This window comes from Benincasa hispida, chromosome 5, assembly GCF_009727055.1.
Source record: "Benincasa hispida cultivar B227 chromosome 5, ASM972705v1, whole genome shotgun sequence".
Taxonomy (NCBI): Eukaryota; Viridiplantae; Streptophyta; class Magnoliopsida; order Cucurbitales; family Cucurbitaceae; genus Benincasa; species Benincasa hispida.
The window spans coordinates 1954052-2016258 of record NC_052353.1 but is presented as its reverse complement, the minus strand read 5'-3'; the positions used below and the strand labels follow the sequence as shown (position 1 = coordinate 2016258).

The 62207-nt window shown below is 35.3% G+C and overlaps 1 protein-coding gene across 2 annotated transcripts; it reads right to left on the bottom strand.

The window, feature by feature from the left end:
* Window positions 1-1678: 1678 nt before the first annotated feature.
* LOC120077917 (sterol 3-beta-glucosyltransferase UGT80A2-like) lies at window positions 1679-26687 on the bottom strand. 2 transcript variants are annotated; one of them, XM_039032019.1, is made up of 14 exons: window positions 26204-26687; window positions 19432-19616; window positions 16477-16716; window positions 11021-11132; window positions 10130-10300; window positions 9314-9377; window positions 9057-9114; window positions 8718-8895; window positions 8411-8541; window positions 4990-5092; window positions 4758-4834; window positions 3300-3347; window positions 3059-3208; window positions 1679-2144 (listed from the first exon to the last, which is right to left on the bottom strand). In XM_039032019.1, the coding sequence occupies exons 1-14, from the start codon at window positions 26364-26366 to the stop codon at window positions 1977-1979; spliced, it is 1848 nt and encodes a 615-aa protein (XP_038887947.1). In that variant the 5' UTR covers window positions 26367-26687; the 3' UTR covers window positions 1679-1976. The 2 variants fall into 2 exon arrangements, with proteins under 2 accessions (XP_038887947.1, XP_038887948.1); XM_039032020.1 differs by having other exon boundaries at window positions 26196-26332.
* Window positions 26688-62207: the final 35520 nt, after the last annotated feature.

Here is a 62207-nt window from a genome sequence, read left to right as displayed (position 1 = left end):
CAAGTTCAACATGAATATCACCATCTCCTTCATTTCCACATTCAAGAATGACTAAATCTTCATGACACATCGACATATTTATTATGATTTTTTCAACTGTTATAATTGACAAAAAATATGTTAATACGACAAAAAAAAATTATTTCTTCCTTTTTAAGAAATTCAAATATTTTCTTAAATCAACCCAACAAATAGCCCAACAAAAATATCCAAAAATAGCCAACAAAATCAACCCAACAAAATCCAAGTTCAACATATAAGATCTAAAGATTATACATTTAAATCAACCCAAATCTAAAATCCATAAACTATACATTTAAATCAGTCCAAATAAAAATAAAATAGTATATCCATGATACATTTAAATCAGCCTAAATGAAAACAAAATGATATATATATGAAACAATCTTTATTTATATAAACAAATACATATATTGAAAAAAAAATTTAAAAAAAAACTTTACCTAAGACGGACGACGACAAAGATTGAAGACAGCAGATGGTAGATCGACTCATGACGACAGCAACAAGAGAGGAGGAAAAGGTAATCGTGAAGACGATGGACAGTGGATTTGGCGACCGACAGTAGTGGAGAGGAAGAAAGGAGAAAAAGTCTCAGATGGGGGAAGAAGAGGTTGCGACATTTAAAAGACCACTAAGTTGTGTACCCAGTACACGATTTAGAGTAATCGTGGACCTAGTCCACGATTACCTTAGTCAACGCTGCATGACTACCACATTGGCAATCTGCGCGTGCTAGATCACAGGAACTCGTTTACCGGGTATACGATTTAGTTCTAATCGTGTACTAGATACACGATTATTTAAATCGTGTACCAGGTATACGATTAAAAAACTTATTTTTGTCAATATTATCCACCAACTCTATTTTGTTAATAATTATTAAAATAACAATATTTAAAAAAAATATATATGAATTAAAATGTACCTCAACATTCCATTTTTGTATTCCCAAGGGCGCGGTGAATGGCTTCAACAGCTTATTCATTTTAAATATATTTTTTTTTTTATTCAACATCACTTCAATAATAGTATTGACAAAGTAAAGTATGAATGCAATTGCATTTACTTAAATTGGCCTAAACTTATGACTTTTTTGTATCTTTTCATTGCAAAGAAAAAATTACTGAACATTACAAGTAGAGATAAGTACCCCATGAACATCATGGTATAGGCAAAAGGGGACGGGGAGGTAAGCCCCCATCTTCCACATATCTTGCTCATCTAACATGACATGGATCACCGAACCAACATTTCAGAATACTTTGAAAAACACGTAATTCATTATTGTGGAAGACGTCAAGCAAATAGCTATAGATGCATCAAGTAAAGATCATATAGCCTAATTGACTGCAAAGAGAATGGGAGAGACCTAATATTCATATTGTGCGAAATCCACCTCATAACGACAAAATTAACTAAGGGAGTGGAGGTCATTTTGAATATTGTACACCCCCCCGCCACTTTAAGAACCTTAGACGTGGTACCTAAACACGATTGGATCGATTTTCAAAGTATGAGGGACTTATACATAATTTGAAACTCTCTGACATCTACCAAAAAAAAAATCCCGAATATAGGCCAATAAACACAAATTTTAGCCTGTATTAATCAATACCTTGTTCTGGAAACATTAAAAATAATATATCAAAACAAATCGCCTAACAACCCTGCACATATTTACTTCACAATCACAATAGAGAGCTCAAAAATTATACATTTGGAAATCAGAAAGGGATGAATGAAACTACACATGAATTGCTTAGAAAGAATACTGATGAGCAACAAATAAAAATGTAAAGCATCATTCTTAGGCTAGATATAGATTATCAACATTATAAACATTTACCTCATGACATATTCACTGCTCAGGACATTTGCCCATGTTTCACAGCAGGGACATGCCATATCTGTTAATAGAAAGTCGCATCGAGGATATCTTCCCCAGTATAGAATCAAGAACAACCAAAGCATCTACGTATAGAGAAAACGGTTGAGTCCTCTGGCTCGGACTCCTGTTCGGTCTTTCTTGGACGATAATGCTTGAAGAAGGCTTTTACGGCTCCTTCTACTCCATCCTCGTTCTCCATGGCCTTGGCAAGCTCGAGAGCAGACTGCTTTACCTGGAATGAAACATAAGTTCATAATATCCCATTCTTTCTGTATTGCATATTAATTACAGGTAGAATTACTTTTTCCCCTTCGGATGGATGAGTTTCTCCACCTCATACCAAACAACATAGTAATAATATCTTTTTCTTTTTCACTATAGGATTCCCTCAAATCTATGATTATTTGGTAAGGGCAATTGTATGCCCTTCATATGCAACAATTAAGGAGATATCAATCTCGTAGTTAACTTCTTTCCTAGCCGGTCATCAATTGTACATATAGCACATGCACATCCAAATGTACTTCCTAGACCTCCCATTATGGTCACAAACAAAAAATCATCATAATCTCTAGTGTAGAAGTACGGAAAATTGAATACTAAAAGAACAGACGTTCAAATTTCAGACCAGTCTGTATTGGAAATTTCGGTCTTGCTCCTTAGAAAGATATCTATTAGGATTCCTCAAATGGACCACCGACCACTCAACTAATAACTTTTTCTTTTCAAGGCTTGATAGGAACTCAATCTTGAAATTAAAAAACAAAAACATGAATGATATTATATTAAAGTATTAAGAAAACTACAGTGATTACCAAACACCCGAAAGGGAATTCTGTTCGTAAACTAATCCCGAAATCTCCCCCCATCCAACCCTTCTAGCCAACTCTAACATCATAGCCAGCTTCTTCACTAATATGTCTAATAGATTGATTATTAAATATAAAAGGAATGAGAATCCACAAAATGAATCTTAAAAGTAATTATATTCAATGAATTCCGATTTATGGGAGGGGGGAGGGGGTTTTAATTTTGCTTGAACCAAATAACTTGATGAAATGGTGCACATATTTTATTCTCCTTTTTCCCCAATAATTTTAATAAGCATAATATGTTCAAGCCTTGTTCAACTTGCAGAAAGATTACCTTTGGATCTAACATGAAGTTTATGGCCTCCACCAACTTGTTAAATGAGAACTCTTCAACGGGGATGGGTGCAGGACCAACTCCTCTAGCATGTACCCGCTCACCCCAAAATGGTTGATCTCCAAAGAAAGGAATAATCGTCGTTGGGCACTATAATGGAGAGAGAGAGAGAGAGATGAAAGTTAGCAATAATCAATCACGTAGTACTAAAAAGAGAAGTTTTACAATGTGAAGCCATTACAGCAGCTTTGAGTCCAGCAGCTGTTGTTCCAGCACCTCCATGATGCACCTGCGAACAAGGCCAATGTAGGGGGAAACCCTTTCAGATGCAGGAAACAGGTAAAAGAACCAGCAAAACATAGTCAATGCTAATAGTAATAGCCATAGCATAAGATATCCAGCCTTCAGTTAGAGGAAGTTGGTTAATTTGCTTAAATAACCATTCAAGAGGAAAATATTGAAAAACTGCGGAAGTATTTCTGCACCTTTTGATACTTGAAAATCAAGTTCAAAATTCAGTTTTACCTTACTAATTAATTAGAAGATATTTGAAGCCATAGTTTATTAGTATCCACCTTAAATGATCTTTCGGAAAATTTTGGCTCTCGTAAGTCTCTATAGCTTGGGACTGGTTATCCCTACCTTTGTAACATTTCATCTTATTTTGTTTCCTATCAGAAATGGGGGTAAAATCCATTTTAGATTATGGGTTTGTGAGGATGCCCCATCTCCCTGACCTATTAACATTGTCTCCATTAATTAATACAACAAAGTTCCATTTTTTTTTTTCAAAATGTTATTAGTTAAATTATATATTTTCAGACCTTTAGAAACCACATATAAATCTGCATTTTCTCAAATTACTACCCCATGCCTCTAGAAATCTGATCGTACCTCGCTATATCTGTATTCTTCCATCTCCAAAATTTTGGGCCAAGTTCACTATTGTAAGTGACTTTTTTGGATGACAAGAAAGAACACACACACACAAGTTATGCTCCCAAATGGGATATCATCAATGAGCTATCTGTCTTGTTGGTCTTGCAATTGACAAAAGAATGAGGGGTGGAAGCAAGGGAAGGAGGGAAGAGAGATCTAAAGAAGAGAGAACCTTTTTGGTCAAGTCAGCTAAATTTTAACCTCGAAGTTCAAACTAACATCAAAGCCAGGGTGGAGGCTATTTTTGAGATTCATAGAAAGTTCAGGGCTGACACTTACAAAGTATTGAGAATAAAATAACAATCAAAGTATTGGGAATCTAAGACCAAAATGGTATTTAGCCTTTCTCTTATATATATAAGAGACAACTAAGACTTCAGACCCTCTGTTTAAACTTGTTTGAGATAAAAGCAACACCAATTAGTTCTTAACCATACTGATGCTATTTCTAAAAATTAATTAATCCACTAATCCCATCGAGATCTATTATTCTCAAGAAAATAAAATCTCACCCAAAAACAGGGCCAAGAATATATTTTAATATAAAAAGAAAAGAAAAGAGAAGAAACAAAAGCAAATAGAAGAAACAGGAAACAAGAATACAAAGAAAGCAGCGAGCTTATTAGTTATCTCCACTTCCTTCAGGTGAAGAAGATGTATCTTTGAACCTTACTTTATACAGATCCCTTATTTGTACAAAGAAATAATAATGTTCTGATATAAAAAGAACCAGTTATATAAACCAACTATACATACTCACCACGGCCTTGCACTGTAAGAAAAGCCAATCATGAGGGCAATTGTCCAATAAATATACAAAGTCCTTCGGTTCTTTCACTGGAAAGAAATAAAATTTAGGCTAAATAAATTAAATCTCCCAGAAGCAATAATTACGGGCAGCAAAAGTTCAGGGAGGGGAGCGAATAGGTAGGAATAGTTACAATCATATTGACGTCACCAGGACATACTGAGACAGAAATTCAGGAACTTACAATTTCCAAGACCGCCCCAGCCTTTGTTGATGATGCCCCTCTGCCCGGTACTTTCCAGCGCTTTTACAATTATTTGGGTCATCTTTTCAGGTTCTTGAACAGGCTGACATACAATGAAAACTAGGTAAAGAACGTGAGAAAACCATTAACCTAGAAAGCTGTTTCTTGAGAACCAGATTAAAAAACAATTTGAATATGCATAAGAAGTTTCTAGATGCTACTGACAATTGAAACTGAAAAGTATATGTCAGAGATGAGCAGGATATCAAGATAACGTCTATGCACTCAAACAGTGAATAGAATTGAGTTTGTAATCAGGAAAGGGAAGTCAATTTGAAATATGGAGTGAATTTTCTGTTTGAAGGAAGGAGGGCATGGTGCTTGCTGCAAAACCTTAGGCAAGAGCCCAGGCAGAGCAGCCAGATCCTGGTAGCAGTAGCAAATATTCAAATGAGAAGTAAGTTTCAGTAAATCCAAAAAATGGTGAAGTTTTCTAAAAAAACGGTTGGGTTTTCTCGAAGCATTTCAGAAGTAATTTATTTCAGGCTCATCATGGACCATCCTTCCCCAACACATCTTTTACAGATCATGGAGTTGAATCAATTTTACCTTAATTATGGTTCAGGTGGAACCAAAGAGTTTTGAAGTTAATAACAAATCATGGATGGAGTGCTTCAAGGCTTCTAGTTGGTGCTACTTTCCTCATGTTTTCAGTCTTTTCTCCTTCAGACATTTGTATCAATTAAAATGCTTTTATTTATTCTTCTTAGGCATCTATGTATTTGTGTTGGTTTTCTTTTCCACTCCTGGGGGTTTGTATCCTTCTGAGAGTTTGTATCTTTGAACACTTTGTCCTTTTCGTTTTGTTCAAAGATAAAAGAAAATGATGTTCCACAGTTGATAGTTTTAATTTCTTGTTCAAATAGAAAAGAAAACAATGTTCCACAGTTGAGAGCTTTAGGCCACCCAAATGAGTTAGGAGATATGAGGGAGACAATTGACCAGGGGATTCAAAAAGTGGAGCCTTTAATAGAAGTGAGCAGGAAAGCAGTGGTGTGATCCCTAGAATTCTGAATGCGTTGTTCCACAAAAGAAGAGAAAACTCTGCGGGAACAGATTGAATGAAGGAATGCAAGCAATATCAATCTTCCAATGCTCTTATCAGAAAACATTTAGAGGAAAAGTGAATGAAAAAGAAGAAGAAACAGATATTTTAGGGAGTTCTTAAACAGGATTGAAGGACCTGAAGATTGTTTACGAAGAGTGCCCTGAAAGGCATGTAGTTTGATGGTGTGCAGGAAAAAGGATAAAAAATATAATTAGAGAAGCCAATTCAGGCGCGGTAATTCTTCATGAGTCAAACCTTAAAGAATGTTCATAGAAGGTAGTTAAGTGATATGTCTTTATGGAGCTCAAGGAAAAAAGGTTGATTCTCCCTTCAATAGTTGGACTCACTGTAGACTTAATTATCATGTGGAATGAAAATAAAGTCTGTATTCAAGGCTGATATGAATTATCTAGGAATGGTTTCAAGCCAAACATCACAAAGAAGATCAAGAAACGGATAAACATGCTAGAAATGACGAGGCTTTCAAATGGAATGATGAGAGTCCAACAAAATTACAAGGCGGCTTGGGATATTAAACTCCATTAATTGTCTGTCTACATGTGAGAGACTACATTCTTAGATAAGAATTTTTAATGTAATTCAGATTGTTATCCAATTTCACCCTTCTAGGTTTTGTTTAGTTAGGGATATTTTAGTGATGTGACTATAGCCAATGATGTGGCCAAGTTTTGCTTCATATCTTTCTTCACTTATTTTAGACATTGAACGAACTTAGAAATCCCAAATCCTAGTAGGATAGGGGACTTGGCCAAAGACTATAAATAGACCAACACAACTTGTATGTTTCAAAGTTTAGATGATTAATCCCAGTGGTCCACGCAGCCGTCCTCCTACCTCTAGTGCACAGGTTCGAATCCCAGTGCCTGCACCTTTTAAAAAAAAGTTTAGATGATCAATAAAATGTAGCCCCACTAAACTTGTATTTTTCAAGTTTAGATGATTAATAGAAGGCTAAATTATGTCAAATTATGGATTGTTCAGGTGATATTTTCGTCTGTTAGTGTGTTTGGCTCAAAAAGTTCAAAAGTAAGAGTTGTGAACCCCACTCCTTGCTTGGCCCAAGAAGTTTGTGGATCCCACTACTTAAAAACATCAATTTTATACCTTATCAACTCCTTACACTATGGGCCCAGAAGTTCACAAATCCCCAAAGCTCATAACTCCTTGGAGCTCACTATTCTACTCCTTGCTCCAAACACCCCATTAAAGATTCTTAAACTCTCATTTTCCTTGAGGCCTTGTTTCCTCTCATAAGTTGGTCAAATTTGTATTGATGTTCCGCTTAGTTGGTCAAATTTTTTTTTTATTCAGTTCGTCTCTTAGCTTCCTTTTCTAAGTTTTTTCTGCTTCTTAGTTGTAGCCTTTTCGTTTTATGTGGCTTGTACTCTTCATCAGTTGTATTCTCTCTTCTATTTGTCTTCTAACTGGATATTCTATTTCTATATTTTGGAGCATTAGTCTCTTTTCATTATATTTGTTTCCTTTTCCAAAAAAAAATAATAAAAAAAAAATAGAAGGCTAAATTATGAAAGATATCCCTACTATTTCAAAAGTTGCATTATCACCCATCCTTGACATTTAATAAATGTTTCAAAACTACACAATTAGAGCAGAGATCCAATAGAATATTGGACAAAATTAGGACAGAACCATGTTGTGGTGATCTAGAACAAAGATGGGGACCCAGACATTGCCCACCCTATTTCAAGTCACTGTCACACCCCTTCTAGATCTCAATTTCTGTCCAACATTCTAATGGATTTATACTCAATCCCCCTCCCTCTGTTTATCACCAATACACAAACACCCTAGCTAATTACCCTAAGGCCCTTAATAATACAATACTACTCCTACCTATAAACCCCCATTAGTTCCCTCACAGCCCCATTCCAAAGAAGTTACAAAAAACAATCTCTTTTACACAAAGATAGGTTAGAAAAAGGAAAGAAGAGTAGGACAAATGACATTGCAATACGGAACATTAGGCAAGAAAGGAATAAAAGGATCTTCCAAGAAGAGGGCACCAGATGAATAAATGATTTGCAATCATCATCACTATTTTTACCTAATCGGCCTGGACATCACATGGAAGAATATCTATTTGAACTTCTGTACAATTGATTCTTAATGGGAGTTTCATTTCACAGCCAAATAAAATAAAATAAAAATTTACAACCTCTTTATATCCCTCCCACCAGCCCCAATAAAAGGGGACTTTTGATGCAGAGAAAGGAGAAACTTTACTAAGCAGAAATATCAAATTAAATGGAGCGAATAATATGAAAAACTCACAAGGCTACCAAAACCGATATAAATAGGCCTGTCACCAGCATTAAGCCAATTTACAAGCGACTCGGGAGGTTCATAATTTGATGCAAGATCAAGGAAGCAAAATCCAACCACATCCACCTTAGGTCCCCAATCTGAAAGAAACCCAAGTTTTAAAGCTAGAATCATAAGATTCTATAATTCTATATTCTTTTGTAGATGGAAAAATTCCAGAACTTGCAAGCATGCTGTCTTATTACCATAAAAACAAGAATTGTAAATTTTTAAAAGAGTAACTTGTTAATATTGATTTACTATTACAAGAACGGACCTTTTGGTTTGGGAACAAGATGCGGACTCCATATATACCCATGTGGCACATTTGATTCAGAGGCATGTGAACCACTTAAATAAGTGACAGGTCGTAGCTTCAGCCTTTTCTTCCTAAGATCATTAATCATGTCCCGTATCCCAAGCCAAATTAAGGAGTCTACAATTTGATATGAGAGCTGAAAATTAAAAAAAGTCAAAAATCAAATTAGATTTGATCAAAATTTGATGAAAGTAAAAGAAAATAATAAGTAAATAAATAATTAAAAAAAGAAGAATAGAAAAGTCGATATGATATGTGCGTACGTGAAGGCAGAAGGAAATGCCATAATAGAATTACCCGATAGCCAGCTTGTTGCTTGACACGGGACAAAGGATGAGGAAATTCACTTGTTGGCCTGGCAAGAGGAGGAAATAGTGTACGATTCAAACTCACATCCAAAGCATAAATCACAAATGTAGGTATATATTCAAACAATATAACTCAATAACAGTGTCTCCAGATTGTCAAAGATTAAAAAAAAAAAAAAAAAAAAAAAAAAAAAGAAAACACAAAAACACAAAAAACAAGAGATACACTGTATAGGACAAACTTACGTCCATGGCATTGTGAAAAAAATGTGAATTGGAATTTTAAGTGCCTCAGCCACATGAGTATGCCCTACAGAAGCATTGAAGAGGTTATTGTATAGAGTTTCTTAACAAAAATAACAAATTAGATTGTCTCGTGAGAATTAGAAAAGGAAAAAAGGGCCGACATCTTGCAACGTGCAACCTGATTCCAAACTTCCCCTGCCCAGGATGAGAGAGAAGTAAAGAGGACTAATACTTTCCACCAATATAAGCAAAAGGATAATAGAATAATGAATTGAAGAGAAGGTATTATCACCGCAGGGATGGGGCCTGCTGCCGCCTAGAAACTTCACTCAATAGAAATCATACAAAACAGTAATGTCATGGTCACAAGAATCTAAAAAGATGAACAATCAGAGCTCATATATTGCAATATTACCCTGGCTGTTCAAGGCAGAAGTAACAATGTAACCTCAATCTTTGTGTTCTTTTTTTTTAAAAAAGGAAAAAGTATCTTCATTAACATCAATGAAATGAGACAAATGCTCAAAATACAATAAAGAGCAACAAAATCTAGAGATCGGGAGGTGCACTTGGGTAACACCCCTTAACACCATCATCATATCCAAACACCTTAATGACCTATCTAGTACAGGTGATAAGCCAATGAACCAAAAGGACAAAATGTCTAAAGTAACACAACAGACGAACAAAAAGCACCAACAAACCAGTTCTACCAGAGCTACACAATACAACAAAATTCTACTATAGTCCATGATACAAAACCTCGCTCTTTGTTTGTTCCTTTTACCGGGGAAAAAATAGTTAGAGGTGTCTTACCGTAAGCTGGTGGGTTGGCAATGATAGCTTCTGCGTCGAAGGGAATACCAGATTCAGGATCAGGTTCTTTGCAAGCTGGAAGTAGCGAATAAATGATTTCCTTCATTTGATTCCTTTGAACTGGTATTTCAGAAGGCCCCGAAGGCAAGAAACCTTTGTTTTTTACCATGTCTGTTGCATAAGGGTAATATAAAGCTCACAGAACTATAAGTGGAAAACAGTTGTTTTAATTCTTTAATAGAAGTTAATAAGTTAATCTAAATCACATAAATATTCAATCATTTGAATTATTATCGGCAAAATATTTGTCTTTACATTATACCTACACTCAGAAGCAAAGGCAACTCATGACGGAAAAACATCACTTAGCTTAAAAAAAAAACCATATACAAATAAATAATTGTTTATAGACAATCCAGGGGCTCCTAAGATCATAAATCTGTGAATCAAAAATGAACCGTGAAGATAAAAATTGAAATGAAAAAGATAAACAAAAAACCAAAGAATTGGAAAGAGTACCATAGTGAATATATTTTCAGCAGTTAAAAATAATGGAATATCTAATCTGTATGCTTTCATCAGATTTTTCATTAAAGCAGGCATCAGTTTCATCTTCAGGAAGGTTCTTTTTCACAGTTAGTCACTCGATTACGATTCAAAGATGTGGAATTAAGAAGCTGTTGCATCAACAATACTTGTTTATGCATTTGGTTCGAAGGAGATGTCTTTTCTATGGAGGGACGTGGATAAGAAGCTGGTAATTCTCCAATCAATTCTCTCATTTGTGATGGTTCAGAATTTTATTTATATGACCTATAATTTATCCATGCAGAGCCAAGGAAGACACTAAAGCATGAGATAGATCGGTAAATAATATAGAGCTGAACTTACAGCCAGCAAGAATCTTAGGATCTCCACCAAGAGCAAAAAACTCCAGCCCCGCAGTTAAAACAAACTCCTTGAAATTTGAATGAGTGGCAAGTCTAACACGATGACCATAATCCTGCAAACATTGTAATTGCCCATGAGAACAAATATTGCCACAGATATATTATATAAAAATGATTGATTGCACGTTCTTTATATCATTTTTAACAGGAAACAAATTTTGCTGTCAAGAAATGAAGCCCCCCCCCCCCCCCCCCCCCCCAAAAAAAAAAAAACCAGAAATTTTAAATACTTCTCAAATTGACTATGATAGAAGAAATATGGTAATTATATATGAAATGGATAAAGAAGCCTTATCAATCAGCCTACGAAAGTAATGAGATCTCAAAATTCCTCTTACGAAGTCCCTACTCGGAAAAATCTTCAATTTTGTTCCAGCCAAAAATTGCAAAGATGCCACAACACCAAAAAGACACTCTTTTTGTCTTTAGAGAAGTGACCGCCAAAAAGTTGAGTATCAACTCCCTCAATCATTCAGCCAAAATTAGGAAAGAAATACTACCACAAAATTGTTTAAATAAGAAACTTCTAGGAGGGACCAAATTTGGACAGAAGAAGCCACCTTAGGGTGGCATTTGTTTCTTATCCCGAAGATAGGTAGGTCACATATTGGCAATATCAATCAAGAAAGATAACCTTATTTGCAACTGGTTATGAAGGCTTCCTAGAGAAGCCTACTTTTTGTAGTAGGCATTTATATCAACTAAACATGGGAGTGATTTGGAAATTTTATAAGTTCCAATCCCTTTGCTTCAATCCAAGACCTTACAATTGTTGGGATTGGTGTCCTAAATCTCCTTGTAATCTTGTAGTTTGTAAATTTTGTATAAACATATTGTTGTTAATAAAATAAGTATTATTTTATAAGCATATACTCAATCCAATAAACTAAGATCCTAGGTTATTTTATGTAATTTAAACAAGTATGTAGAGACATACAAGTGGATCTTGTTTAAATAATAACCTAAATAGTCTGTAGTAGATGGATAAGACTGGATACCTTATCCTGACGACACTACGGATACGACTTGCTTTGTAGGTGTTACAAGTGTTGTAAAGTGCTACAAATGATCTGATCATGATCATTCATATAGAGACATATGAGCAGGAGTATCCTATACAAAGAGTTCGTATAAGACCGGACCATGAAATGATTGGTCTCTTTATATAACACCGTTAATAATAGAGACTTACATTTCACTAGGATGACCATAGGTGACATGACCTGAATCCTGAGTGAGTTGTGAACTCCTGCTCATGAAGGCGGTCCTTTAATTTGTATGGATGAGATTGAACATATTGCCAACTCAATAAGTCTACCATTTTGGGGATTCGTCTGACTGGGGAGCTGAGAACACAGCTACACGAGACGGAATTCACTTGTTCCCCGATGCAGGGGCAAGTAGATAAATTGCTCCCTTAAAGGCTGATTCCGAGGCTTGAACATAGTGGTCACACCCTCTCCTAGCCCGAGAGGGACTTGGTCATAGTTGGACTATGACTTATTGTTCATTGGAGGGATCAGTGGTACTTAAGGAGTTAGATGTAACTACAGGGGTAAAACGATAATTTTGGCCCAACTGTACTTACGAGCAATTTGTGAAGGGTCATCGCACTGTTGATTGGTTATATCCAATGGATACAGAAATTTATTTGTAGTGTGAAAAGTGTAGTTGTCGGTCTTTAGTGAAATGACCAACAATTAACGGATGTTGGGTAATTTAATTAAAGAGTTTAATTAATTATCCAAGTATCGTTGGAACTTCAATTTACAGGTCCATAAGGTCCCCTCTGTAGCTCAACAGGGATTTAATTGAGAATTATTTTCGGATTAATTTAAAGTGTTCAAATTAATTGAGAGAATTAATTATATATGATATAATTAATTTAATTAATTATATATGTGATATAATTAATATAATGTATTTGATACATTATAATATAAAGTAATATGAGAGGAATTTGAATATGAGTCAAATACTAATTATATGAATGAAATTCATGTAATTAAATTTAATATAAATACGATTTATATTAAATACCATAAATAAGTTGAGAGGAATTAAATATTTGGATATGATCCAAATATCACTTATATAAATGAGATTCATATAAGTGAGTTTACTATAAATGTGATTTATATTAAATGTCATGTATGCATGAGAGAAAATACAACTATAGGTTATATTGTATTTGATATAATATGTAACTATAAATTATGTGTTATATGGGATATAACATATAGTCTATATACATATAATAAGGTTATTATTATATGTATAATTATTATTAATTTAATTTTATTAAATTAATATTAATTAATTAAAGAGAGAGATATGGTGCTCATTCATCTTCCTCCATGAAACACTGAGAGAATAGTTCTCTTCGGAAAAAACGAAAAGAGAAGAAGAGTTCTTCTTTTCCCTCTCTTCTCCATCTCCTTCCCTCTTCCAAAACCCTAAGGCAGAGTCCACACCTCCTGCCATTCTCTATCCTTAAGGAGAATACAAGAGGCTCCGTTTGGTGGTGTCCCTTTTGGAGAAGGAGATATGTTCGTGACTTGTTCGAGGGATTCTTAAAGAATAGTCTTCAAAGGTAAGAGTTTTTAAGACCCTAAGTTTTCCTTTATTAATGCATATTATAATTTATGTAAATGCATATCTTGTTCTTGATTTACTGTAAAACTTACATTTAATGAAAAATGGATTTGGGACGATCTTGCTTCCGCTCAAGGTTCTCTCCTCATAGGGTTCCTTCAATTGGTATTAGAGCCAGGTTGCTGGTTTTTTGATCCCAAGTTCCATTTTTTTTATTGAATCGTTTTTACAGTGTTGGTGGGTTTTTATTACATTCTGTTTAAAGTTCATGCGAGGATTGGTTTCAATATGAATGTGGTTTTCTTGATGGATGTTTAGGGATAGGATAGTTAGATTTAAGGCTTTATTTCGTTTACAAATTTGGTTTGTAAAGGCCCCTGGTTTTGGGCGTAATTTTGCTATAGAGTATGTATTTGCTGTCTCTTATACACATCTAGATGTGTATAAGAGACAGATCCAAAAATGGATAGGATCGCTTTAGTTTTTGCCCCAATCGGTTTTTCCTTCGATTGGCTCATTAGGACGAAACACTAGGATCTAAAATGAAGGGTCACACTTATGGAAAACTGTCTCTTATACACATCTAGATGTGTATAAGAGACAGCTTATGCTGTAATAGTTAGCCTTTTAACTTTCCTTTTAGGTGTCCTATCCCGGTCAATTAACTGTTTATTTTAAATATACATATGATGTATGTTCTATATTATATGTCATATTATATGTCATATAGTTTTAAAACCCACCATAGGTTATGCATTTATATTCATGCATCATTTTATATTATAAGTGTTATAATATATGTATGTGCATGATTTAAATTATAAAGCATGCTCATGTATCATATAGTATAAATGTTATAGTATATGTATGCCTGCATTATAGCATTTTCATGCATCATATATATTATAATTGTTATAATATATGGTTGAATGTATGTATGGAAATTATGCTATAGTATGATTCATTACCTAGTTATATAATTGTTATATATATTAGTAATGAATGGAAATTACATGAAGCATGACGTTACCTTAGGTTAATTTATAAATGTTATGATTAATTGAAGTATGTCAAACATGCAATGAATGTTTTAATTGTTTCATTTATTTATAATCGTTATAACTAAATGAAATTAGAATTAAAATCAATAACTAAGAGTTGCATGCAAACCTTAGGTTATAATCATTTTTTAAAATTGTGTTAAAATATGATTAAGATAGACCTAAGTTCACAAATTTCTAATGAGATTAGAAATTAAATTAATCTTTTTTAATTGGTTTAATAAGATTAAATTGATTTCAATAAAAGATTAAATTTGTAGCAAACATATATATAAGGGACCTTTTGTCTAAGGGTGGGTTCTGACTAGGCTGGGGTACTTAAGATGACGGAAACGACACACCCCTACCTGAGAACCTACTTGGAAAGGTGAATTAGATAGATCTGCTACAAGCATGCAATTGTTGATTAACATTTGTTAAAGTGTAACGAATATTAATCAAAATTGTTTAATTTTCTAAAGCAAATGTTACTTTTGGAAAACTTAAACAATCACTTAGTAAAAATAATTAGTCATATTTTTCCTAAGTAAATTAAACCCTAAGTTGTTAAAATACTCAGTGGGAGGAAAAAATATATATGATACGTCAAATTTTTCTCTCACGTTTCTCCTTTAATATTCACACTGTGAGATTCATGCTTGACCTTGAGACGCCCTGGGAGCATCCCCCTTTGGATGGTGTTTGCATGAGTCAATATCAAGGTGAATTGAGAGAGTATTTATAGTAAGTGGAAGAGGGATGTGTGTCGACATGTCCCATGGTCTCTTTCATTGGTTTGCACGGTCTCGAGGTGCCCTGGGAGCGTCCCCCTTCGGATGGTTTGTGCAATAGGTCAATATCAAGGCAAAATCCAAAAATGGATAGGATCGCTTTAGTTTTTGCCCCAATCGGTTTTTCCTTCGATTGGCTCATTGGGGCGGAACTCTAGGGTCTAAAATGGAGGGTCACACTTACGGGAAATTATTAAGCAAGTTAATGATTTCTTGACCAAATAAAAAATGGATAGCCACAAGGATGCAAGGCCAGGACAAAGACTTTCATCTTAGAATTCCTTTTATTTGTGCTTTTTTAATATTATACTAGAAATTATATAATAACTTGGTATAATTCAATTTTTTGTATTGTTTCATCAATGGTGTTAGGCCCGATCCTCTTTTGGACTATGCGCGAGTGATTCGACTATTATCAGTGCATGGTACCAAAAAGGATATCGGAGGAAAACCAGTTTGAGGACAGGTTTCAGGCAGAATAGAGGATTCCTTTTCAACTTTGGGCTACAAACGTCTGAGATCCAAAAAGAAAATGAAGAAAATCAGATAGAGTAGACTGGAAAGAAAATGAGAGATCCATTTTTTGCAAGTGTCATTAATTGGTGAAAGAACAAAGGTTCCTCTCCCATAAGCTAGAAGAGGTTAGAGCAGAAACACATCCTAGTTAGCTATAATGGACAACAGGTTGAAATTGCAAAAGGCCTATACAAAGAAAGACTTAAGTGTTCTACCGAACCCAAAGCCTTTTTGTCCTTCTTCTTTTAAGCCATAATTCTCAAATGGTAGCTTTTACGACATTTAGCCATTAAAATCCAATTGTAAGACATAGCAAATGGAAACCACCTAAAGCTCGGAGGTGACTGAAAACCCCCCATCCACGCCCGAGACGGGGGTGAAAACTAATACAAAAGAGTTCAAAATAATTAGTTTAGCAAACAAAATTAAAGGGATATTCATAGAAGTTTCCACACCTGTAGGCGTTTTCCAATTGCTACAAATGGCTGTACATCTCCACGTGTTCCGACAATAAGCATGACTATTTGCAAAGGTGGAATATCCAGGAGGTCTGTCGCATCAAGAGGCTCTTCTTCAATTATATCATTAGAGACTTCCTTTGGTCCAATGCCAAGAGGTGCTCCAACGTCTCCAGCAATTTCAAATTCCACAGTTCCATCATCTTTCACTGTAGCTATTCTGTTTAACAACTTCAGCTGTACAGTTTTACAAAGCTAGTTTAGGAACACCTTATTCTAGGAATTTTCCGTCAATTAATATGAAAGTGTCTGTTACTAAAATTTATATAAAATAATCTTTTGACAATTTACACTTTTGGTTTCTTAGGTTTGAAATTTCTATCTAGTCTTTTTTCTTTTTTAATGAGAAATCAATAGTATGAAATTACAAAAGGCAATATGTTCTTCCACTGTGAATGAGAGATGTAAGATTGTAATCACAAAATTAATGAGAAATTAATAGTATGAAATTACAACAGGCAACATGTGCTGTGAAGGATTACATAACGCTATTCCACTGTGAATGAGAGATGTAAGATTCTAATCACAAAAATAGGAAGTGAATTTACACCAAGGAAGAGATGTATACAAAAGATGTTAAAAAGATGTGTGAAATCTGATTTTTTATCTTCAAAGATGTGATGATTCCTCTCGTTCCAAATGAGTCAGATAGGCTTTGATGATGAAAGTCCACAAAATCTCTCTGTCCTTAAAAGATGTCCAATAAGAAGCATATTCAGAAGGATGAAGCGGAAATTTTCTACCTACTCCTTTTTTTCCCTTTTTTAATGAAAATAGTCCGTAAGGTTTCAAGGTGGCAAATAGTTTTAAATCGTCCCCCATTTGACTAAAGGGTTAGTTAACTTAACAGAGATATGACATGACAAATAGGCTTTGCTGACTTTTATCGTTTGAAATAAGAAGGCAAAATTTAATAATTTTATATTAAAATTTTATTATGTGGCTTTTTTATTCTATTTTCTCGCTCCCATCACCTCTCTCCTCCCATTACTTTTTCCCTTTCTCTAGTCATTTGTTCCCCTCTCGCCACCCCAACATCCCTCCTCTCTCTTCAATTTCTAGTTTTCTTCTCATTTCTGTTTTGTCTCCCCTACCCTCACCCTCACCCTCACCCTCACCCTCGTGTAGCCAAAAAAAGTAGATATCCAAAATTTGAACCTCCTCGATGCCATTGATGCACCATCTTTTTCTCACTGCCATTGAAGCACAACAAACCATCTACTAGTTGAATGTGAATTAATACATTTGGATTTAATGCACAAAAAGAGACAGGTTGAGAATTTGGGTCATAATTTTGCAGACAACCAGTTGAAGGGAAAAAGAAAGAAAACACGTGCATTACCAAATTTGTAGATGGCAATTTTGTTGACCCTTTTTACCGTTCAAGTTAGTCAATTTATTGTGGTCAAAGGTTCCCCATGATTGAAGATGAAATTCTTTTGTTGACCTTTTGTATTTGGCATTTGGCAATTCATCATTTTTGTATTTGGTATTAGGCAATTCGTCATTTTGCTGAATTTTGAGGGAAGATTTTGATTTTGAGACTTTATAATTCTGAGGGATTTTGGGTCCTGTTGAGGAAATTGTTGTAAGAATTGGACAGCTGAGGGGGGAAATGGAAGTATCTATATAAAAATGAAAATGAGGGTATCTATATGAGTTGTTTTCAAATTGGTTCTTTCCCAACTCAAGATAACTTCAAAGAATTTGATTGCTCTAGTATTGAAATTTATTGTTTACATAAAGTTATGATATTTAAGAAGATGGGGAAAAAGGAGAAATGAGAGAAGTTTTAAAGATTGGTGAACGAAAGAAGGGGATTAAGAGAGTATTGAAAAAGTGGAGGAAAAAAAATGACAAATGAGGAAGTCTTAGGCCATAGATTGAAGTAGAAGAGATAGAGGAAATGGAAGAGGGAGGCAATGGGGTATTTGATAAACAATTTCTGTCCATATATTAATGGTAACTATAAAGGTTTTTTTAACTTTTTTTTCCAAAGGTTAAGAGTACTAATGCAACATTTGAAAGTTCAATGGTATTTTTGAAACGAGACACTAATAGTTTCCGTCCATATACTAACAGGAAATGTATTTTTAAGGATATTAATGGAACTTTTTAGAGTACATGGGATGATGATATTTTTATTTATTTTTTATTTTTTTAATTTTTTCAAGTTTAAGGGTACAATTGAAGCTTTCAAAAGTTCAGGGGTGTTTTTTAAACAAAATACTAAGTTCGGGAGTATTTTCTATAATTTAGCCTAAATTCTTTTGGAGTGATCCTTGAAATTCTCTTGACAAAAAAAGACTATACAAAGCATAGGAGGTATATTATACTGCAAAGTTTATAAAGCATCTAAATGAGATCAGTTAGATTCATTAATCAAGGAGTGATCAGTTTATGAAGCAGTAATTAAAATTGGGGATTTTCAAAAATAGAAAAATAAGGGAAACTATTTACACAAAATAGCAAAATTTTAATCTTCTTTGATAGAGGCTGATAGAAGTCTATCAATGTCTATCAGTGATAGAAACTAATAGAAATCTATCACCGATAGACGCTGGTAGAAGCCTATCAGTGTCTATCAGTGTTTTCTTTTTTGCTATTTCTGTAAATAATTTGACATTTTTTCTATTGGTGAAAATTTCCCATTAAAATACATTGTTTGCACCAAAAAGATATCTTCCAATCTACCTGAAAAAGAGTAATCTAAATGAAATTGTGTTAAGAAAGAATAATCAGGAAAAATAAAATGTTCGGACTTTTGATTGGTGATTAGAAGAATGAAAAAGAGAACAATATAAAATATCTAGGTGCAGCCTGGCATGACTAAATTGTAAACTGCATTATACCTTACTTTAGGCAAAATAATTTGTTTCCGCAGTATTATACCTTCCTATGAACAGGAATCTTGTCATCAAAAATTTTAGCTGCCTCTTCAGCAAGAAACTTATGTTTCTGCACCTCAGTCTTTGATCTTTCTAATTTATGCTGACTCGAATCAGATTCCAACTGGTCAATATTTGATGTCTGTATTGGCATGGTGTTGACTTTAAGAAGAGTCTTGCCAGAGATACCTGAATTAAGAGAAAATTCATCTATATCAGTCGTTTGTTGCTTCTTAATTTAACCTGAAAGCATAGTTTCTCCCATAGTGTTGGTATTTGGATGAACATGTCATAGTTACAATAAGAAGAAGAAAAATAAGAGGCACAACTGTATCTGAAAGTTGTGCATCTTGGTCGTTTAATCAATTTTGCTACTTTATTATTTGTATTTTAGAGCATTAGTCTCTTTGCATTTCCTCAATGAAAAGTCCTGTATCCTTGTAAAAAAATTATATCCAAAAGGAAGTGAATGGGGAAATGCTATATCAATAACATGACGACTGACAGATTGACGTTTCTATATCTATAATAACTCTAATATTCGATTCATTGAAATAAATAAGGGTACACATAAACAAAGCACAAGAAAAAATTCTCTCCCAGATAGTGCGATCTTCCCAATACAGCTTCCAACCTAACCCTAGCTGCCATTGTCGTCGGACATAGTCATATCATCGTCGTCCATTCGTTGTCATCAGACATAGCCACATCACCGCCAATCCTGTTCACAATCTCATCTTCTCCATTTTTGCACTCAAAAGGTTTTTTTTCAACTCGATGGGCTAGTTTCAATAGTCATGCATCACCGTTTATTCTACTGTAAACACCGCCATCATCCGTCGCTCATCTACTTCGTCATTGTCCGTACAGTCGCCGGCCACAGGTTTATCAGATTTGTCTCCCCTACTTTTTCCTTTTCCCCTTCTTTTCTTCCTGTCGCCTAACCCACTATTTTCCCTACTCCCCCTTTTGTTTTGTCATCAACCAGCAGGCAACACGCCTAGCCTTTTCAATTTCCATGGAAAAGATGAGTTGTTGTATCCATAACCATTATGCGGGAGTGGTACAAAAGAAGAGACCATATGCTTCTACTTTTTGGGTGAGGAAACAAAGAGTAGAGGAAATGAAATTCAGTTCTATCTTGGTGATTTCTAGACCGCTAGCTAACAACTCTTAGTTGAACAGTCATAGTACTTTAGAGGTTTATTTTCAATCCAATATTTCTACTAAACCCCTGATGAAGACCAATTCTTGGAGAAAATCTCAAAGTTGAAATCTTATTATCTGTTTGGTCCAAGGAATAAGCTACAAAGCGTCATTGAAATTGAGTGGTGGTTTTTTTTTTCTAATTGGAATTTGATGGCAAGTGGAGGAAACTTGGAAATTTTCACCTAAAGATAGAGAAATGGTCCCAAGATAAACATTCATCCAAAGTTAACTAAGGGATATGGAAGTTGGATTTCTTTCAAGAACTTACCTTTTCCTTATTGGGAAGGTTCTTGTTTTGAAGCAACTGACCAGCATTCTGGAGGTTAGGTCAAGTATCTCTTCCCATACTCTTAATTATATTGATTGTACAGTTACTATAGTTGACCAAAAGAAAAATATTTGTAGCTTCATTCTAGCATAGATTGAGATTCAGATCACACATTGGAAATTCAGTAATTTTTCTTTTCATTTGGGGATATATATCCTTTAGATCCTCCACGAGCTGATCATGGGGATTTGTCAATTTTTTATTTTACAAACTCGGTGGATCTTCAAAGAATAAATCAAGTTATGATAAATGAAGGCTTTACTTTGCCATTTGAGAAATTTAAGGGCAAAGATGTTGATTTTAATTCTATTCCTGTGCAAGATCTGTCGCAGAAATCGACGTCTCTTTTCTCAAGATGGCCTTCAGGCTACACAGCTTTCTTCAAATTATGCCCGGTCTTCTTAGTTGTCTTTTACGTTTCCAAACCTACACTTCATGCCTCTAAAATGAAAAACACATTTGTTGAAGCTTACCCTCCTCATCATACTCAAAAGAAACCCCATTCTTGTTTTCCTAAAAATTCAGAGATTAATTCAGATATTTGGGAAGAAAATTGTGCTTTTTTTGGGGGGATAAGAACAACTACTTTCATTCGAGAAAAAATGAAAACATATACGGACATACAAAAAAAAAAAGCGCACAAAAAAGGGACTCCCCCTACAAGAAGGGACTCCAACTATACAAGATCAAGTCCAAAGATAAATTACAGAAAACCTTCGAAATCAAAGCCCACTAAGAAACATGAAAACGAACCAGAGGCCAAATTTCTCTAGCATCCCTCTCAACCCCCCGGAACACCCTACTATTCCTCTCACCCACAACAAATAGCACAAACACTAGCAAGCCAGAGAAACTGACCCCTCTCCCCAAACAGTGAATTGAGGAGGAACTTCTCCATCGTATCTCCAACATCTCTGAGACAAGCACACATCACACCAAACGTCTGGAGCAACCTCTTTCACAACCTTTCATCTCATACACCAAAGTTGGGAAAAAAACTTGTGTTTGACTTATCACTTTCCCACCAAAGTTGCAGCAACCTCTTCCGTAACCTTTCATATCATACACCCATTGAGGGCCAAATTTCTCTAGCATCCCTCTCAATCTCCCCCCTCCCCCCTCTTAAACACCATGCTATTCCTCTCACCCCACATCACCCAAAAGATAGCACAAACACTAGCAAGCCAGAGAAATTGGCCCCTCTCCCCAAACAGCGAATTGAGGAGGAACTCCTCGATCGTATCTCCAACATCTTTATGACAAGCACACATCATACCAAATGTCTGGAGCAACCACTTTCACAAACTTTCATCTCATACACCAAAGTTAGGAAAAAACTTGTGTTTGACTTATCACTTTCTCACCGAAGTTGCAGTAACCTCTTCCATAACCTTTCATCTCATACACCCATTCAATGATCACTCTCTCCTCCAGGATCAAATGTTTCTTTAACCAAAGATTTTTTAAGCTCTTCTTCTTCAACTAAGGATGCTATATCCTCTCCAATTGTCCAAGAGGCGTACAAAGACTGTGTTAATATTGAAAATAAAATGTTTTTACATTTTATAAATAAATTTTTAAAAAAAAAGAAAAAGAAAAGGAAGAATGAATGAAATGCAAATTTTAACTTAATAGGTCCTACCAAAAAAATTGAATTAAAAGCCAAATAGAAGTGTCAAAATGTGCATAAATCTTCCAACCACAAACTAGTTACCGGTGACCACAAACAATTTGCTAGCCACATTCTTCATTTGCAACCAAAGCCTCTTTTCATGATATCTTGTCAAAGAATTCCAACTCATCTAATCACAGGTCTTCTCAAAGTCTAATCTTAAAAATGATGCATTTCTTCTCAATCAGGTAATTTTCTTCGTGGTGGTGGTCGTGGGGGTGGGGGGATGTAACTACATTTATAAAAGGATAAGAGTGGCTATGAAAATCCTCCCCAATTAGCACAAATTGAAGATGCGACACTTGATCTCCATCAGCTCCCACAATAAGAACCTTCCACCACCCCCTTCTCCACTCAAGTATACATTAAGTACTAAGAACGTCCACTTCCAATTTAAACAGAAAGGGAGAAATAGGATCGCCTAGACCTCTGAGCCTTCCATTGACAAAGAAAAGTTTGTTGATCGAATGCTATTCCAAATCTAGACTTTCCACTTGAACACAAAACCTTTATTGCACAAGAGTCAAGTCGACACACCTTACCAAGAAACCCTGTCCATATAGTCATAACCTTTCTCGAAATCAATCTTGAGAACGACCCTCCCCTTCTTCCTCACCCTATAATAATTCTCGATGGCTTCATTTGGAATCAACCTTTGATCTTAATTAGGGATAGAGGATCTTCATCCTCGTTCAACTTCAGTTTCAACTGGTCGTCAGTCGCAACATTTTACACTCCATTCGGTAATTATCAAGGCAAGGATAATGGCACATTTGACTAATAATTTAGTAAATGGATCAAAGTGAAATAGCAATGGGAGCAGACGCTATTAAATAGGAGTACAACACCAAGAAGATTCGTAAAACAAGATGCATATGAAGTAACAGAGCAAAACACAATCGCTAGTTCACTCCCATTCCAACCTTATACTCGAAAGAAAGACCATTCTGGTTTTCCTGAAAATTCAGAGATTAATGCAAATATATGGGAAGAAACTTGTGTTCGACTCATCACTTTCTCACTGAAGTTGCAGCAACCTCTTTCACAACCTTTCACAGTGATCACTCCTCTAACATCAAATGTTACTTCAACCAAAGATTTTTAGGCTCTTCTTAAACTAAGGATACTATCTCCTCTCCAATTGTTCATGATATCAGATCTGATGTTAGTATGAGTAGTGAGGTAGGCCAACCCAAGAGGCATACAAAGACTTCACAAAATAACACTAACTGTATGTTAATATTGAAAATAAAGGGAAGGGTGTTTACATTAGTAAAATAATAATAATAATAATAAAATAATAAAGAACTTGAATTAATTAGGGAAATTGTTTTAAATGACAAAAAATATGGAAGTATTTTTAAATAAAGAAAAAAGGGGGAGATTTTTCAAACTAGGCACGTTAATGCAAACTGGGCATTTTTTTAATACCCAAACTGGCCTTTTCATCACCGATTTCTTTTGTTCCTCACCAAAAATCGAATGATATCTTCACAAAAAGATCGATTCCAAGAGGCAACTGAGATCGGCTTGCGATTCCAAGAGGCAATTGAGATAATTATCAACATGGCAAGAGATTATTGGTACCTCCTAACACCATCATAATTCCGGCAAATCTAACAATGTCATAATTCCGACAAATCAAGGTGATCGAAGCTGGTGCTGGTAGTTACGACAAGCTTGAGCACTGGGAGGCAATCGAAGACAGTGGAGGTGAGTTGGAGGCAGCCGCCAGGGATGAGCAAGGCTTGGGTGGATTCAGCATAGGAAGAGAGGAATTGGAGAAGGGGGAGATTGGAAAGGGATGGTTTAAGGAAATGAATTGGTTTAAGAATTGGGATTGGAGAGCAAGTAATACCCATGGAGAACCTAGAACCAAAAGTTCATGAAGCTCGTTGCTATGGCCTTCAGATTCTTCCATTCTACTTGGCTAGGCTACTACCTAAATACAAAAATTATGAGGCTTCTCCTCCTCCTTCTTCACAGATAGACAGTGATAGTAGTCTATTATTGTCTATAAGTGATAAACATGATAGACATTCTATCAGTGAGATAGACACTGATAGACATCTATCATTGTGGCGATTAATCGTGGGTCGCACGAGCGAATCAGGTTTTTTACAAGTCGGTACATGCGTGGAGCATGATGGACGAGTGGATTACTATTGTGCATGGGCTTTTTTCACAATTTACCTGGGCTAGATTAATATTTTGAGGTTTTGCTATATTTGTAAATATTTTGTCTCTGATTGTTATATTTGAAAACACCCTAATTAATTATAAATTTTAGTTTTACTAAAGTGTCCTACCAAAAATATTAAATTAAAAGCCAAATAAAAGTGTCAAAATGTGCATAAATCTTCCCATAAACAAGTTGACCGCTAACAATTCACCAGCTATGTTCTTCATTTGCAACCAAAACCTTTTTTTTTTTTTCACGATATCTTGTCAGAAAAATCCCAACTCATCTAGTCACAGGCAGAATAAAATCCAGTTAGAAAAGGAAATCCAATTAGAGATAAGCTTCTTGAAGTCTTATCTTGAAAATGATGCATTCCTTCTAAATCAAGCAATTTTCTTCCTTTTGGGGGGATGGATATAGAATCATTTCATTCACGTAACTACATTTACAAAAGGGTAAGAATGGCTACGAAACTCCTCTCCAATCAGCACAAATGGAAGGTGCTACACCTGATCACCATCGGCTCCCACAATAAAAACCCTCCACCATCCCCTTCTCCTCTCCAGTAACATTAACCAACTAAGAACATCCACCACCAATTTAAACAAAAAGGGAGAAATAGGGTCACCTAGCCTAAAACCTCTCATCACCAGAATCTTCACCCCGAGCCTTCCATTGACGAAGATGGAAAAGTTTGCCAACCAAATGCTATTCCAAATCTAGACTCTCCACTTGAACCTAAAACCCTTATTGCATATAAAAGCCAACACCTTATCCAAGAAACCCCGTCCACATAGTCATAAACTTTCTCAAAATCAATCTTGAGAATGACCCTTTCCTTCTTCCTCACCCTATAATTCTCGATGGCTCCATTCGGAATCAACACTTGATCTTAATCAGGGATAGAGGATCTTCATCCTCGTTTAGGTTCAATTGCAACTGGTCACAGTCGCAACATTCAGCAATTATCAAGGCAAGAGATAATGGCGGCAGTTGGCTAATAATATGGTAAATGGATCAGAGTGAAATAGCAATGGGAGCAGACGCTATTAAACAGGAGACAATACCAAAAAGATTCGTAAAATAATATACGTATGAAGTAACAGCGCAAAACACAACCCCAAGTTCACTCCCGTCCCAACCTTTTACCAAGATTACCGTCAACCCCAAGTTCACTCCCACCCCAACCTTTCTACCAAGATTACCGTCTATCATCCAACATCAATCAAAAAGCATATCAAGTGCTCCTAACCAAAAAAAAACAAAAACAAAAAAAAAAACAAAACAAAACAGATCCATCTGCAAAGTCCTAGCAAGCCAACACAAAGCAAACAAAATAGAAACCGTAAAAAAAAAAAAAAATGTTAAAGCAACAACCTACAAACCTGGAGAGCAATCTCCACCGTCATCAATTCCAACTTCCCTGCTCGCCATTGCATCAGTGGCAGTACTACCACTACCATTCTCCCTCCTCGCATCAAACTCGATGCCAACAACTTCAGAGGAACTCAAGGAGGAGCTCGGATGCTTGTCGACCGTCTCCCCCATCGGCGCCGGAAGAAGCAAGGGAAATTCAGATCCAACGATTCAGAAGAAAAAAAAAGTTGGATTCTGAGGAAATAATTGAGTTGAGAAGACGAATCTTTCTCGCTTTTTTGCTGTTGTTGTTGTTGGTTTGATTTGCCTTTTCTTTCTTAGAGGAGTGACGGCACGTTGTTCATCGGCGAGTTGGGAGCTGTGGTGGATGGAAGAAATGGAATGATGTGGTAAATCCGTAACGGCGGATTTGATACGTGGCACGTTATTTCTTTTCCCTTTCTTTTCTTTTTCACTTTTTCTTTCTTCTGTCGTCTTCCGCTGTCTTTGACGGTTGCGACTCGGCGAGACTTGGCGGCGGGTTCGGTTGCCTTCGCCTTTGCCTTTTGCCTTTGCCCTCTCATTTTATCAAAATCACTTTTTCACCCTCAATCTTTTACGTAAATTACGATTTACTCTCATTTGCAACAATTTAATCCATATGTTCTTAAATTTGTGAGACTTTAGGTTATGTTTGATCTATTTTGAACCTCTTTGGTTATTATTTAATTTTAAAATAATATTAATTTATGTCCATAAACTTCTTGTGTTATATCACTTTTAAACTCTAATTGCATCAATTTACACTTTCTATTACATCTCATTTGAAGAAAACCTTAGATAAAATTTATAAATTTTCTTAAATGAATCAATTTAGACTCTTTGACAAAATTTTCTTTGAAAATCGTTTATGCATCTACTCTAATTCTCTATTTTGACAAACTGATATTTGAAAAAGTTTATACACATTTGAAAATTAATACATTAATGATATTTAAAGGTAATCATAATGATAGGTCTAAATTGATTGGTTTATGAAAATTTAAGAGATTAATTCACTCAAATTATAAGTTTCGCACGATATTGGTCAATCAAAATTTGGAGTGTGTAAATTGATACACTTATGAAAGTTAGGGTTTAAATTAATACAATTATTATTTTAAGATTTTAATTGATACAACCCTAAAGTTTAGGGTTATTAATTGATGTTCTCCCTTTAACTTTTTTTATTTTTGAAAATTAAGCATATTTTCTCACAATTTCTTACAAATGTTTTACGAGATGATTTATTAAAAGACTCAATCTTAGACTCCAAAATGGTTTTTACCCCACTTTTTCAAGCTCGAGAATTTGTCCTCTTGCTTACATCATCATGAGTCAAAGTTATAAAACTACCATTAGTTTTCTTTTTTCCTTTTCCTCTTATTCTTCTCAATTTTCTTTCTTCCGTTTGTGTTGCACATTCTTCATTTGTCGCCGACCATTGAAATTGTCGTCATTGGCCATTAGAATGTTAGAGCGAATAGCGAGAGTATGAGAAAGAGAGGAAATTAAGAGAAAGAAAAGGTTGAGAGAGCAAGAGAGTGAGAATTTGAAAGTGTGAGAGAGTGAGAGAGTGAGAGAGTGAGAGTGCGAGAAAGGGGAAGTTGAAAAAGTAAGATAGCGAGAGAGCAAAGAGCGAAGGCCAATTTGTGTGTATAAGGTTCTATTTTGATAATTTCACCCAAACTTGACGTCAGCAAAATGTAAAAAAATTAAATTAAAAAAAAAAATCATTATCAAAAAGTAGGGCAAATCTCATTTTCTACACCAAAGTTGGTCATCCATTCGACAAAAGCCAATGTTTTACATCTTTCTTAATAAAAGAGTTGAATTCTTAACCAAATTCAAAAAACAAAAATAAGTTTTCTAGAACTATTATTTTTAGTTTTCAAAACTTGGCTAGGTTTTAAAAATATCGGTAAAAAGTAGATAATAAAACATGGAATTTAGAGATGAAAATGGTGTTTATAGACTTAATTTCAAAAAAAGAAAAACTAAAAGTCAAATGGTTACCAAATCGGGCATTTATTTATAATTTTTTATTTTTAAAATTTGTATTTATTATTATTTTTTTAATAACTACTTTGCCATATTTTTCATACTTTCTAACTAAACACTTCAATTCTTAGCTAATATCCAAATAAACAAAAAATAATTTTAAGAAATTAAGGCTCTATTTGCAACCATTTCGTTTTTTTTTTTTGTTTTTTTTTTTTAAATTAAGCCTATTTTATTCCCATTTTCTTACCATGATTTGCATATTTCCTAAGTACAATGGTTGAATTTTTAGCCAAATTCCCAATTCCACATTCCAAAACACAAATTTTTTATTGGTTTTTTAAACTATTGGTAAAAAATAGACAACAAAAGGAAGACATTTGGAAGTGGAAGTAATGTCTATAGGCTTAATTTTCAAAAACAAAAAAGTAAACACAAACCATTACCCAATGGGGCCTAATTTTTTTAGTTTTGAAAATTTGTGGTTTGATTTTTAAAATCACTCCTAAAATGTTGAATAAGAAAACAAACAAATCAATAAGTGAAATTAGTGTTTATAAGCTTAATTTTCAAAAACTAATTAGTTTCAAATGGGGTTTCATGTTCTGTTTGATAACTATTTGTTTTTTGTTTTTTAAATTAAGCTTATGATCATAATTTTTACCTATTGATTTATTTATTTTGATATATAGTTTTTTATGGTTGTTTAGAAAAAATCAAATGGTTATCGTCCTAATCTACAAACTTTAGCATTAAGAGTTTAGTTTCTATACTTTCAAACTTGTAATAAAATTTAGTTCATATACTTCCACATTTATAACAATTCAAGCTCTATTGTGAAGCTAAAATGAACATAGCTCATCTGGCATAATTTATAAACAAACTTTGCCATTAATCAGTATATCAATCCATGTGGGTAAGAAATTTCATAAAATTTTAATAGTATTTTTCACAATATAGATGAAAAGCACTCAAAAAGTACGTTTTTGGGCTTAAAATTTTGTTAGTTGTATTGTTAATTTGTATTCATTGATGCACTTTTATGTTTAATTTGTAGGAATCGAGCATTTGGGCTGACTATTTGGAGTTTAAATGATGAAAATGTTACAGTTAGAAACATGCGAGCGGAAGCAATTAAGATCTTAAGCACTCTAATTTCATTAATTTAAGGATAAAGTATGCTAGTTCAAAATTGGAAAAAATAGAGTTTTGAGTGCAAACCTTAATGTAGCTCGAAATTGAAGTTGTCCTTTGATTATTTCTGATCACGAACACTTCATGGACCACCATTAGAGTCTTTTCCACTATTCTTCGGTCTTAGAACGGATTATGAGATCCAAATTTGTGATGAATTTGAAGGTGAAAAAGAGTTTAAGAGAGTTTTGATGTTGTAAAAATTTGGAGGAAAATCAGCTTCATAAGCCCATCAATCAACAGCCAAATCTCAGCAATCTTTCCCCTATTTAAAGAGAAATCATAGAATCCAAATTCACCAAAAATTGACAGCAAAAACCAAGTGAGATTTTGAGGTGTTATCGAGCTCAAATGTGGGAAAAACCCACTAAGTAAAATTTAATTAATTTTTTAATTTAAAAAATTCAAAATTCAATATGATTTTTTTTATAAAAAAAAATTTTAAATAAGATTAATATTAAATAAGTAATTAAATTATTAATTAATTTAAATTAATATCAAATATTAAATGATAAAATTAATTTTAATAATTAATTAAACAATTTAATTAATAAAATTAATTTAATATCAAATTTTAAATTAATTAATAATACTAATCCCGATCATCCATATTCATGTGTTCAATATTTGAATCACATTTAAATATTTTTCAACTATCCAAATCGTTTAATTCATAATTAAACAATAATTCGTTAAGTATATCGAATACAATTAACACTTACTCTAAGTTGAATTTGAACAATTCAATTTCTCTCATCACGTTGTTCTAAGGTTTAGTCTGATATGAGTTAGCAGAGGGACCTAATGGACCTATAGATTATAAGCTCCAACGATCCGAGATTAACCAGCTAAACTCTTACCAACATTCGTTAACTACCGAGACACTCCACTATAGCTCAATAGTTGCACTCTCCTCACTGTAAATATATTTCTATACACTCGATATAACCATGATTTAAGTCGATTCTTCACAGGTTGTTCGTAATTACAGTTAGGTCAAAATTACAGTTTTACCCATATAATTACATCTTGTCCTTTAAGTCTCACTGATCCTCTAATGAACAATTGGTTTGTGGTCCGACCACCAAATTGAGTCCCTTTCGTGAGAGGGTGAGATCCCTTGTTCATGATCCTAAGTCAGCACTTAAGAGAACAACCTATTTATTATCCCCAGAATCGGGTAGGAGTGAATTCCATCTTGCACAACTATGTCCCTAGCTATCTATCCGATCTTATCCCTGAAATCAGAGACTTATTGAGTCGACGAATTCGTGTCATTCTCACCTATGCAGATTAAAGGATAATTCTAAATAAACAGAAGTTCATAGTTAGCTCAGAATTTAGATCGAGTTACCTAGGTCAGCGTATTGAAATAGTCAGTTTTAACAGTAAACGATGTTATAAAGTAAAAGTGACTATTTCGCGGTCCGGTATTATGCAAACTCATTTCATAGGATGTCCCCACTTGCATGTCTCCACATGAATGATATAAGATCACATTGTTTATATTAAATTCAAAGTGGGTTGCATTCATAGTGTCCCCAGGATGAGGTAACCAACCTTATCCTTATATTATAGACCCTTTTGGCTATTTACTCGAACTTGATCCACTTTTATGTCTTCATATATAGTTCAAGTATTCATGTAATAGCCAAAGGCTTTTAGTTTATCGAATTTAGGGTTTTAAGTGAAATTCACATATTCAATAACATCTTTACCGAATAAACCTTAATAACAACTTGATTGCAAAATACAATATGATAATTGTTTACAAACCACGAGTTTTAGGACATAAAACCCAACAAACTCCCACTTGAACTAAAACTCCAGTGGGTTTATTTACATATCATGTTTATCGTGAGAGAAAAACATAAATACAATAAACTAGGGTATCACATACCCATGACTTCTCCCACTTGCCCTAGATTTACATAACTCGTAATTCTACACTCACTAGGTAACCCTCAAACAATTTAGCCATGAGGGCTTTTGTAAGCGAATCAACAATATTTTGCTATGATGCTATCTATTTGATAATCACATCTTCTATTTGCACAATCTCCCTGATGAGATGATATTTACACTCAATGTGCTTCCCACGATTATGGCTTCTGGGTTATTTAGAATTCGTAACTACGTCACTGTTATCATAATAGAAGGTGATAGGCAGATACAACTGCACCAGTGTCAAACCTTATATTTCAGGATCTAAATGCTTATTTTAACCCATAAATGAATCGTTTAAACTTGCAAACTTTTTGCTCTTGACCCTGTTCGATGAACCTCTCTGGTTGAGTCATATAGATACTCTCTTCAAGATTGTCATTTAGAAAGACTGTCTTGACATCCATTTGCCAAATTTCATAATTATAAAATGTGGCAGTGGACAAGAGTATTCTAATCGACTTTAACATGGCAAGAGGGGAGAAGGTTTCTTCATAATCCACCCCCCTCTCTGGGTATATCCCTTTGCCTCGAGCCTTAAAGGTCTGTACCTTACCGGTTTGGTCTCGTTTCCACTTGTAGATCTATTTACAACCAATAGGTTTTACCCCATCAGCCATGGTTTTGATCCACTAATCTTGGTCTACATCATTCATTGCATGTTCATAGGTCAATGGTTCCTCAATGTCATCATCAGGTATGACGACCTGAGTTTCTGTTAAACCCATGTAATGGTTAGGCTGATGGACAACCTTCTCACTATGTCAAGGCACTCTCAACTCTTGGAAAGGATGTGACTGACTAGAATTACCAGCTTCATCAACAACTCTTATTGAAGAACAAACCTTATCAACAACTCTAATTGGTTTATCTATAGTTTCTTTGGAAATTTCACTCAATACTAGTTTATTGTGAGGTTGATGATCTCTCATGTCGTCTTCCCTTTAATAATGTAGCATTTGTCGATACAAACACTTTGTTTATTCTTAAGAATCATACAACATACCACCTTTCATTTTTTTTTTTTTGGGGGGGGGGGGGGGGGGGTATCCTACGAATAGGCATAAATTTGAATGACATTCCAATTTCTTTGGGTTTTGCACCAACACGTGTGCAGGGGCATCCCCAAATTCTGAAGTGATGTAAACTACCTTTACGCCATCTCCATAACTCATATGGTATTTCATAAATACTTTTGGAAGGAACCATGTGTATGGATCTAAGGATTTGATCCTTATGAGATTCACGGACCTCTGATTTTCAGACTGATAAAAGATTCTTAGAAATCCACATCAGGATCAATTTCACTCTTAACGGAGGGGTTGTAGTTATGGCAAGCACTAAGGCAATGGTGCATCGTTGACTCCACTATGAAAGGCTGAGTATGTAGTGGCTTGTGAAGCTGCTAAGGAGGTCGTTTGGCTCAGGAAGTTCCTGACTGATCTGGAAGTTGTTTCAGACATGTTAAAGCCCATCACCCTTTATTATGATAATAATGGTGTTGTGACAAAGTCTAGGAAGTCGAGGAGTCACAAGGGCGGCAAACATATAGAGCGGAAATACCATCTCATCCACGAGATTGTGCATTAAGGGGACGTGATAGCCACGAAGATAGCTTCGGAGCACAACGTTGCTGATCCATTTACAAAGGCTCTTACGGCTACAGTTTTTTAGGGTCACTTACAGAGTATGGGTCTACGGGACTGTCCGCGGTTGGACTAGGACAAGTGGGAGATTTTGTATTGGGCCTTAATGCCCTAGTTTATTGTTTTGTACTTGTACTTATCTTGTACACCCTACTAGGTTTAGGACAAGTGTGAGATTGTTGGGCTTGATGCCTTAAATCTCGTAGAGTCCTGTAGTTTGTAAACACATGTATGAACAAACATTTGTGATGTAATAATATGAGATATTTTATTCACTACTGTCTATGAAATATGAGATATTTTAGTTGCATTAATCACAAACCAATAAACTAAGATCCTTGGTTATTGTTGTAACTTAAGCATGTATGTGAAGACATACAAGTAGATCATGCCTTAAGTGATAACCTAAATGATCTGTAATATATGGATAAATGAGAGAAACCTTATCCTGGTGACACTACGGATACGACCCGCTTTATCAATGTTACAAGTGTTGTAAAGTGCCATAAATGATCTAATCCTGGTCATTCATGTGGAGACATGTGAGCAGGGTAACTATACAAAGGAGTTTGTATAAGACCGTACCACGAAATATTTAGTCTCGTTATATAATGTCGTTCATGACAGAGACTTTCATTTCACTAGGATGACCATAGGTAACATGACCTTAATCCTGAGTGAGTTGGGAACTCCTGCCAATGAGAGCAGTCCTTTGATTTGCATGGGTGTGAGTGGCTAGATTGCCGATTTAAACCTACCACTTTGGGAGATTCGTCTGATTGAAGAGCTAGGAACTCAGCTACACAAGACGGAATTCACTAATTCCCCGAAGCAGGGGTAAGTAGATAAATTACTCCCTTAAGAGCTGATTTCGGGGCTTGAATAATTGGTGTCACACCTTCTCGTGGCTCGAGAAGTGTTCATTCATAGTAGGACTATGATGTATTGTTCATTAGAGGAATTAATGGTACTTAAGGAGTTAGATGTAACTACAGGGGCAAAACGATAAATTGTCCCAACTGTACTTATGAGCGATTTGTGAAGGGTCATCGTATTGTTGATTGGTTATATCCGATGGACATAGAAATATATTTGTAGTGCAAAAAGTGCAGCTGTCGGTCTTTTGTAGAATGCCCAACAGTTAACGGATGGTGGATATCATGATTAAAGAGTTTAGTCAGTTATTCACGTACCATTGGAGCTTCAAGCTACAGGTCCATAAGGACCCCTTGATAGTTTAATGGATTCAAGTTAAGAATCAGTTTTTGGGTTAGTTTGAAGTGTTCAAATTAACAAGAGGAAATTTGATTATATATGATATAATTAAATTTATTCAATTATATGTGATATAATTGATTTGATGTATTAGATACATTAATTGGAAGAATTAATATAAATATGATTTATATTAAATGCAATAAAGGAGAAAAAGAATTATGGTTTAAATATAACATATATGTGATATTAAAACTATAGGTTATAAATATAATATGATAAATTAGTTATTATATTTATTTATAATAAAAACAATTATAAGATAATTATGGTTGGTTATTAATTTCTTCTTTAGCCGTTGCAAGTGGGAAGTTTTGAATTCGTTTTAATAACTGGCGGATAAAAGTGAAAATGTTTCATTTTTTATTAAGGCATAACATTCAATCGAGAGAAAGAAAAAGCTATACGATAGCCTTTGAGAGAGTAAACGACGTAGCTCCTCGTTTACTAGACGATCGAGTATCCAACTCTATACGATAGAGGTTTGTCGTTCTCTTATTTACTTGATCGTTCACTCGATCATATAGTTCTTCCTTTCCTCTACCAAATCCACACAGAGCCCATACCTTCTACATTCTCATACCTAGAATACCAAGGTAGCCTCTTGGAAGTGTCAAGTGTTTCAGTTCGAGGGTCGAGGATCAAATATTACTCCATTAGGTTCGAGGACCTGACAGTTCGTGGTTTACACTAGTTGTTCGTTGCATTTGTGCATTTGATTGAGTTTGCGTGGACACGTGACTAGTGATGATCGAGGGAATACACGAAGAATAGTTCTTCAAAGGTATGTCACTCGATCTGTGAAACCCGGATTTCCATTTTCCTTACTTAAGCAGGTGTTAAAAAAAAATTAACTAAGTGAAAGTTAAATCCTATGTTGAAGTGAAGGAAATTTCTAAGTGTTGAGTAGATTTTCCTTGAGTAGTTTTGAGAGCATTAATTGATGAAATTTGGCTAAGTGTAAGGTCAAAAGGACCCATGTGTTAAGAGTTAGGAGACATTAACGCATAAGTTGAAAAGGTAACCATGCGTTTGTAAGGTTGGATGCATGATTGGCCAAAATATTGGCAAGAGGCATTGCCAAAAGTTGTCATGCATCGGAAGCCAAGGAGAAAAATGGTCAAGTGTTGGAAATGCGTTAATATGTACTATGCGTTGGCCATAAAGTTTTGAGAGGTTACTTGGGCATGGAGAGAGATTAAAATAGGGCCAAGAATAACGCATGCAACAACCACTGCTTTTGGAGGTTAGATCAACGCATGAGGTGCGACGGTTGCGATGGGTGCGTTGGACACAATGATATGCATCTATGCAGCCGAAGGAGATGCATTGGTAGTTGCGGTGGTGCGAGGGCATGCGTGATGGAACACGAGACATACGCAGTGGAATTGGGATCTAATTACACTCTAATTGCTTTTAACTTAAAGGAAAAAACATGCAATTTAAATGAAAAACAATAATTATAATTACCTTTGTAGCTCCCAAAAACCGCTATTCCTCGCTGAATCTCGACCCGAACTCTTTCGGACCACCACTAGAGTTGACCTACTATGCTCTGGACTCAGAACCGAGATGTGGGACCCTGTGGATGAAGAAAATCGAGAGAGAGAAAGAGATGGAAAAATAAGATGGAATTTTGGTTTTGGGTTTTCCCCTTTTTTAGCCCAATTTTGAAAAACTATTTGGCAAAATTGGCAAAACTCTTTTCATTCAAAATGAAAGTCCATTTTATAGAAAAAAACCATGCAATAATTGCATAAACCAAATCTATAAAAACCCAACACCTATAATCCACTATCTTAGTGGGCCTAATGTCTCCACTATAAGCCAACACCTAGCCCACTATTTTGTTAGTGGAATTATCCAACAAAAGTTTGGATTTTTCCACTAACTTTAGTCAAAGGGCAAAATAGTTATTTGGTCAAAGTCAAACTTTGACCAAAAAGTCAACATTTTTACTTGTTATGATTTTTTCCATGTCGACTAATTTTGACCTCCCGAGCATGAATCCGCATTCATTTTCTCGAAATTTAAATCACATTTGAATATAAGGTTGGTCAAAGTTTGACTTTTCAAAGTCAAAAGTCAACTCTTTGACTTTTTACATCTTTGACCATTTCCATCATTTCCAAGCTTCCGAATATGAACGTATTCATATTCTTGATATTTAAATCACATTTATATATTAAAGTTGTATCTCTAAACTGAAAAACTCGACCACTATATCACATATACTTGTCGGTTTCTCTCTCTTCACCTAATTCGAACAATTCGAATTATTCTATCTTACTGTTCTAAGTTTATTCCATATAAGCTAGTAGGGGAACCTAATGGACCTATAGATCATAGGCTCCAACGATCCGAGATTAGCTGGCTAAACTCTTTAGATGGAGCTAATCAACATTCGTTAACTCACGGGTTCGTTCCACTAGAGTCCCGTAGTTGGCACTCCCCTCACTATAGATATATTTGTGTCCATTTGATATAACCATGATTAGTAAGCTAATTCTTCACAGGTTGTTCGTAATCTCGGCTGGGTCATAAAAACCGTTTTACCCCCGCAGACTACATCTTATTCCTTAAGTTTCACTGATCTCTAATGAACAATTGGTTTAAGGTCCAACTATAAACCGAACCCTTCTCGGGCCAAGGAGAGGGTGAGGCCCCTTGTTCAAGACCTAGATTCAGTACTAAAGGGAACAACCTATCTACTATCCCTAAATTGGTATGAGTGAATTCCGTCTTGTATCCTATGGTTCCAACTATCCACCCGATCTTACCCCTGAAATGGGAGGCTTATTGGGTCAGTGAATGATGAGCTGCCCTTACCTATGCAGATCTAAGGATAATTCGAGTGAACAAAAGTTCATAGTTTAGCTCAGGATTAAGATAAGTTCATAGGTCATCAATTAACGAAATAGTCAGTTTTATACATAAAACGGCATTTAGAACGTTAAAAAGTGACTATTTCATGGTTCAGTCTTATGCAAACTCATTGCATAGGATGCCCTCACTCACATATCTCATATGAACGATTCAGGATCACATCGTTTGTACTAACTACAAAGTGAGCCGCATTCATAGTGTCCCCAGAATAAGGCGCCCAACCTTATTCATATACTATAGACCATTTTGGCTATATATTTGAACTTGATCCACATTTATGTCACTACATAAAGTTCAAACTACATTAAATAGCCCCAAGACCTTAGTTTACTAGATTCAAAATTACAATTTCAATAACAACTTTATCGAAAAACAAAACAGAATATGTTTATTAATTTACAAACTACAAGTTTTAGGACATAAAATCCAACAAACTCCCACTTGGACTAAAACTCCTTGTGGAGTATCACAATGTGAATTTAAGTGAGAAACATATGAGTACAATAAACATATGAATACAATAAACTAGGGCATATACCCAAAAGTTCTCCCACTTGTCCTAGTTTACAAACTTCGTAGACCTAGACTCTGCAAATGACCTTCAAACACTTTAGCTGTGAGAGCTTTTGTAAAAGGATCAACAATATTTTGCTCAGAAGATATTTTGGTTACTACAACGTCTCCACGATGTACAATCTCCCGAATCAGATGGTATTTGCGCTCAATATGCTTGCCGCGCTTGTGGCTTATTGGTTCTCTTGAATTTTCAACTGCACCACTATTATCACAATATAGGGTGATAGGCAGATGCATATTTGGAATGACTTCCAAATCTATCAAGAATTTCCTCAACCAAACTGCTTTCTTTGCTGCTTCACAAGCAGCTACGTATTCAGCTTCCATTGTGGAGTCTACAATATAGTTTTATTTCACACTTCTCCACACTACTGCTCCTCCATTTAGAATGAACACTGATCCCGATGTAGATTTTCTTGCATCTTTATCGGTTTGAAAATCAGAGTTAGTGTATCCAGTAAGGATCAAATCCTTAGTATCATACATGAGCATATAGTTCCTCGTTCTCCTAAGATACTTAAGGATATTTTTAATGGTAGTCCAATGATCATATCCAGGATTGGACTGATGCCTACTGACTATCCCTAATGCGTAGCATATGTCAGGTCTAGTACATAACATTGCATACATCAGGCTCCCTACTGCGGAAGCATAGGGAATGCGTCTCGTATCCTCAATCTCTTGAGGTGTCTTAGGACATTGATCCTTTGACAAATGAATTCCATATCTGTAAGGTAACAGACCTCTTTTGGAATTCTGCATCTTATACCTAGACAACATTTTGTCTATATAAGTTGCTTGAGACATGGCTAGTGTTCTTCTATTCTTGCGGTTCTGAATAATCTGAATCCCGAGAACATACTGTGCATTTCCTAAATCTTTCATTTGGATCTGCGTTGCTAGCCATTTCTTGATGTCAGTTAGGTAATCTACTTCATTCCCAATGAGTAGAATATCGTCAACATATAAAACTAAGAATGCTATAGTAGAATTGACGATCTTCTTTTAAACACAAGGCTCATCAACATTCTGTTCAAAGCCATAAGATTTGATTGCAATATCAAATCTTGTATTCCAAGATCTAGAAACTTGTTTTAATCCATAAATTGAATTTTGAAGCTTACAAACTTTTTGTTCTTGGCCCTGTGAAATAAACCCCTCCGGTTGAGCCATATAGATACTCTCCTTAAGATCGCCGTTAGAAAGGCTATCTTGACATCCATCTGCCAAATTTCATAGTCATAAAAGGTGGCAATGGATAAGAGTATTCTAATCGACTTAAGCATGGCAACGGGAGAGAAAGTAGCATCAACTTGGGACGAGGAGTTCTCCTAGAATACTCGTGCGTTTGGGGTGATTCCAAAGCCACTTGAAAGTAGGAGAGTCTAGTTTTCAGGGTAGGGCTGTTAGAGAAGAATCTCAAAGGAATCGAGCTGGATAATGAGGACAGGACAGAAGGGTCGAGCTGTTAGGTAAGCTTGGGCTAGTATTGATGATTTGATTTTTTTGGCCAAACCACGAGAATTTATGAGCTAAGATTTTGAGGTAAGATTCCTGAGACATTTTAGAACATGTTTGTAGAAGGAAGTATCTTAAAATAAGTTATGGAACTATGAGTAATCTAAGCTGATAATTGAATATGGAATTTAGGGTTCAAAGGGGAACCAAGGAAACCTAAGGAACTTTGGAAAGGAAAATTCCTAACCAACCAAGGTGAGTGGTTATTGTGTTGTTATATTGTTGATGAAATTTCTATATATAGGTAAATATATATAGGGGATAATGTTAAATTGGCATGATCGGGGATATATGTTTATCTTGTTACTATGCTTGTTAAGATATTGTTTGTATGTTTGTTTTGGAAACTGAAATTGTACCTGGGATATATACTTAGCATGCTTGAAAAGATACTTGGCGAGAAAATACAGTCGGTTTCGTTTGGCGGAAAAAATATAGTCGGCTTCAATTGGCGAGAAATGATAGTCGGTGACGACCGACAGAAAATATAGTAAAGTTACCTAAGCATAGCTAGCGGAAAAATAGTTGATGTGCACATTGGCGAGATAATAGAGTACAGGGAAAGTTTCCACATGAATTGTTGTTGCCTTAGTATACGTGTGAAAGTGTTGGGGAAAATGTAGGATCATGCCAGGGATAACCAGCGGTAAAGCTAGGGATGTTCATATTATGTAATAACCAGCGGTCAAGCTGGGGTTGATTGTTTTAACCAGCGATTGAACTGGGGATAATCTAGCGGTCTGGCTGGAAAAATAATATTGAACTTGTGGTAATGTTCTTGTTGACTATAAATTGATTTCCAACAAAAATTATATTTCATAAATCAAAGTTATTTGTTTATCTATAGGCACCACTCACTAGACTTTATAGCTCATGTTTTCCATGTTTTATGTTTTACCCCCCCTCCCCCCTCAAGGTAGCGGAAGGTGAGGAGTTCCAGGGTGCTACTAAGGTCAAGGTTTGCCACATGCCACAGTTACACTTCCGGAGGATTTTACAGTTGTTGTTGTAAACTTTGCAGTTAAGTCTTGGATTTGTATAAACGTTACATTGTTGTAATATAAAACGGGCCTACAAAATCAGTTGTTGTTTGCCTCCTTGACTTAATCAGTTGGTTGTTGAATTTGTTCATTGGTATCAGAGTTATTTTCGCAATAGTTATTAGGCAGTAAGTGTCAACAAAAGGGTTGATAACTGCTGCAGCCACATCCTTTCCTAGGCTCAGAGAGTAGTCTGGGGGAGGGGGGGGGGAGTGTGTAACATGATCCTAGTTGGTTTTGACTTGAAAGCATGCTGTAATTTACTCGATGATGCATAACTGTTCTTGTTTGTTTGTAAATACTTTATTCTTGCACAATGGGTTTGAAACGATCTTGCTCAATGGTTCCCTTGTTTAAGAGTTCCTTCACCATGTTCAAAATATATACAACAGTCTCTACTACATATCCCCAAAACGAATCAAGCAATTGAGCATAGCACATCATAGAACGAATAATGTATAACAGGGTTCTATTTCTCCTTTTCGATACATCATTTTGCTGAGGTGTATCGAGTGCTGAGAGCTGAGACTGGATTACATGTTCTATCAAATTGTTTTGAAATCTCAAGTCCATATACTTTCCACCTTGATCTGATCAAAGTGTTTTAATTGTTTTACCTAACAGGTTCTCAACCTCTGTCTTATATTCCTTGAACTTTTCATGGGCTTCAGACTTGTGATGCATTAGGTAAATATAGCCAGACCTTGAATAATCATCAATAAAAACTGGTGAAATATTCATACTCTCATCGTGCTTTGACATTCATTGAACCACAGAGATCTGAATGTACAAGTTCTAAGGGTTCTTAGGCTCTAAAACATTTTCCCTTAAAAGATCTTTTGGTCATCTTACCCTCAAAACATGACTCACATGGAGGTAAACAGTTGTCTTCTAGTTGACTTAGGAGTCCACTCTTGACCAATCTCCCAAATTATTTATATTAGTCTATTTGCATTAAACCATTTAGAAAAACCAATCAATTTGAGAAAAATAATCTAATGCACCCTAAGTGGCATCTATTTTGCAATGATGCTTCAGTGAGACAGGACAAAAGCCACCGTAGGGTGACCAGGTGCCCCTTCACTGAAATGAGACAATCTCAACCAATAGACAGAACAACTTCTTGTTACTGTAACTTTCAGTCATCATTGTTCGGTCCAAAAATAGTTAAATTCACTTAACATTTCTTGTAAGTGTAACTCCTCATTTTAGATTTTAGAGGTTCAAACCAATGAGCCAAGTGTAGGAAAAAATCGATTGGGGGAAAAACTAAAGTAACCCTTATCCATTTCTGGAGTTCGAATAAAGCATTATGCAAAAATGCCATCTACAGGGGGACACTCAAGGTGCCACGAGGCCGTGTATGAGACTTTACCTCAAACTAATGAGAGAGCCCGAGAGATGTGTTGTCACACGTCCGGCTCCCACTTACTATAAACATTCTCTCCATTCATCTTCACATTGATCTATACAAACACCATCCGTAGGAGGACACTCAAGGTGCCTCGAGGCCAAGTATAGATCTCACGGTGTAAACTTTTAGGGAGAAACGTGAAGAGAATAAAATGAAGTATCATATACTGCCAACAAGAGCATAGCTCAATTGACATAGTGTTTGACTATCGACCTCGAGCTCTGAGGTTCGATTCCCCCACCCCACACTTTAATTACAATACCTTTGCAAAAAAAAAAAAAAGTATCATATACCCCATTTTCCTCTCACTAAGTATTTTATCTAGGTTAATTAACTTAAGGAAACCCAGCTACCGATTTTAAATACTTCAGCCTAGACAAAACTAGCCTTAAGTTTAATTAAAAGATTAAACTTAAATTTCTAATCTCATTAGAAATGTGATCTTAGGTTTATATGATTCAAATTTTAAAACTATTTTAAAAAATGAATTTAACCTAAGGTTTACATGCCATTCTGATTTATCAATTTTAATTTTCAATTTCACTTTTTATAACAATTATAAGAAAATGAAATAAATTAAAACCATACATTGCATACATTGACATACTTAGTAAATTATAACAATTATAAATTATCTAAGACTATGTCATGCTTCATGCAATTTCATTTCATTACTAACATACACAACATTTATATACTAAAGTAATAAAATAAATAATAACATACATTCATACTGTATATTATAACTCTTATAATATAAATGATGCATGTATATGTCATTAATGCATGCAAACATATATTATAATATTTATACTATATGATGCATGAGCGTGTTATAAAATTAAATCATGCAATTATATATTATAACATTTATAATATAACATGATGCATGAAATTAAATGCATAACCTATGGTGGGATTTTATACTATATGGCATATAATAATAAAGTTTAAATCATATATCAAATACATAATTTAAAGAAAATTTATGGATCGGGATTAGACACTTGAAACAAAAAAAATCTAACTATTACAAAGTAATAGTCATCCAGTTCGAAACAGGTGAACCGGGCCTTGAACCGCTCGAACTAGACCACAGTGCACCGGTTCGAGCAAAAACCCGAGAACAACATTTCAGGTAGCGTCGCAAGTTCGCAATGCCACCCTAGAGCGTCGCGACGCTTCAAACACACACACGCATAGGATTCACATAGCGTCGTGACACTACCTTGCAGCACCATGGTGCTTTGAGTCATATGTCTTTTTAAATAACGTCTTTTTCATCCGAAAAGCATCTATTCTTCGGGGGATTTTCGACCTAGGGCAGAGGAGAGGTGTCTAAAAAGTGAATTTCTCCTGGAAATCGATCCAGAACTCAACGATGAAGATTAATAGCTCAAGATTATGAGACGGTGGCAGTGAAGGAAAATCGAATCACTTGTTTTGTTTATCTCTTCATGCCTTTTTTATTTCCATGGTTGCAATTATACTGGGATTTATGAATTACATCATCATGAGTAGCTAAATTTTTGTATTTCTAGGTGTTGATTGAGCCATGATCTAAAACTTGTTTAGTGTTGATTATTGGAATTTTGTTGAATGTAATTATTTTCTAACTTGTCTGTGATAATTCTTTCGATTAACTGGCCATTGATTGAAGATTCTTGGGCTAAATTTTCTACTTGAAAGAGAGGCCTTTTAATGGACATGATAGGTTAGATTGCTATTGGAATATGTATGAAAATGATGGGACAATAACAAGGACGGTAATTGAAGGGTCTTAATATTGTCTTAGTGTGAAAATTTTGAAGAGATTTAAATTGGCATGCTAGGACTAGATGGTCTGAGAGGATATTCCGAAATTAGACTTGTAGGCTCAGGCAATTGTCAATAAACAAATCATTAATTTATCATTATTTGAGAATTCATGTTGAGACAATACCCTGAAAATTTGTATCCCATTGAAGTGATAGATTTGTTTTATTGTTTATATTAATTTTAAGATTGAATCAATCTATCATTTGCCTAGATAAAATTAGTAGGTTAGTAACGATGGCCAAGCAAGAGTGTTACTATTAATCCCTAAGAACAATACCCAATTATATTGGAAATTTATTACTTCAATACATGCGCTTACATGATGTTAGGTGTTTGCTTTACTGTTGGCAATCTGAATACGAACGTGTTGGTTGAGTTGATCCAATCTTGTTGCTAATACTACCCATTAGTAGTAGTTGTATTATTGGGAATTATAAATTTTATTTGATCATAAGAATCTGCGACAAATCCTTGTTATTAGAAAAAAAAGAAGAAGCAACACAAAACTCATTTTGCCGAGTCGGTCACACTTTTTTGTCGAGTTGGATCATATGTTTCTCTCAAGTTAGGTCATGGATTTTGTCCATTCTCAGTGTTTTTGTGTTTTGAACTTTCTACACAGGCCTTTTGGACTTTTTGCATGGGTTGGAGCCAAACTTTGCCATATTTGTAAATTATTTTAGGCTTTGCTATATTTGTAATTATTTTGGCCCATTTCTATATTTGTAACCAGCCATAAAAAGTATTAAAATGAGTAAAAAAAAAATTTGAATTGCAAATTTAGTTCATGAACTTTTAATTTTGTGATTTATAGATCATTAAACTTTAAAAGTATCTAGTAGGCCTTGAAACTTTCAATTTCATGTTTAATACATTGAGGACATATAGATATAAAATGGAACTTATGTCTAATAAAATTTAAACTTTCAAGTTTCTATTTCATAGATTCGTGAATTTTAAAAAGAGATCGAATATCTAATGACCTACTACTCTATTAAACACAAAATTGAAAATTAAAAAACAAATTAAAGTTTTAAGTTTACATTTTTTTATAATTCATGGACCAAATAAATATCAATTTTAAAGTTTTAAGACTAAACTTGCCATTTAATTTTTAAAAATATTTTTTTGTTCAATATTTTTTAATATACTACACATTTCAATGTGTTGTCATTGTCAATTAATATTAGGAAAAAACAATTTAAAGGAATAGCGTGTAAAAGGATTAGAACTTCAAAAAGGGGGTTTGAACTTGGAACAATTGAGGGAGATTGAAGCATCCTACTGCTATACCAAGTGCACATTTTGATGACTAAAATTATTTTGATAAAAACACATTGAAGTAGTGGGAGGCTCGAACCCTTGGTCCTATGGTAAATTTGCCCTTATTTTGTATAAATTATGGTACAATTAGTTTAGGTTAAATTATAAATTTAGTCCCATAATTTGTAGAGAGTTCGAATTTAGTTCCTATGGTTTATAATTAGTATTTAAGCTATGTTTACTCCAATGAAATTGTAATAAATAGATGGTAATGTGAAAGTGGACCTCCTTGGATTATCTTTGGTGTTGCTTGTGTTTTGCACTTGCTCTAACACATAGGACCTATTTCCAAATCTATAATAGAAAAATGCAAACTGTTTGATGAGCAAAGTGCGCTCAATTCAATTGCATCTGGAAATTACGTCATATAATTATAATTACAGTTACCATCACGATTACTATTATTGTACTATTTCAAAGAAAAAACTATGAATTTTAACACATTTACTATCACCGTTACCATTACTGTTTGATACTTAAAGATAATAGTAATGGTAACGGTAATAGTAAATCTAAAAAAATTCATAAGTAAAAACTAAACTATAAAAAACAATCTAATTACATTCAAACTCATTACAATTGATCCATCAGTGGAATTTCATTATGATTATAGCAATTTTCATCATGGTTTCATAAATATGGCCTTAGTCCCTGTGGTTTGATAAAAGCCTTATAAATAATCCTCATGGTAAAGACTGTGCATAAAGTTTATTTATTTATTTATTTTCATTTATTTTTTTTTTTATCAAACCATAAAGACTATTTATGAATTTTATCAAACCATAAAGACTAAAATTTAACTTCTAAACCACAAAGATTAAAGGTCTGTATGGATTGACTAGAAAAAAGGTACTTTTGAAGGAGTCATTTTCATTTCAACACTTTTGATAAAACCTATTTAAAATAAAAACACTTATGTGTTTGACAACTCTTTCACTAAAATGTATTTACCTACAAATTTGTTTAGTTTGTTATATACTAAAAGTGTTTTTTTAATGTCAAGTTAATAAAGGAAGACTATAAAATACTATGAAGTAATAAATCTCAATAATGGTCGTCGAGATTATACTCTGGAGATAGCCTGATAACTTGTTGAAGAGATCGAATCCCAAGCGGAAGCGTGTCATGCCTTGCAATTTTGTTTTTGATTTTACATAAACAAAATATGGTATAAAAATAATAACATAATGGACAAATAATGATGATTAGCATGCATTTAAGAGAAGAAAAGAGGGAAGAACTAAAACTTACCTTTATAGATTCCCAAATTCTTCACGATTCCCTATGCGTCTTCTCTAGAGCGTCTCTTCGATGATCAAGGGACACCACCATAAGTGAAACCTTGTTATTCTCTAGGATCCCAAGAATCGGAAGAGGAAGAAGTAGTAAAGAAAAGAAGAGAGATTCTGAAAGAAGTAGTAAGAGTTTAGGATTCAGAATTCTCAATTCAACCGTGTCACAAACATTAGCCATGAAGACCTATTTATAGAGAGGAGGGGTGACCCCTTTATCCTAGTATTTCCTATTGCTACTCTAGTTCTAATTTAATTAAATAACTTTTATTTAATTAATTGGTCCAATAATTAAATAACCATATATATTACATTCAATTTAATATATAATTAATTAATTAATAAATAAATAAACATCACATATTTATTTATCTCTACTTCTCGAAAATTTATTAATTAATTATTTAACCATTAATTAATCAATTAAACAACTATATTAAATCATATTTAATATAGAATTAATCAGCATATAATTATCACATATTTATATATATACATCTCTTTAATATTTGAATCTTATTCAAATATTTTTCTCTCTTAATTATAGATCACATCTATAACTAACAATATTATATTATTCTCATTAATATGCAATTGATTTGAAAAATTCAAACCATTCCTCTTATATATCCTTTAGTGAGCTAACAAGGGGACCTTATGAACCTACAAATTAGAAGCTCTAATGATATAAGATTAATTAATTAACACTTTAATTAAATTAATCAATTTTCATTAACTACCGTCACTCCACTAAAGACTGGTAGGTGCATTCTTTGTACTGTAGATTTATTTTTGCCCACGGATATAACCAATCAACAGTGAGTCGACTGTTAGCTTTCAAAAAGAGTTAATTTTATGTCCTTAAACCTACCGTTATTGAATAATTTTTATGCATAATTTGTCTTATTTGTAGGTAAATCGATCCCAAAGAGCAAGTATGTTGTTGGGATGCAAACTGAGCCAAAAAGAAGCAAAATCAAGAGTTGGATGCACTATATTGAGTGAATACGTCAAAATTACCAAACTGTCCTTGAGTGTAGCATTGTAACCCTCCCTTGACCTTTGCGTGACACTGAGAAGCAGTAAGCATCAATTTTAGGACAAGCAGTCAGTGTCGCAATGCCAGGCCAACGCTTCAACTCGACACTATTAGATAGAAGCTAGCGAACAGGGCACCATTGCAACGCTTAGTAGGGCGTTACAACACTATGAACTCCAATGGACGAGTGGCTTTCGTGCGCGTGCAACGCATCGTCACAGCAGTATTGCGCCTTTCCTTCGACGCTTGAGGTATGATTCGGCAGCAGCGTTGCAACGCTCTTAGTAGCATTGCGATGCTACGATCATTCTACAAAATAGAAGGTTTTGGTTCTAACTGAAGGTGTGAAGAAAATTACAAAAGGGAGAACGATTTTAGGTTGTGATTGGAATGATTTTTGGACAATTTTCCACCAGATTCATCATTCTTTCCTCTTCCTTCATTGATCTTTTCTATATGCCTTTCAACTTCCCAATTTATGTTGTTGATTTGAGGAAGATGCAAGGCTAGGTAATTTCTTTCTTGAGTTTAATTGAATGTTCAATTTCTTGAAGATTTGCAATAAATTGTGCTGAATTTTGTGAACTCTTGGGTAGGGATTACTTTTAATGGAATTTGATTAAATTGGTCTCACAAATCGATTATATTAAATTCTTGTTCGCAAAATCTTTATTGTGTTATGCATAATTGTTGATTACGTTGCACGAATTAAGATTGCATGTGTATGCTAATACTATTTCTGATCTCACGCATGTTTGCCCTAGTTTAATCTTGACCAATTAATCATGCTATAATATTAGGCTTTCAAACTTGTAGTATGTCACATTGCATGAACCCTTTCGTAAGGAAATTTAGTTTTTGCTTTGATTTCACTGAGAAATAAGAGTTTTAAATTAATTTAGGGCTAATTTGATTTAGTATCGAATTTGGCTAATTGGGCTATTAGTATCTCTAATAGGTTGTGGAGTTCACAGGTTCGGTGTAATTAATTAGCAACTAATGATTGAAATTGGACATATAAACTATTCCCAATACCTCTTTTATTGATTTACTCCAACCCAATTGTATGCTCATTCTCGTTCAAACTTATTTCCTTTATATGTTTACCTTTTATTCCATTTCTTTCACAAAAACAAACCAAAACCCCCTTGTCACATGTAATTCTTTAATCAACCTAGCTAGTCAATAGCTTATCTGTGGATTCGACCCTGTTCTTACTCTTTTTATTGTGTTTTTTGGTATAAGTCTTAGGATTGGTGGTATAAGTCTTTTCTTTGAGTCAGTGATCATATGCGGCAACATTTCTATTAAATCTGTCGATGAAAAAATTGGTGCCATTTCCAGAGAAACTTGGTTACTAGCCTAGGAAAGTTATAGAATTCTGATTTTTTTTTTTTAAAAAAAAGTGTACTATTATTTTCCTTTGGTTTATGACCCAATCCTCTGGGAGTGCAGAGCTTACCTTTTTTTTGCAGATATTGCTCAAGAGGAGAGGTGAATCTAAAAGGAATGGGGAAGAGAGACACTGGAAGAAGTAGATCATCAAGTTGCCAACGATCCAATAGAAGTCATGGCAGAAGAGGTTTAAGAGAAAACTCTACGAGAGCTAGCTGAACCAGACGTGGATCAACAACCCCTGTACATAGTCTTTCCTCCAACCACCATGCCATTCGAGCTCAAGCCTAGGTTGATTAATCTGCTGCCAATCTTCAAGGGAATTTCAAGAGAGAACCCTCACAAACATATCAAAGACTTCCACATGGTGTGCGTAAGTATGCGATCCCATGGGTTACAGAAGAACAAATAAACCTTAGAGCCTTTCCTTTCTCGTTACAGGAAGGCGCTAAGGATTAGTTGTACTACTTAATAAAATATACGATATTTTATTTTTAGCTCTCATGTCCCTAAGAGTTCACAATCGAGATTCATGTTTCACTTCTGTCACCCTGGGAGTGGCCTCCATTCAGAAAATGTTTACATAAATCGAGATTATGGTGAATAGGGGAAGTTGTTCATAGTAAAATCAAAAGTAATGTTTTGATTTCAATTCTCACATCCTAAGAGTTTCACACCGTGAGATTCATGCGACACTTCGTGTCACCCTAGAAGTGACCTCCATTCGGAAAGTGTTTGCATGAGTCAAGATCAAGGTGAATCAGGGGAAGTTGTTCAATGTAAAATCAAATATACGATATATTGATTTCAACTTTCACGTCCCTAGAAAGTTCACACCGTGATATTCATACGATGCTTTGTGTCACCCTAGGAGTGACCTCCATTCAGAAAGTATTCATATGGGTCAATATTAAGGTGAATGGGGGAAGTAGTTCATAGTAAATGGGTGAAGGATGTCAACATGTCTTGCGGTCTTTTCCATTTGTTTAAACCATGAGATTCTTATGTTGCACCTACTTGTCGTCTTTAAGTAGGCCTTGCTAGTCGTTTAAAGATGGCTATCCCCTCAAAAAGTTGTAACATAGGATTCGGAACAACTCAAACTCCAGAAATGGATACGATTTCTTAGGTTGTTTTCCAACCTTGACTTTCCAATTCGGTAGCATCGTTGGGGCCGACCTCTGAGGTCTGAAAATGGAGGGTTACACTTATAGAATTACTAAAATATTAGTAAGTTCTAAAAAAAAACAGTAGCTAAATGTCTATCGGAATATGAGTTATTCTGGAGATAGTATTTAGTCAAGAATGTCTTGCTTTAGTGAAGGATATTTGGCTGCCCCTCGATAGCATTTATTTTGACTCACCATAGTATTGTTGCAAATAAATAATGATTATGGGTACATTATTACTTTTTGCTAAAGCCTAATTTGGAATTACTTGCAATTTACTAATAAGATCATGTTTAAAATTTTGGCATGTCAAATTCTTCTAAAATACTTGTTTCTGCTTTAATTGACGGTAATAACAATTCAACATGAAAATTACTAGCAAATGATGATTCAAAACAAGTTTTAACAGAGGATTGCCCTCTATCTCTCAACTCACCTAAAGTTTTGAACAAAATAGATGAGAATGAAAAATTCGAACGATAAAGTAAATGTGATTTACTAGTCACTGAAACATGTTTAGTGGAAAGCGATAAAAAGGCCTGGATAATAGAATCAGGTGTCGCTAATCATATCTGTACTTTCTCTCTGGAAACTAGTTCTTGGAGATAACTTACAGAAGGCGAAGCGATCTTTAAGGTAGGGACCAAGGAGATTGTTTCAGCTAAAGCAGTGAGAGATATGAAGTTATTTATAGGAGATAGGTACATTTTACTTGAAATTTTTTATTATATTTCTTCTATGAAAAGAAATTTAATATCCGTCTCATGTTTGTTGGAAAAAAATTACAAAGTTTCTTTTGAAAATAATGAAGTGTTCATTACTTTGAAAGATATTAATATTTGTTGTGCAAAATTAGAAAATAAATTGTATATGTTAAAACTGATTGAGGTAAAAGCCGTTTTGAATATAGAGATGTTTCAAACAAATGAGACCCAAAATGAAAAAAGGAAAGTTTCTCCAAATGTCTATCTTTGGCACTTGAGACTTGGTCACATAAATCTCAACAGGATTGAGAGATTGGTTAAGAACGGTCATCTAAATCAGTTAGAAGATAGTTCATTACTACTGTGTGAATCTTGTCTTGAGGGTAAAATGACTAAGAGATCCTTATCTGGACAAGGTCCTAGAGCCACAAAACCCTTAGAATTGGTACATTCAGACCTTTGTGGTCCGATGAATGTTAAAGCTAGAGGAGGGTATGAATATTTCATCAGTTTCTTTGATGATTATTCTAGATATGGGCATATTTACCTAAGTCCAAAATACTTAAAAAGTTCAAAGAATATAAGGTTAAGGTTGAGAACCAATTAGGTAAAATGCTTAAAACACTTCAATCAGATCGAGGTGGTGAGTATATGGACTTTAAATTCCAGGACTATTTGATAGAACATGGAATTCAGTCTCAACTCACAGCACCTAGCACACCTAAAAAAAATGGTGTGGTAGAAAGGAGAAATAGAATCTTGTTAGATATGGTTCGTTCTAAGATGAGTTATGCCCAGTTGCCAAATTCTTTTTGGAGACATGCAGTTGATATTGCAGTGTATATATTGAACATGGCTCCCTCGAAAAGTGTTTTTGAAACACCTTATGAGCTATAGTGAGGACGTAAAGGTAGTTTTCGTCACTTCAGAATCTGGGGATGCCCAACACACGTGTTGGTGAAAAATCCTAAAAAGTTGGAACATCGTTCAAAGGTATGCCTATTTATAGGTTACCCTAAAGAGACAAAATGTGGTTTCTTTTATGATCCTTAGGAAGATAAGGTATTTGTATCGACAAATCAACTTTCCTAGAGGAAGACCACATCAAGAATCACCAACCTCGCAGTAGGCTAGTAATAGGTGAAATGACCAGAGAAACGAAAAATGCATCAACAAAAGTTGTAGATTGCATAGGTCCATCAACAAGAGGTGTTGATGAAACTGGTACTCCACGTCCTTCTCAAGAGTATAGATTGCCTCGATGCAATGGGAGGATTGTGCAACAGCCTTACCGATACATGGGTTTAACTGAAAATTAAGTCATCATACCTGAGGATAACTTATAGGATCCATTAACTTTCAAATGAGCAATGGAAGATGTGGATAAAGAACAGTGGGTTAAAGCCATGGATCTTGAAATGGAGTCAAAGTACTTCAAGTCAGTCTGAGATCTTGTATATCAACCAGAAAGGGTAGAACCCATAAGTTGTAAGTGGATCTACAAGAGAAAACGAGACCAAGCTAGAAAGGTATAGACCTACAAAGTTAGTCTTGTGGCAAAAAGGTTTGCCCAAAGAGAGGGTGTGGACTATGAAGAAACCTTCTTTCCGGTTGCCATGATAAAGTCTATTAGAACACTCTTGTCCATAACTGCATTTTATGATTATAAAATCTGGCAAAAGGATGTGAAGACAGCCTTCCAAAACTGTCGCTTTTCTGGTTCTATATGTTAATGATATTCTACTCATAGGAAATGAAGTAGAATTTATGGCTAACGTCAAAAGTTGGCTTGCTACGCAATTTCAAATGAAAGATTTTGGTGAAGCGTAGTATGTTATTAGGATCCAAATAGTTCCGAATCGAAAGAACAGAACTTTAGCATTATCTCAGGCATCTTATATAGACAAGATGTTGTCTAGAAATAAAATGCAAAATTCTAAGAAAGGAATATTGCCTTTCAGATATGGTATTCATCTGTTTAAGGAACAAAGTCCTAAGACACCTCAAGATGTTAAGGTTATGAAACGAATTCCATATGCATCAGCAGTAAGGAGCTTAATGTATGCCATGTTGTGTACTCGTCCCGACATATGCTATGCAGTCGGAATAGTCAGCAAATTTCAGTCCGATCCAAGATATGATCATTGGAATGCCATTAAGAACATCCTAAAATATCTTCGAAGAACGAGGAATTATATGCTCATGTATGGTGCTAAGGATCTAATCCTTATTGAATACATTGATTCTGACTTCCAAACCGATATTAATTCAAGGAAATCAACTTTGGGGTCAGTATTCACTCTGAATGGAGGAGCAGTAGTGTGAAGGAATATCAAGCAAAATTGTATTGCTAACTCCATAATGGAAGCTGAGTAAGTAGCTGCAAGTGAAGCAGCAAAAGAAGCAGTAAGGCTCAGAAAGTTCCTAACTGACTTGGAAGTGGTTCCAAATATTCACTTGCCGGTCACTTTATACTGTGATAACAATGGTGCAGTTGCAAACTCAAACGAACCTAGAAGCCATAAACATGGAAAGCACATAAAACGAAAGTATCATCTCATCAAGGAGATTGTACACAGAGGAGACGTGATTGTCATGCAGATAGCCTAACAAGACAACTTAGCTGATCCATTTACAATAGCCCTCTCAACTAAAGTGTTCGAGGGTCATCTAGTGGGAGTAGGACGAAGAGATACTTTCTACTAGGGTAAGTAGGAGAAATAATGAGTATCTAATGCCCTAGTTTATTGTATTTATTCTTTTTGTTTTTTCTCATTGAACTCAACATTGTATTTATCCATTGGAGTTTTAGTTCAAGTGGGAGATTGTTGGGTTGTATGTCCTAAAACTCGCAATTTGTAAAGTTAAACATATTCTATTATCAATAAAATGTTATTAAATATTTCTTCAATAAAGTTGTTATTGAATTTGTAAATTGCACTTGTAAAGACTAAATCCAATAAACTAAGATCCATGGCTATTATATGAATACTTGAACTTTATATGGAGACATAAAAGTGGATCACGTTAGATTAAATAGTAAAAATGATCTATAGTACACGAATAAGGTTGGGTGCCTTATTTTGTAACACTATCGGATGTGGGCCACTACATAGTTATCACAATTCGTTGTAAGGTGCTACAAATGAAGTGATCCTGATTCGTTCATGTATTGACATGAGGAGTGGGGATATCCTATGCAATGATTTTCGGGTCAAGAATCGATATCGTTAATTCGACTTCAAACCGAAACAAAAGAAAATTTGTAAAATACCCGAACTACTCCTATTACTACTAAAACGTAGCAACTACGATAAGTGTGTAGTCGAACCACAGAGAAGTGAAGAATTAATTTCTTTCTGGGTTAGATTTGACCATGGAAAAATAGTAAAAACGGGGGCTTGGATTCTGGGTTTTAAAACAAGCAAGATAAAGTAATGTGCAATGGATATATGAAACGCTAATGGACTTGTGTGGTTCTCAGATCGAGTAGCCATTCAATGTAAATTAAATCATTGTTTTCAGCAAAAAATATTATATATTTGAATTATGCATGCATAACTACTCAATTGATGCGAATTAACTAATCTCTAAAAGCCCGAAAATCAATTAATCTGAATTGATCGAGCGTCCTAATTCGTAATTAAGCCTGGAAAGTCGTGCCCTAAATAACCTACATGCTCCTAAATGCAATTGGGTCCTTAGCGGCCATAAAGAACTGGAAACACATGCATTAAGATTCAGGATTCAATTATGTTGATTAAATGTCAGGAAAGTCGTGTTCAAATAATCAATTTGTTCCTTAAATCTAAATTAAACGTGCGATGCAAAGATTCAAGACCAACCTATAAACCTAAGCATGCCCATCAAATCAGTGCTACAAGGATAAATTCAAAGCATGGACAATTACTAGGATATGTTCGAGCTTGAATTTAACTAGCTAAGACATGCGATCATGATAAGGGCATCAATCCAACACATAAAAGCAAGTCTAAATTAAACAAGATTTAAAGAAAACATAATTCTTGATTAAAGCATAAAAATTGTATTGGAAACTCATTAAAATACAAAGAACTTTGATCCAAGAACTAAACGAAAGATTACCTCATCGATTCATAGGCAAACTGACGGGATACGTTCCAGTACATGTTCATAATCCGAAAATAAAATAAATCTAACCTAATGATACTGAAAACATAAAGGAAAAGGAGAAGTCAAGACTTCTCCTCGGCCTCCATGGAAGAATAACAATGTTTTTCAGCGTTTTTAGCCTCCAATTTCCTTAAACGAAGAGGTGAACTTATAGAAAGAAATACAGGGTAGCGTCCCAATGCTTGGAATAGCATTGCAATGTTGTTGCGGCTGAAGGAATGCGTCAGGCAAGAAGTCCAACACTGGCCTCGACGCTGCCTCGCGCGCGCGCCTTAAACTCGTCCGTCAAATGTCGTAGCATCACAACGCTATTAGAGAGCATTGCAACGCTACTACTTCTGCCATATACTTACTACTCGGTGCTTGACAGCTCGATACTCGATCCTTGGTCACTCAGTAGCATTTTCTTGATTACTCGACAACCTTCTACTTGATGGTACTCGATGGTGTGTCATACTTGGTGAAACTCGATGGCGATTTGGTCTTCTCAACTCCTTTGAAGCCCAGATGTTCAAATTAACTCCAAATTGCTTCAAATTAACCTCGTTCTTCACCAAATGATTAATTTTACCTCTTGATTTTTCGATAACTACAAAATAGGGAAATAAACACATAAAATACACTAACAAGCCCAAACTAAGCTAGGAATATTAGCTATTTTTGAGAGCTAACAAACACCCCCAACTTAATTCTTCATCGTTCCGAGAAAGGTAGAAACACACAATCAAGTAAAAAATAACTAAAAACTTTCTAGCTTAATTCGCTAAGTTGTTACTCCAGTCTCAATAATCCGTTAGAATGAAATTTGTAATCAAGAACGAAAATCAATTATGATCAATCAATGAAGCACACGTTTAAAAATGATTCCTGATCTATCCATGCATGAGTGAGCCTAGAGTTTTGCTAGCTAAGCTTGCACAACTCGAAAAAGTTTTATAAGGTCCTCATCCCATTTTCCCTCAACTCTGGTTTGGTTATTGACCTTGGACATACCACACTTGCAAAAAAGAGGGTAACACTAAGACAATGGTGCCTAAACTCACACATAAAAAACATAAAAGGCATTTCTTTTACCTATTGGGCTAGCTTTCACACCCTACCACCGAGAACCTATCACTCTTTTCTCACGGGCCCTAAGAAGACACAACGGAGGTAGCTCTTTTCACCTCTATCCATGCACACACACACTATTTTTTTGTAGGCACGCTAGCATATGCCTCATTTTTTTTATTCTTCTTTTATATATATATATTTTCAGAACTGTAACTAATTTGCTTTTCTTTCTCTTTTTTTTTTTTATTCACAGTAAGCCCTATTTTATCCACTTTGTCTAGTTTTACACTAAAACAAGCATAGTTACTCCTAAGTCAAAGGTGGATCTTTCGGGGTGACAATAGAAGTACAAACCAGATAACCCAATTCTAAGCATGCAAGACTTTAATCTCACAAAACAATGACATAAAGATGCGAGTGACAAAAAAAAAAATTAAAATTGGGCTACAAATCATGATCATTCTTTCCTAACATTCCTTCATGCAAATTTTATTACAGGCAGAGTGTGTCACAAACTATCATGGGAACAATAGAGCAAACTGGCAAGCAAGGCAATCAAAGCTCATAACATTGTTCGAGCACAGCGCTCAAGGACCCCAAGCTAATAAAAACTACCTAACGGGTACCCCATGTTGAGTCTTTGGCCCTTAATCTCAAATTAATTAATTTTAATTCATTAATTAATCAATGTTTTGATGATAACAACTCAATTTTTTACTGAAAATCTGAGTGTCCATAGCGTAGAGCTCGGAACAACGATTCCAACACCTCTTGAATCACTCAAATCGGAGCTAAAACGAAAACGATATGACCGAAACAAGTCTATAGAGAAAATACCGTGGTGGATGACGTGTCATAACCAGACAATTTGCATGTAGACATGTGGCAGCATATTGGTTGAATGGTGGATCATTAACAGATTAACATATGATGGACTTTTGATTTTTGGATTGATTTAAAAAAAATTGAAATTTAAAAGAAATTTAAAAAGAAAATAAATTTAATATTATTTTATATTTGTATCTAACGGCTAGTTTTTTTACACATGGTATGTTTTTTATTTTTGGTTGACTTTAAAAAGAATGAGTTTAAAAAGAAAAAGAATAAAAAAGAAAATGAATTAAATATTATTTTATGTTTGTATCTAACGGCTAGTTTTTGACACATGATATGTTTTTTATTTTTTGGATTTTTAAAAAGAAAATGAATTTCAAAAGAAAAGGAATTTAGTATTATATTTTGTTTGTATCTAACGACTAGTTTAGTTTAAAATCTCCACCTTGATTTTTCTTTTCCAAAATCCAATGGTCCAAATTAATTGTGGTTTCTAAAAATTCTTCCATCTCTATAGAAACCATCTTCCTCTCCAATTTTTAAACAAACAAATTTTACATTTCATAATCCTCCAAAACTCAAAAGTTCCATTGTTGCTCTCTCTAAGTTCCCAATTTTTCTTTTCATCTTATTCTTGAGAGAGTCTTATTGTATTGTGAGGATAAACTTGTTGAGTGCTTAAACTTGTAAATCCACTATAGTGAGAGTCGTATTGTGTTATTCAAAAATTTCAACATTTGTAACGGTTTGATCCTAAACCGTGGAAAGGATCGGATTTGCTCTTGAACCCGTAAAAGGAGCGTGGTGTAATGGTTGGGCTCTAATCCGTGGAAAGAGTCGGAAAGATTTTATTCAAACTCCCAAGAGGCGCTTGGGGAGTGGAATTGGTCTAGTTTGACCGAACCACTATAAAAAATTACAGTGTCTTATTCTCTAACCCTTTCCCTTTTATTTTTGCAATTAATTTAAGCAATTTATTGTACGTTTTAGTTTGTTCTTATTTATTTGCTAAAATTTGATATAATTAAATTATCATATTTTTGTCATATTATTTGTTGCATAAATTGAATTTTTCTTATTATTTATAAAAAGTGTATTAATTAGTTTAATTGGGTTAATTTAAAAAAAAAAAAGTTATAATTAAACGCCTATTACAACCCGCCCCCCCCCCCCCTTCTAGGGTTGTCATATCGATCCAACACCCCACCCCTAACTTAAAAATATACATTGTCTCCAATGTATCTCAAGTAAAGCTAAAAAAGATAAAACAACAAGGGATCATAAAACCTCCCCTGATATAATGTCGCGCATGGGATGGTGGTGGTCGGGCATCTCCTCCCCGCTTAACATAGATTTGGCTCTGGAGAGGTCTATAAAAAAGAAAAACTACAAAAGAAAACCTACCAAACAAAACAAAGAAGTTGGCAAAAGTAAAAAGAAAAAGGACAAAAAGGAAAAAGAAAAGAAAAGATACAACCTATGACCCAAAAAAATATACATATAGAGAGTAGGAAGAAAGAAAGAAGACAAGCCTCAGCCAAAATCTGGAGAATCTGGATCCCTCTGATGACCACTTTGGAAACCGATGCTGCAATAGTAAAGACGGTTATCCTCAGCAACGAAGCTCACCATCCTCTCTATACGCCTAGCTCTACAAGCAGTTTCCTGACTCACTCGTAGTGACTCGGTCACCACTCTGAGCGCTTCAGCGCACATCCTCAATGCCTACTCCACATAAGACTCCCTTGCTATGAGAACATCGTACTAATCATGGAAACCAGCACAGAGAATCTCCTCAGCCGTAGGAACTTGCTCATCCTCTCTGTCATCCTCGTCATCGTTCTCATCGGGCCGGTCCAATCCTCTCCAGCGAAAGAGTGACTGAAGACCTACAGATGGGACCAAGACGCCCCATCTTTTCGTCATCGCCAGAGATCTCCACATCTACACCTCGGATCTCCGGCACAACTAAGTAGTTAGGTTCAGATGACTTAGACTACCAGTGGTAGAACACCGCCCACAACGACGGATCGAAGCCCTAATGATTCGTTCGACGTTAATGGACATCCCCTGGACAAGACAGTAAAGAAGTTTGGCCCGATCCTTCGTGATGTCCGTGAGACGTAGCACTGGCATCAATCGGGAACACACGAATACGTGCCAGATCTGGCCAGAGACGGACATATCTGTGCTCCTGAATCTCATGACCACTCCCTTGGACCTAGCCCAATGAACTCTTGGACCGCACAAGGTCTGAATAACCTCCTCCTCTAAAAACCGATGGCAGCAAAACCCGTTGTACTCATCATTGAAGTCACGTAAATCGTAGACTTCGTTGATGCAGGATGATGAAAAGGGAACCCTAATACCTCTTACCAACGAGATGTCCCTACTCTTGTCAATGTTGGCATAAAACTCCATAACTACGGGGACAACCGCCTCTCCAGGACGACAGGCCAAAGAATCTAACCCACGCTCCTGAATCTCATCAGTGATGTGTGAATAGTAATTAGCCTCCAGGGTCAGGGCTCTCTCAAGGACTAATCTCCTAGAAGAAATGACATAGTTGGATCTATCTAGGGCCTCCTGGGAACTAAACCTAGGGTGCTCAAAAACTAGCTCGGGGTTTTGCCCACTAGAACTAGCCTCACTTCTCCATGCTCTCCTAGGACCCATAATCAAGATTTCCAAAATTGGTAATTGTCACACCCCGCCCCAGACCACCCTCTAAGCCTAGGAAAGGGCGTGACTACAGCAGTTATCAACTCTTTGGTTGACACTTACTGCCTAATAACTCTGATACCAAGATATAACTCATATAAAGTGGAATGTCTTTAGGCCAAAAAATTATTAATTCAGAAACATAACATATTTAGAGTCATTACATTACTAGATTCATAAGTCCCAAAGCCCAAACACCCTAGTCCCTATATGAACAACAGAAACATGTGTACGATATTTACAGTAACCATCTAAACCGACGGGTTACAATATCTTTATCCTTTAGTGGCAGAGCAGATGCAGAGCTATCTCCTGAGGATTTGACCGCTACATGGGGGAAAGGAAAACATTTGAAAACGGGGTGAGCTTGCTAGCCCAGTGAGTGACTTAAGAAAAATAACTGATTCTCATGCAAAAATCTTAATAAAGAGTTTAAACTGAAATATAAGCTTCTACAGTATCTTATACTGCAGTATAAATATTTTCCAAGCATAAAACATATAAAGCTATTTAAATCATGAAACAGTAAAACCGTTTCTCAATTGAGAATAACCCTGCTGTGGTTAAAAATAATCCCAACACCAACTGCTAGTTAAGAGAGAACTCTTTTGCTCAATCTCTGACTCTAACTACCTACGTGCACGTGGCCATACTAAGTACCGTCATACCTTAGGTACTTCTGCTCAGATACCTTCTCAAATGTCCTTCAGTATCGAGCTACTAGGATACCTTCTCAAATGTCCTTCCGTATCAAGTTGGTTTGGTAGCTTCTTAAACGTTCTTCAGTACCAAGTTGGTTAGATACCTTCTCAAATGTCCTTCGGTATCTAGTTGGGCGGATACTTTCTCAAATGTCCTTCGATATCATGTTTTAAGTAAAACTAGTCATAAATGACTTTCTCTTTAAAGCATGTAAAGTATAACACATATAAAACATGGCTTTAAAGATACTAATGCATGTTGGGTATATTTAACACATATAAATAGCTTTTCAACAAACTTCCCACACATGCATGCGTTTAAAACATAACTCATGGACTACTTGGAAATCACTTTGTAAAACTAGCTGGCATGAGAATAATCTTCTTTAAAACATGATTTCTTTAAAACATTGTAAATATTTAGTTAAATGTTTTAGTCACTCACCTCGATGGCTTAGGAACTTTTCACTCTAGAAGTTCCTTGTTTACCTTGGGCTCCCTTTTTCACCCCTAAAATCTAGATTCGATTTACAGCTTAGATTACTAATAGTTATAAGCCTTATTTCGAGATACTTCTTTCTACAAATATATTCTAATATCTCAGGAAGATTACCCTAAAATATGAGCTCATAACTTCTCGTGGTTTAGCCGGAATCACAAAATCTCCAAGACTGGCCCAAGCTTATTCGATAGCCTGACCCTTCTATCTTCTTCTAGTTTCCAGCCCAATCCTTTAGAGATTTTTCTCCGGCAGCCCTACCCTAAACACTAGACTTTTAGAGCTTTTAGGTGGCTTTGGAATCACTCCAAACGCATGAGTAAATTGGGAGAACTCTTCGTCCCAAGTTGATGTTGTTTTCCAGACTTCACTGTCCACTGTGTCCTCTTTGAAGTTCTATGATCAATGCATGGATTTTGCTCTCAACGCAATGTTTACTTAGCTTTCCCACTCTTTTTAATGTCTTTTTGAATTGTGGTCTGAAAAAGAAATCTTTGGCCCTATTTATAGGTGTCCAAACACTCTCCAAGGTCGACACCTCCTACTTGGCTGCATGTCCAAGTGTTTCTTCCTCACACTATCAACACAACTTTTGATCAACGAAATCTAAGTGCCCTTTTCCTACATAGCCAACGCAAGGGGGCTCAATTTTCATGTCCTCTTATGCAACCACCTTAAATGCTTAAGGCTTAAGGTTTCCTCCCAAGAAGACACATGTTTGATGACGTCCTCTAAGTGGGCTCATTTTTCATATGCGTCCACATCCCTTTGATGTTCAACGCATAGTCCATAATCAATGTATAGCAAGCCAACTCACTTAGTCACCGCAAGTCCTAACCATCGCAAGAGCCAGCCACAACCAACACATAGGATGGCTGCTCGTCCTCGACGCATGGCTCATTAGGTATCACCGCAAGGCTCGCTCGGCATGGGCGCATGGCGCTTGGCATAGGCGCTGGTCACCGAGGCATGGGCGTGATGCATGGGCGCTGGGCACCACTCGCAGGGCTTGCTTGGCCGCATGGGCACTTGGCAGGGCGCTTGATGCATGGATGCTTCACCGCATGGTCGCTCGACACATGGGCTGGGTGCTTAGCATGGGCGCTTGACGCATGAACGTATGCCACCCTTCCAACGCATGTCTTGCCCGCGTCCTCGCCTACCCTTGTGTCATCCAACCTTCCAATGCATCACTTCAATTTTCCTTCCTTCAACCGCATACCACCATCAATGCATCCATCACAACCCTTCGCATTAACACAACCCTTCCAACGCATCCATCACATAATTTTGTACTTAGCCAAATTTTCCAAGTTTTCCCCCAAAAGTCAAGCTTCCAAATTTCCTCTTTTTTCTAATTTTCACCATTTTCTCTACCATTCCACACTAGTTTCCACATCAACCTACTCACCATACTAGTCTCAGTAGGGAACATACTCAAGTAGAAAAATTAGGATTTGGAGTTCACAGTAATCACATAAAATTTGAGATCCTATACATTTTATCAATCGCTCTTCTCTACTCTAACTTAAAAACACCTCCAACTTTCAACAACTACACAAAATTTCACTTGCATGCACAAAAACCCGAACAATTCCATAAACATATTCAAAATTAACATTCCAAATCATCAAATCCCATTCAAGAATCAAGCAAGAAGGCATGCAAAATCTGAATATCTCTCAACTATAAACTAAATATATGCAATAATCATAGGAATGGACAAAAAACTTACCCTTGAAAAGGAGAAATCCGAAAAGGTTGCACAAAATTGCAAGAACTCAAATGGATAAAAATCCA

Bases quoted from the DNA above. Each gene is read 5' to 3' on its own strand.
- LOC120077917 (XM_039032019.1), bottom strand. From the start codon at position 26,366: ATGGGGGAGACGGTCGACAAGCATCCGAGCTCCTCCTTGAGTTCCTCT. The intron at 9,378-10,129 runs GTAAGACACCTC...ATGCTTCTGTAG, and splicing joins TGCCAACCCACCAGCTTACG to GGCATACTCATGTGGCTGAG. The intron at 5,093-8,410 runs GTGAGTTTTTCA...ATTGTATGTCAG, and splicing joins ATATCGGTTTTGGTAGCCTT to CCTGTTCAAGAACCTGAAAA.